Source organism: Drosophila obscura, unplaced genomic scaffold (assembly GCF_018151105.1).
Source record: "Drosophila obscura isolate BZ-5 IFL unplaced genomic scaffold, ASM1815110v1 contig_31, whole genome shotgun sequence".
NCBI classification, from domain to species: domain Eukaryota; kingdom Metazoa; phylum Arthropoda; class Insecta; order Diptera; family Drosophilidae; genus Drosophila; species Drosophila obscura.
This window is the reverse complement of record NW_024542819.1, coordinates 14,142-86,230: the sequence shown is the minus strand read 5'-3', so window position 1 is coordinate 86,230 and position 72,089 is coordinate 14,142. Positions and strand designations below refer to the sequence as shown.

Genomic DNA, 72,089 nt, shown 5'->3' with positions numbered 1-72,089 from the left:
TTGTTGTTGCTGTTGCATTAACTTTTCTGTGAATTGTTGCTGTTGAGCCAACAATGCACTTATGTCTGTGGAATTTCTATCCATTGTTGTTGTTTTATCCTCGTCGCCAAAATGTTGTGTTTCGGTATGGAGAAAACGTTGTGTTCAGGGTGAGAACTAAAATCGAACTGACTTTATTACTCTCTCAAGCGCTCTCTGAGCATACATACATTCGGGTGAGGTAGTGTTAGTGTGTATGTGAATACATTTCAATGGATGGTGAAATAATACTTATGTTGCTAACATCTAACACTACGGTGCAGTAGATATTTAAGCTTGTATATTGGGTGAACTTCATTTTTACTTATATGCATACTTTCAGCTGTCAGTTCTACTGTGAACATTGGCTGGGGAATTTTATTTATATTTATTATGTTCATAGCCAATTTGACTTCGAAGACCTTATCGTTACGCCCATCTATTATCTCATTGATTGGGACTGTTGCACAGTGGGCGAAATGGCCATTCTAGCGGCATTTAATTAATAACAAGCGTATCTTAAAAGATATCGCAATGAAATTTGGAACTTAAGACGATTGCTATTAGCCGAATGTCTCTACCAAATTTCATTCGAATCGGTCAACTATATCATAAGGCAGCTATAGGCCCGATCGGTCAAAAATGTTCACATATGTGATAAAATCGTAAAGATGATTTTATGCATCATAACTCCATAGCATATGATTGTATAACTTATACATATTCAAGATTTATGTTGTTTTTATTTATTTAGATACGAATAATAAAGTTTAAAATATACAAAATATACATAATTATTCGGAATCCGAACTATCGGAACTATTAACTTCTTCTAAGTTGACGTCGAATAACATATCTTTAACCTCTTTATCCAACTCTATATTTTTTCGGGAAAGCCTGGACGATGATTTGGATAGGTTCGAAATTAATGGGTCAGATGTAAAAAGGAGAGCATGCACTAAATCTTCCATTGTATTTTTTCGTGAAGACTTTCGGGTGTGATTCTGCCTTATGTTCCGAAGATCTTTATTACGTGCCTCCAATGCTTCTTCAGACATCATGCCAATAGGAAGTCCAACGCAATTAATTATATCCGCTCCATGCAATAAAATTTTGTGAACAGAGGATGGCATATAGAACCATGGGTATTTTTCAACAAATATTTCAGCTGTCTGAAAGCAAAAAACCCGATAAACCTCGGTATTGACTTTATAACCACATGCCATAGTTCTGAGTATCACACTAAATCTGTGAATTAGATTTTCGTCGACACCAGTTATTTCGCTTGCTAATGTTGGCTGTTGGAAAAATCTTCTTGCTGTGTTTCCATTATTAGTATTTCCGGCTCCAGGCATTGGTATATCTACCAATAAAGACATTTCTTTCTTTACACGATTTTGTATATGTTTTTTGTGCTGCTCAGCTGCATCCTTATCGGATTTTCGAATCTGCCATTTTTCAAAAGGAAGCCTATAAGCTATGTGAAGGATACATTCAAGGCATCTTATCCACGCATGCAATGTAGAGAGTCCATACTGATACAAATTTGTATCAGGTGTTCGACTTTTCAGGTTGTTCATTACTGAGGGAGTTGCACCGCAAATACCACATGTTTGGTTGGAAGACTCAGCAATGACACTAAATATTTTTCCATCAATCATTGTCATGTGAAACTTATGTTGGATTTGAAAATTTTGGAATGTTGTCGGAAGGATTTCTAATATTTGTTTATTTATTTTATCAACTTCCAATTTCACCAAGGAAGATGTTTCTTTTTCGCACACTATTTTTATTGGTCTACAAAATCTGGTAGAGGAAGGACGTGAATTCTGCCATATTACAATTGGTCCCATGTTTATTTGTAGGGGCACAATACAAATCGTGAACATATATTCATCGGTTTTATTTTCTTCAAACTCGCTGTAGCCTTGACGATACATGGAATGGCCACTACTTCCGTCACAGCCCCATTTGTGCACGGCAGTAATTATATTATCCGTTTCGTTCATTTTTTCGAAAATAATTTTGCTTGATTGCACGATTCTTGAAACGGTGTGGTCAACTAGGCACTGTAAAGGCACTTCTGCTGAAGAGTCAGTAACTTTTACGTCTTTCGGATAGCACATTAGTTTTGCTGTTCTCAACAAATCGTAGCTTGGAAAAACATTTGCATTGTTAGATCTAGTTTTTGCTTGTACTAGCTTATATGAATGTTTTGTGAAGCGCCCATCAATATAAATCGCCAAAGCTTCCTCAGGGCTGAACTTAATAGGAAGTTTGGGATCACTGCTTTCACATTTTATTGTTTTTGCCACGACCTCTTCATCTGAACTAAGCAATGATACAGCTCTAGAAGCATTTCTCTTCCCAGCTTTGTACAAGCTCACACGTGCCGCCAACATGAGTTCTTCATTGGTTGCTTCGTTTGCAAGAGATTTAGCTTTGTTCAATTTAGTTTTCAATGAACAATCTTCAAACTCTTTTGACGGTCTTCCAACTGAACGTACAGCTTTTTCCGGTTCTACATAAATATATGGAGTCAGCATCTAACCACTCCTTGTTATATTTCTCGAAAATTTCCAATGTCCTATGAGCTCTTTTCCATTTTTGCTGCAACTGTGCTACAAATGAGTAAATCCTCTGATTTACTGCTTTATATTCTAGTTGAGAATAATTATTATTATTAAATACATTGGAAAAAACGTATTTCTCAACAGCAGCACACTTTTTGGTAGCGACCTTTTCGCTGTACCAAACAGAAAAAATGTGTCTTCTAGGGATAGACATTTCCTAAAAATGAAATTTTGTTGTTATAGGCAGCTATAGGCAGATCAAATTGAATATTTCGCATTTACAATACCTTAAAGAATGTATATTAAAAGGAATTGAAACTTAAGCGCTTTCAAGTACCAAGGTGCACTCCACCAAAAACTGCAATGCGTGTTCTGAAGCAGAATTTCCCAAAGGTCGATTTGTAGAGCTATTTTAAACTAACACATGTTATCAAACGTCATAAACTAATTTTTAATAAATAGCTTCAAGCTTATAAATAAATAATCCACAAAAAATTTATGTTAAACTTTGTTTGTTTACTTTTTGTAAAAATTTTGGCCAGCTTCACTAAAGCGCGCCAAAAGTCGATTTCATCAGCTGATGCACCATGTGCTCTGCTTGACACCTCACAGCTGCGTGATTAATAAGAGCAAAACAAAACAGCAATTTTTTTTCATATTCACTAAAGCATTGAGAATCGATAACGCACAAAAAATTTAATTGATTCTGCTATGAAATTTTGAATTAAATGGAGCTAGAATGGCCATTTCGCCCACTGTGGAATTGGTCTGCTTTTGTAGAATTTCGGCACGAAATTTTGCTTTAAGTAGATGCTTGCCTTAAAGTTTTTTATTGTACCGATAGCCGGTTCAAATACTTCTTTGTACTTGTTACAAAGATCAGTCATTTGAGAACCCTACTTGACTCACATTTGAAATTTGTTGAATTTCGAAATTGAATGTCTGAAACAAATCCATTCCGAACAGATTATTTGAGTTTTCTACATTTGTCACGATTATGACAACATTTGCCAATTTATTGCCACACTTTGCCACAGTGTGCAATTCACCCAGCACGGGGATTTGTTGTTGGCCAAACGCATGCAAAATGCGATCACACTTCCGCAGCTTTGGACTTTTGAGTTGTTTGTAAGTTTTCAAATTCATAACAGACACAGTTGCGCCAGAATCCATTTGGAAAGAAATGATTTCGTTGAAGATTTGCAGGTCGATTAAATTTTTATTTCCATCCAACTGCACCAGGTTTGACACGATGTGAATTGTTTGAACTGATTCTGCATGTTTTGCTTTGTTTTGGTATTTTTGGTGATCATTCTCTTTCCAGGTTTTTTCTTTCATATCTTTGCACTGCTTTGACATGCAAACGATAGCTATGTGTCCCTTTCTTCCACATTTATGGCAAGTAGCCTCGCGAAATTTACAATTTTCACGAGTGTGCGTGTTTCCACAACCGGAGCAAGATTTGAGAGTGTTCTTGCCTTCTTTTGTTTCCATACCACTTCGTTTCTGTTGATGTTGCTTATGTGTGTGTACAGCGTTCATGTCCAGTGCTTTGTTCTCTCTCTCCTTTATGACCGCGACTGTTTTCGTTGTTGCCTCGTACGTTTCGGCAATTGCGAGTACGTCAGCGAGGGAAGGCTGAAGCTTTTGCAAAGCGGCTGTGCGTACGGCTTCGAATGGCGTGTGTACAATTATTTGATCGCGTATCATTTCGTCAACATAATTGTATGTACACCCATTGGCGTTGCAAGCAAACTGACACTCACGAGCTATACCACGTAGATCAGCTACCCATTCCTTATGTGATTGTGAGTCCCGCATCTGACGTTTAAAAAATTCATATCGAGCAGCAACAATGTGACGCTTCTGTTTGAAGTGCTCCGATAATTTGTCTGTGATTTGTGTATATGACTGCTGGTCCAAATGTTCGCTACCAAACAGATTTTTTACAAGTTCAAAAACTTTTGAGCCTACCCACGATAGAAGATATGCTTTTTGTTTCTCGACGGAGGTAACGGAATACGCGGCGAAATGCTGCGAAATTTGTTGTAAATATGTCTCCCAATTTTGTTGATCCTTATTAAAACTTGGGAACGGCGGACAAGCTGTTAATTCTGCTGATCTATTAACACCATTGTTTTGTGCGAGCATGGCTTCCATCCATTGTTGTTGCTGTTGCATTAACTTTTCTGTGAATTGTTGCTGTTGAGCCAACAATGCACTTATGTCTGTGGAATTTCTATCCATTGTTGTTGTTTTATCCTCGTCGCCAAAATGTTGTGTTTCGGTATGGAGAAAACGTTGTGTTCAGGGTGAGAACTAAAATCGAACTGACTTTATTACTCTCTCAAGCGCTCTCTGAGCATACATACATTCGGGTGAGGTAGTGTTAGTGTGTATGTGAATACATTTCAATGGATGGTGAAATAATACTTATGTTGCTAACATCTAACACTACGGTGCAGTAGATATTTAAGCTTGTATATTGGGTGAACTTCATTTTTACTTATATGCATACTTTCAGCTGTCAGTTCTACTGTGAACATTGGCTGGGGAATTTTATTTATATTTATTATGTTCATAGCCAATTTGACTTCGAAGACCTTATCGTTACGCCCATCTATTATCTCATTGATTGGGACTGTTGGTTCGATTCCTTTGATAACCACTTGTAAAACTTTGCTACTTTTAAGTTGGTAGGTGTAGAAATTCATTTTTTCATTTTCGAGGTATTTCGCAACTGATCCCCTTTTGTTACCCCTTTTTATGGACGTGACATAGAATGTGTTTGCGTCAATTGTATCAGTTATTTTTTTGACCAGTTCAGCACAATTTGCCTGTCGAACATATATAGGTGGCGGTCTTAATTTTTTGGCCTTGGGTGTTTGGGCGATCTCATCTTCATTTGGGACACTTAGTATCGCAAATCTATTGTTTGCTAGTGCCTAATGTGGCACAGTGTTCTCGGCTATTTTAGTTATTTTAGTGCATTGTTGTTCTTCACATTTTGTGGGCTCAATTTTCTTTTTATTTGCACATAGCGATCGAGCCCAGTCTGAATTAACGCTCCGTTAGCATTTTCGAACTTATTGGTTGGGAGACAAGCCCCACCTGTCGCAGTGGGTCGACAGTATCGGGCGCTGAGCAATTGCATTGGTTGTTGTTGTGGTTGTTGTCGTTGTTGTGGTCGAAGACACAGTTTTGAGCGAGGGCATTGTACTAGTTGTTGTCGATATTAGCAAATCGCTGGTTAGGCAGTACGAGTCGGGGGATGGGCACTGAGCACTCCATGACCCACTTTGCAATGCAGGGAGAGAGAGCGTGCTCTCTCCCTCGTTCACTTGCAGTGATGCAGTTTTTGTTGGTACTGCTGCCTTTGGCGAGCGTATAGAGAAGTACGCGTTGTTTTTTGCTTGCGAGAGTCGACGCTCGTCTTGTTGCTGTTGCCGGGCTTGGCTCATTTTGGCTTTGGTTACAGTACTTGTGCTCTTTACCGAGCTGGTGCTCTTATAAGTTGTCATTTTTATACCCGTACTCAAAAAAGAGTTAAGGGGTATATTAGATTTGTGGTAAAAGTGAATGTGTGTAACGCAGAGAAGGAAAATTTTCCGACCCCATAAAGTATATATATTCTTGATCAGCATCAATAGCCGAGTCGATATAGCCATGTCTGTCTGTCCGTCCGTCCGTCCGTCTGTCCGTCTGTCCGTCTCGATGAGCGCCTGGATCTCAGAGACTATAAGAGCTAGCGAAACCAAATTTGGTTTCCAGACTTATGTGATATCACACTGCTACAAGTGTATTTCAGAATTTCGCCCCGCCCCCTTCCGCCCTCACAAAGGACGAAAATCTGTGGCAGGCACAATTTTAAAGATACGATAAAACTAAAAACGCAGTATCGTAGAGAATGCCCATATCTACCAGATTGCCAAATCTGAACTAGATCGGATCATAATTATAGCCAGAATGAAGAAATTAATTTTCTGTTGCTTCCCCCTCCCCCTCCCGTTCCAGACAACACAACTCATTTTCCTTCTCGCTCGCACACTCTGCCGCGTTCAGTGCGCGAGCAACCCCTAGCGGAGGAGATGTAGAATCTAAATGGTACATGTAGAATATACATGTTAGATGTAGAATATACATAGTATATGTAGATGTAGATAACAGATGTAGCAAAAAAATGTAAAATGTAAAACTTTTTTTTTTTCTAAAATTCTAAAAAATCATAAGCTCAATAATGTATATACTGACTGAGTACGGGTATAAGTAGAGTCGTGTCCCCAGAAACGACTCACACGTTCCTTCTCGTTTCTATTATTTCTATTAATCTTTATTGCACGATTGGATGGTATTCATGGGCAGCATGATCACTAGTACCACTAACCATACAGTATATAGATGTGCCAGTTCATACATCGAAAGGGGCGCAAGCTGAGTGTTCTGTCCCGGCTCCCAGCGCTTCGGCTCTGTGAGGCTGAGACACTCGGGTCGGGAGCCAGGCCATTCGGGTCGGGAGCTGGGCCGTTCGGCATGTATGACTCATGTCGGGAAGCGAAAGCAAGCTGAGAATTGCAAATGTATGTGTGTAAACAGACACGACAAAATTTTGTATCAATTCTTATTTTCCGAAACCGTTTTGAGTTTCGTTTCCAGGTTACGTAAATGTGTGTGTGCCATGTATTCACACATACTGTGCTTGTGTGTGGGCTCTACAATTGTTGGCCGCTTGAATTGGTTTTTCGTTTTGTTTTGAGGGCTGATGTGATGTAGCGACCTATTCAGGGCCGGATCAACCCTCAACCGGGCCTTGGGCAACCATCAATCTGGGGCCCCCCTTTATTTTGTATGTTAATCAGTGGCTGTTCTATTTTTTATCCATTATTTGGAGTTTTGTTTTTTCAACAAATTTTTCTGTTAGCCCTAGGGGGGCCCTAGGCAACTGCTAATCCGGCCCTGGACCTATTCCCGTCGTAAGACTTCATATTTTCTTGGTGTGTTCTGTAGCTCGACTCGACGCGGGTTGAGGCATTGACGAAGCGGTTCATAAAATATTTTTTCGTTTTGTTTTGAAAAGCTGATGTTGCGACGGGCGCGCGGTTCTCTTTTAGGCTAGCCTTTGCCTCTGCTTTCGGCTTCGTCAACAGAAAGCGACAATACACCAAGAAAATATGAAGTCTTACGACTGGAATAGGTCCAGGACCGGATTAGCAGTTGCCTAGGGCCCTCCTAGAAATAACAGAAAAATTTTGTTGAAAAAACAAAACTCCAAATAATGAATAAAAAATATAATAGCCACTGAGAAAAATACAAAATAAAGGAGGGCCCCAATTGATGGTTGCCCAGGCCGGTTAAGGGTGATCCGGCCTATAGGTCGCTACATCACATCAGCCCTCAAACATGAAAAACCAATTCAAGCGGCCAAAATTTAGAGCCCACACACAAGCACAGTATGTGTGAATACATGGCACACACACGTTTACGTAAACTGAAATCTCGAACAAAGTCGGTTTCGGCAGCTAAAAATTATTCTATGCATACAATCATATATTTTGGAGTGTACACGTACACAACACATGCATGCTTGCTGCCAGTCGGCTCGTGTGACGTCATGAGCCCAACGCGGCCATTCCCAAAGCCAAAGATCTGGGAACGTACGCTGCAAACTCAGCTGCGCCCCTTTCGTTGTATGAACTGGCACATCTATATACTGTATGGTTAGTGCTGCGGGTCATCATCGATGGTTTTTTTCCACCACCGATGTATCGCGTAGTAAGTTGCATCTACTTGCAGAAGCGTGGGTTTTAAAATATCAAGAATACAAATTAAGAAACGCAGTAAAAATGGACAAGTTTATGACTACAAAAGAAGGTAAGTTAATATAATGAATGGGTGTACGTATCCTTTCATGTTCTTTCTTGAATAGATAACAACAACAACGACATCAAGGCAAGTCCATCGACAAAAGAAAAAAAGTGTTGTTTTCCGAGGTGTGGAAATACTTCAAACGTGCTCCAGATGGTTCTTCTGCTAGGTGCAATTTATGTACCAAATCTTATCGTACCAGCGGTAGCACGTCCAATTTACAAATCTTCTGAGGACGTATGAGGCCACATCAAAGCGTAAGCATGACATCGATCGGGCAGTGGCAAAAATGATCGCCACGGACGTTCAGCCCCTTTCAATCGTAAAAGACGAGGGCTTTGTCAGCCTCTTGAAATTGTTGGATCCGAAGTACAAGGTACCCAGTACCCAGTCGGTATCAGATTCGGGACATACATATCAAGGACATGCATTCATGCATGGTCCAAAAACTTCAAGAAATTTTGAGTATTATTGATTACTGTTCAATAACGACAGACGGATGGACATCGACGAAAGCAAACACAAATTATTTGACAATAACGAGCCATTTCATAGTTGATTTCGAACTGAAGTCAGTTGTTTTGTCCACTATGCGAGCGCAATCACACTGGACTAAATATTGCAGAAACTTTAGAATGGATGGAAGATTTTCGAAATAGTGGTTGCAATAGCGACGGACAACGCGGCTTCAATGGTAAATGCATGCAATACGCTCAAGACACGCCATTTGGGATGCTTCGCGCATACCCTTAATCTTGTAGTACAAGATGTAGTTGTTTTTGTAACTGAAACATGAAATTTCTTCAGTTCTGCTCAATACTCAGAGGTCAGAGCAGATGCTTAAGGCGGAAGAAATAAACCTGCTTAGTGACATATGCGAGTTGCGCAACATTTTTGCCGATGCTCCACATTATGTGTCTGGCGACACAAAGGTGACCATTTCCTTAATAATACCGGTGACTTGCGGATTGTTTTTGAGTCTGGAAAAAGAGGCAACGAAATTGCAAACCATTGAGGGAGACCAAGTCCGTATATTATTGAAGGAAAGGGTTGAAGCGCGATTGTTCAAATTTGAAACAGGACCGTCACAAGGATTGCCACCATGTTGGATTCTCGGTTTAAAAAGGAGGCCTTCAGAGTACCTTTAAATGCTGCGGAAGCCATGAAAGCATTGGAGGACGAGCTAACACTCTGTCCCATCATCTCAGTAGAGCCAGACGAACTACCATCGAGCTAAGTGCAGGCATTGTCCTTAATTGGGTACGTCCAGGAAAAATGTCAATCCAAAATCAAGAGCAAGAGGGTGGACTCAATCCTGGCGCTTAGACAGTACACAGAAAGTACACAGTTCCCAAAGAACGGTAGATCTCAACTTTTTATTTAATTTTTAACCATTATTAATCATTAATATTCCCCAAAAGACGGGCACAACATTTTTATTTAATGTTTAATCTTTTTTCATCAATATTATCAATAAATAGTTTAAAATTAAATGGGTGTTGAATATTTGTTCCAGTTAGTTAAAAGTATTATCTTTAAGAAAATATATAACAAAATATGTAAGCTGTCAAACTATTTTATATTATGCCTTTTTAAAAATTGCAACATGGGCTTTTATTTTTCTGCAGCTGTATATATGCCAGGAAATCTGAATTGTTTAATCAAAATAGGTTTAAAAAGACAAACAAACATTTTTTTTTAATAATTTGTTTAGTTCGATACTATCGAAAATATTGATGGTTTGGACTATTACTATCGAAAACATCGAATGGGGCCACTATCGAGGTTTTTACAGCTCTAATTTGAAGGACTAGAAATATCTCAAAAAGAGTTTTAAAAGTAGTGAGGTGCGGCACTACTATTTCATTGAACACAACTGTATATACTTTATGGGGTCGGAAACGTTTCCTTCTCTGCGTTACACACATCCACTTTTACCACAAATCTAATATACCCCATAACTCTTTTTGAGTACGGGTATAAAAATCATTTTAGTAAATCACTATCCAATCCGCTGACTGAATTTTCATTCAACGATTCCGATTTTATTATATTATATTATATTATATTATATATTATTATTTTATATGACATAATTGTGACCAAATTACAATATTTCCTCCTTTAAGATTCTTCTTCCTGATTCTTTACTATCCAGATCACTTGATCCGTTATTTGGCCTGAGCATACAATTAAGCATGAGTTCTATCCATAGTCCCAATATTACTGTCCCTGGTAGTTCAAAAAACTAATTAACCTTTTTATCACTCATTACCAGAACGTACGCAGTCTGTTAGGCAAATTGTGTCAAATACATACGAATAGTGCCTCTTTTGACTTTGACGATGTCGCTTTAACTAAAACCTGGCCTAACTCTTCCGTCTAAATATACGTTTTTGGAATGCAAATGGCATTTCGCAGCACAAATGCGAGCTCTTACAGTTCCTCGCTCAACACGACATTGACGCCATGCTCATATCAGAGACTCACCTAACAATTAAAAACTATTTTCACCTCGATGGCTATAACTTCTATGCGACAAATCATACCGATGGTAAGGCACATGGAGGTACTGGCGTTCTGATCAAGAATCGCATTAGGCATTATCCATTGCCTTCATTTGCTACACCTTATCTACAGGCAACAGCAATTCATATACAAATTCAGAGCGGCTACCTAAACCTAGCCGCGGTATACTGCCCACCACGCTTCTGCATTTCCAAAACAGAATTTGTAACATTCTTCGACCTACTAGGTGACCGATTTATAGCAGCTGGTGACTACAATGCCAAGCACACCCATTGGGGATCTAGACTTACCAACCCGAAAGGAATACAACTATATAACGCTATAATAACGCCACGAAACAAGCTAGAGTTTATCTCTCCGGGCAAGCCCACATATTGAACCACAGATCCAAACAAGCAACCCGACTTGATTCATTTTGCAGTTACACGAAGGGTGCTGCAAGCTCAGATTAATGTAGATCACTTAACAGATCTATCATCGGATCACTCGCCCATTCTACTTCACCTTTACGACCATCCACAGCTTTCGGAACGCCCACACTTTCTAACTTCTAGCAATACAGATTGGCTCAAATACAGGAAGTACATAAGCTCTCATATTGATAGCTGCCCAAACATTAATTGTAAAGATTGATACATTCCTCAATGTCACTGGCGGCAAAACACTCAACACCAATATTAGCATCTAATAAACATTCCAACAGCAGTCGTATTTCTAGGCACATTGAAGTGCTGCCACGCGATAAAAGAAGGCTTCGCCGAGAGTGGCAAGCACACAGATCACCTGCCTCGAAAGAGCGGCTAAAAATAGCCAACCACCTACAACGCAGCGCCCTAGAAGATGAAAAAAACCGAGCTTAAATATGCTATATGGAGAAACTCTCCCCAACTAGCAAACGATTCCCACTGTGGAAAGCAAAATCAGGCGTATGCCCACCAATCGAGAGTGAATCACCTTTGCGTACACAAACAGGAGAGTGGGCTCGCAGCAACAAAGAGAAGGCAAATACATTTGCCGTCCATCTAGAAAACGTTTTCAAACCACACCCATCAACAAATAGCTTTTTGCTCCACCAACCAACAATCCCGAAGCTACTCCGCCTATCATATTCCAATCAGGAGAAGTCACACAGAAGTCACATTAAAGACCAAATCTCAAAGCAAAATAAAGCTCCGGGCCACGATTTGATCTCCCCTAAAATGATCATAGAATTGCCGAGCTGTGCAGTGTATTTCCTTACTGTGATATTCAACAGCATGATGAAATGGGGCTATTATCCTCAAGAATGGAGGAAATCAGTCATCACAATGATCCATAAAGCCGGAAGAGACAAGTCCAAGCCATCATCATATAGACCTATCAGCCTACTGCCTTGCCTATCAAATATATTTGAAAAGCTGCTCCTGAATCGTATCCAACAACACCTACACATCAACGGTGCCATCCCGACTCACCAATTTGGATTTCGCGAAAAACACGGAACCATTGAACAAGTAAACCGTATAACCTCTGAGATACGAAATGCATTTGAAAGACGGGAGTATTGCTCCGCTGTTTTTCTGGATGTCGCCCAGGCTTTCGACCGCGTTTGGTTAGATGGCTTAATCCACAAAATCAAAATATTATTTCCACAGAACATCCATGGAATATTGGAGTCATACCTACAGCAAAGAAGTTTCGCAGTACGATGCAAAGATTTCCTCTCTGAATATCATCCAATTGAAGCTGGTGTACCGTAAAGCAGCGTGCTTGGACCGACACTGTATATCATATTCACAGAAGATCTACCGACAAACAACCTAACAACAACTTCGACATTTGCTGATGATACTGCCATATTAAGTCGCTCCAAGTGCCCAAGAAGGGCCACGGATCACTTATCATCTCATCTGGTGGCCTTAGAAAAATGGCTAGCAGACTGGAGGATACATGTAAATGAGCAAAAGTGCAAGCATGTCACCTTCACGTTAAACAGCCAAGCTTGCCCTCCATTATGTCTGAACAATATCAACATTCCACAAACCACCGAAGTAACATACCTTGCTGTTCATCTGGATAGAAGGCTTACTTGGCGTAAACACATCGAAGCGAAGAGAAATCTACTTAAATTTAAAGCTAGTAATCTACATTGGCTAATAAACACCCGCTCACCACTACAACACTACACTACTACCAGTACAAAGTACTTTTGTACAATGCAGTTCTCAAACCCATCTGGACATACGGCTCTGAGCTATGGGGAACTGCTTGCGTTAGTAATTTAGAAATAATCCAGAGAGCTCAATCGAAGATAAGAACTATCACTGGGGCACCATGGTACATACCGAATGAAAATATCCATAAAGTATAAAATGTAGGATCACTACTATTTCATTGAACACAGCTGTATATCTTACTGGCTATATACTGGCTATTTTAAGGGATAATTCAGGGAAATTTTCGAATTTTATGCTCTAATTATAATAATCTTTATCTAGGATATGAAAAAGGGTCGTATTGAGCGTAATTAGACCTACAGAAGGGTAAACGAAAAGTACGAAAGGTACGGGTTGGTCTAAGGGGAACAGAGAAGTCAAGCTAGCCAAGAAGTCAGCAAGCCCAACTAGGAGCTTGTGTAGAAACATAACGCCGTTACAAATACTGCGATGGCGCAATGAAGGGAGGTCTAAAAGTTGTAGCATCGATTTATAAGGTGGCAAGATTCTATCCGAGTCCCAGTTAAAATTACGCAATGCAAAAATTAAAAATTGTTTTTGGACCGATTCGAGAATGGACTGTTGCTCCTTGTACTGTGGACTCCACACACAAGAACAATATTCCAGAATCGGACGAGCCAAGAAAACGTACAGTGTTTTGGTGACAAATTCCTTAGACTAACGCTTTATAAACGCTAGAACACCCTTAGCTTTATTTACAGTTACAGCTATATGGCTATTAAAACACAGTCTATGATCGAAAATAACTCCAAGGTCATTTGAGCTCGAAATTCGTTCGAGAGCATGATTTTCTAGAGCGTACGAGACAAAGTGTGGAGCGCGACGGTAAAATGTCAAAAGTTTGCATTTAGAAAAGTTCAGAAAAAGGAGATTTTTTTAACCGCAAATTAGCAACTCATTTAAGTCGAGGTGAAAGCGTTTGTGCAGGTACCAATCAGAGTAGGAGGGATAGATAGTTTAGAAGAGTATGTTATAACTTGAGGAAGGTCATTCACAAATAAGATAAAAAGAAGTGGACCTAAATGACTACCGTGTGGCACTCCTGATGTAACATTGACAACATTTGACAACACATTACTAAACAAAACACGTTATGTGCGGGAAACCAATTAAAGAAAGCTTGTGAATGAGCAGAGAATGGTTCACGGAGTCAAAAGCCTTGCTGAAATCCGTGAAAATTACGTCTGTTTGTAGTGAGCTTTGAAATCCTCGGTTAATTGCAGAAGAGAACTCGGTAGTCCCTTGAGGGATGAGTTTGACGAGTGCGTGGTCATGCTGGAGATTCGCATGAAGCGAGAGTTAAACAAGCGGCAGCCCACAATGCTACCATGTTCAACAATGCGGGCGGACCATGTAGGAGAGGCCCCAACTACGGTCGTCGTGCAAAGTCGGCCACGCCTGCCGGAGTTGAAGCTTCCTGAGTTCAGTGGGGGCTACGCTAAGTATTCCTCGTTTTGGGGCATGTTCTCCTCCATTATAGATAAGAACCCTGACCTTACAAATGTCGAGAAGCTTCAGCATTTACGATCATGCCTAAAGGGACCAGCGCTGGACACGATCTCGTCGCTGGAATTTAGCCACGCCAGCTATCCTATTGCTCTAGATTTACTCAGCAAACGATTTAATAACAAGCGTCTCATCTTTCAGGCACATGTCACAGACATTCTGAGCTTGCAGCGTGTCGAGGCCTCATCTGTTTCCCAACTACGGTCTCTTTCGGATACAGTTAATGCCAATCTGCGGGCGTTACAAAGTATGGGGACAAAGGAGCAGATTGCTGACTGCATCTTAATACACAGCCTACTACAGAAGGTGGACAGCGCCACACAAACCAAGTGGGAGGAATGCTCGTCGTTGGATAGCATACTCTCCAGCCAGCAATTCGCCACGTTTCTGGAGCAGAGATGCCAGAGGTTGGAAACCCAAGAGCACGCAAATGATATGTACACCCAGAGCAGTCGGAAACACTGTCTAATCGCAACCAGCTCCAAGGTCTGTACATTCTGCGGTGATCCAGGACACTCCATTTATGCGTGTTCACAATTTGGGAATCTTTCCGCTCAACTTCGGCTTCAGGAAACTAAGAAGCTGTCACTGTGCACCAACTGTCTCCGAGCAGGCCACACGCAGGGTGCATGTCATTCTCGATCCTGCCGAATATGTGGTGCCATACATCACACTCTACTTCACTTCGAGTCCCCGTCTTACGGTTCTCAATCCATTCTGCCATCACTGTCACATTCTACATCAGCTCCGCAATTGCCCGCGGGACCCTCTGGCGTTGTACATACTGCAACAGCGTCAGCCACATCGCTTTTGGCCCAGAGTCACAGGCAGGACATCGTACTTCTTGCCACTGCCATAATCAGCGTAAGGAATCGCTCTGGTACACTCATTCCATGCCGTGCCTTGCTTGATTCTGGATCGCAGGTGCATCGCATCACTTCTCGCCTGGCTCAGCAGTTGCAGCTTCAAAGGAAAGAGTCGGATGTTTTGGTGATTGGTCTCGGCGAGTCGCGTGCCACATCGGAAGGATGCTGCGTAGATATCAACCTGGAATCACGCACATCAAGTTATGCCACGACCATTTCGGCAGTAGTTGCTCCCACCATTACGTCCAGTCAACCTAACTGCAATATCGACCTAAACAGCTGGAACATTCCCTGCAACACACAGTTATTGGAGCGGGACTGTTCTTTGAGCTTCTCTGCATTGGCCAAATCCAATTGGGAGCTGGTCTGCCACGTCTTCAGGAAACCAGGATAGGATGGATAATTGCAGGAGAGATGTCTCAGTCTCGCGCATCAGATCCACTTTCTCCTGTGTTATTTTCAGTTAACCAGTCTAAAGTGCCCCCTCGCACGAGCATTGGACCTCTTCGTCGAGTCAGGCATGGTTTCCGGAGTGGCTATACTAAAGACGTCACCTGGATCAACAAAGGAAATGTGGCTGCCAAAGAAGGATGTGAAAGACCCGTGCTCTTCAACGGGGGGAGTATGTTCGGCTAAGCGCCGGCCCATGGCAGCACAAAGAGTAGTTGATCATCTCTTAATCTAATGTCTCTCTTTATAACCGTTTGTTTGCTTGTACTTATGCTCTTGCTGGTGCGTTGCTCTTTCTCGGCGTTAGCCAGCCGCTGTGGGGGAGGCTCATCAGAAAAAGCAGACCACACTTCAAATTCGATCATCACCGTAGTAAAACGTGTGGCTGTCTTCGACAGTGACCTGCCTGCCACAGAGTTCTAAACTAAACCTAACATAAACATATCAACTTCAACAGTCTTGAACCGGCCCCCGCGTCTTCAATCGACCCATCATTAACTCTCGTTATTAAATTCGCACACCTTTCGCTAGTTTTGGATAATACATATATATTAACTTAAGTAAAATAAATTGTTAATATATTAACTGAACAATCATCGTCTCTTAAATAATCTTGCAAAACAACGCTACTGAAGAAAGACATTAGATTAGGGCCGGCGCTTAGCCGATTAACCCAATTAACTAAAAGAAGTAGACTGGAAATCGATTTTGTATGCGAAAAACTTATTTTTTAGAGGATGGTCGAAGGCAAGACCAGGCCTTTAATATCCTCAAAAATTATGAAAAACATTTTAAATCGCACTGTCAGTGATGTGACAGTTCTTAGACGGTATATTATACATTATTTGAATGCAAGAAGTCCCAGAAAGCTCCGCGTTTGGATTTGAGAGTACATAGGTGCACGACTTCAGTTTGGAAAAACGCATGTGGTCTGGCCTGTGTTCACAGTGACAAAGATGCTTTTGACTGATGATAGTAAAGCTGTATTATACGGTAAGATAAACTCAAAAGATTATGTTTGGCATTCACAGAAATCCGATTACCACCTAAAATCATGAAAAATATAGCTTTGGGCATGCTAGGAGTACTTTCTAGCTAGTACTTTCTAGCCTGGCGTTTGAGTATATTATGGTTTTGAGCGAAACTGTGTATGTAGGTATACTTTAGAATACATTACATTCATATTACAGTTGAAAAATTCATGTTAAAAGGATCTTTTAACAGGATGAGTTAAAATACCCAGAAAAGCTCGCTAGGAATTGATTTTTATCGGAAAATATCGACGTTTTTCCATGGCCAACTGTCCAACTGGATATAAATCTCATCGAAATCTTATGCTGGAATACCAAATACATTGTTGACACCGCAAATCCGTGAACCAGAGCCAAGTTTTAGCAAGTGGTTCATGGATTATTGGCTCAAATCCTATTGAAGCGTTGGCAAGAGATTAATGACCTATATCCGGCCGGTGCAAGTTCGCAATGAAAACCAAATTGATTAAAAACTAAATATTAAAGCTCAAGAAACATAAAGAACATGAAATATATGTTTTTATTTGAGTTTCGTTGTTTTTTTTAATGTTTTAAAAAAACACTACTATTTCATTGAACAGCATATTTTATGGGTATTCGGCTTATGTCACGTAAAACAAAAAGATGGAATTCAAATGTATGGACATTTCTTCGGTTTTCTAATGCTAACAGTCCAGTCTATTTAAAAAGGTATCACTTGTTCAATTTGAAAGACTAGAAATATCTCAAAAAGAGTTTTGAAAGTGATGAGGTGCGGCACTACTATTTCATTGAACACAACTGTACCTGTACCTACAATCCTCTAGTTATTAATTATTTCTTATATCCCCTTTTTTTCCTTAAATTTTAATCATAGTTTATATTAGCAGATAGTTGCTAATCCTCTTTCAATAAATTAATATTTTATTATTAATATTAATTAGTCAATTGGTAGAGTTGGCTTCGCTTCAAAACGCCAAAACAGAATTAACAACCCATTTCTACACATTATTGCCATGGGCAGTAAATCACAAAAACCGCATACAGCTCTGGCATAAATAACACTACCCGACACGATATCGCCGCTTCGAACCAGACCAACTTTTTTTTTATAGATTTCGGGCTTTAAACATGCTTAGGGGCTGTCCATATTTTACGTAATCACCTAGGGGGGGGGGTCAAGGAAATGATTATGTTTGATTACATGGGGATGGGGGGGGTCTTGGACAATGATTACGTTATCATTTTAAAGAGTTTTTTTTTATTGAAAGTATTTATTCAAAAATTTATTTCGCGCTGATTATTCCGCCAGTAAGTACCAAATGCAACCAAATTTGTTTATATATATATTTTTTCTTGTGATTACGTAATCATGGGGGGGGGGGGTTCCTTGAATGATTACTTTTGATTATCAGGGGGGAGGGGGTCAAAAATCATCGAAAACGTGATTACGTAATATATGGACAGCCTCTTAGTGATCATTTTTTTCTATGGCATACCCGTACCCGTACTCAAAAAGAGTTAAGGGGTATATTAGATGTGTGGGTTGATGCGTGTAACGCAGAGAAGGAAACGTTTCCGACCCCATAAGGTATATATATTCTTGATCAGCATCAATAGCCGAGTCGATAGAGCCATGCCTGTCTGTCCGTCTTGTTTGTCGCCTGGATCTCTGAGACTATAAGAGCTAGGGCAACCAAATATGGTTTCCAGACTCATGTGATATCACACTGCTACAAGTTTATTTCAAAATTTTGCCCCTCCCCTTCAGACCACACAATGGACGAAAATCTGTGGCAGCCACAACTTTGAACGTACGACAAAACAAAAACGCAGTATCGTAGAGAATACCCATATCTACCAGCAAACTGCCGAATCTGAATCAGATCGGATAATTAATATAGCAAGAGCAAAGAAACTAATTTTGAGTTTCTTCCCCCACCTTCTCCAGCACGAGACCACGCTAGTCATTCTCTTCCTCGCTCGCACACACTCTGCCCTGTGCAATGCGCGGCCCTTGCGGAGATAATGTAGAATCTACATTGTCTATGTATAATCAACATTTCAGATGTGAAATCAACATTGTAGATGTAGATAACAGATGTAGCAAAAACGAGAATGAATGTGTGAGTCGCTTCTGGGGCCGCGACTGTACTTTTACACCCGTACTCAGTCAGTATATACATTTTTGAGCTTATGATTTAAGGCCTGTCTCCAGCACCGCGGAAAATTCTGGCGAGGAATTTACTAGTTATTCCGTGAGGGTGTGGAACATAGCTAAAACAGGGTTGATGAATCAGCTGTGTTTTGTAAACAGAGCCGATTGTGAAATTCAACTGAAATTAAAAAAGGAAAAAATTCACTCTTACGATCAAGTGATTGTGTTGGTGGCGGCATACATTGTTGCTTAACAAAAAATAATAATTTGCATCTCTATTTTTTGTTTTGCGAACAGTTTTTGCCTACATCTTGCACCATTCACTTCAGGAATAATTGTTGAACATATATTCCTGAGCTGGGTGTCAGCTGTTCCCTCAGTCCACATACGGTCCCGATATGCAACTATCGATATAAATCTGTGGATTCCGCTCGTGTTGCTGGATACACACTCCAGGAAAACGTAAACGAAAAATTCCTGCCGCAGTCTTTTTTTATCTGTTATCTACATCTAAAATTTATATAATACATCTAACATGTATATTCTACATGTACCATTTAGATTCTACATCTTCTCAGAAAGCGGGCGCTCGCGTACATAACGAGGCAGAGTGTGCGAGCGAGAAAAAGAATGAGTAACGGGCCTTTTGCTGGAAGAGGCGGGGGAATCAACTGAAAATTTTGAAATTTTGAAATACTTTTGTAGCAGTGTGATATCAGATGAGCCTGAAAACCAAATTTGGTTGCCCTAGCTCTTATAGTCTCTGAAATCTAGGCGCTCAAAAAGACAGACAGACAGACAGACAGACACACAGACGGACAGACAGACATGGCTATATCGACTCGGCTTTTGATGCTGATCAAGAATATATATACTTTATCGGGTCGGGTTATATTAGATTTGTGCAAACGCAGTATCGTAGAGAATGATCATATCTACCAGATTGCCGAATCTGAATCAGATCGGATCATAATTATAGCCAGAATGAAGAAATTAATTTTCAGTTGCTTCCCCCGTCTACTTCAGCCAGAAAGCTACTCGTTCTCTTTGTCGTTCGCATACTCTACCGCGTTCAGTGCGCGAGCAACACCTAGCGGAGGAGATGTAGAATCTAAATGGTACATGTATAATCTACATGTTAGATGTATAATATACATTGTAGATGTAGATAACAGATGTAGCAAAAATATGTAATATGTAAAATTTTTTTTTTTTTAATTATAAAATTCTAGAAAATCATAAGCTCAAAAATGTATATTGCCCCGGGTTTTCCGCAGTTATTAGAATGATCCAGGACGACAGTGTTTATTATATATAATGTTTTATTTGTATTATTATTAGATATTTGCTCTGGTTACAATGGGTGTATATTTTAAACGAGGTTATAATATTGGATATAATAGAATGCTGCGCTTTTGCTTCTTGCATGTTTTCGAGAGAAACTTTGGCACCGAACTGTCTGGCGTCGATCGTTGAACTCTTGTTCTCTTTATTCTTTCGACTGCCGCTTCTGGTCTCTCTATCTGTTACGGGCGCTAATAGCTTAACAGACTCTGCTGCTCTCTGGGACTTCTCACCAAATCCCACATACATGTAGGTTATGGTGGACCGAGAGAGACACGAAGCGGCCGTAGTTTCGTCGCGTCGTCTGTATAGGCAGCCTTCGGCTCTGAGAGAGCCGAGAGCAAAGAAGCGAGATCAGTCGAAGTCGAGAGTCAGAGACAGTCAGTCGTAATTCAGCCACGCATCGTACGAAAATCACACACATAAGTTAAGAACATAACTGTACCACAAATTGTACTTGGAGCTAAGAAATATATATAATAAGTTCAACATCCATACTTATAAATAAATTGCCATTAAGCAAACAAACTATCTACATACATAGTTGATATCGTTGGCAAAAGTTTCAAATTGTGCTTTTGGCTGCTGCTGCTCCATCCACTGCCACTGCTGTAATGCATAAATGCAATTTGCAAGTTGAATCGAGTGTGGTCGTGTCCTTTACGGTGTTTCGGTGAACCCGGTCACACTTTTGGGTCTCACGCGAGAGCCACATATGGCGCCAGCTGGACGCCAGTCAGCCAGCCAGCCCAATGCTGCTACCCTTACTCTTATAGTGATTTATGTTCACCGTGTCATCTATTGCAAGCTACCATTTATGACACTTTGGGGGATTGCCTCTGCTTGGGGCGACCCTGCTGGACGGATGGCCATTAAGTATCCAAAATACCATCGATGGCACTTGCTTCCGGGCTTCGTTTGGTCGGAATTGTTTTAAATGTCTGGCGGCTGGAGAACTCCCACATTTCATTCGATCCAAGGAACCCCTGACGCCTAGAGCCTAGCACTAGACTTATTTAGATTCTTTCCTACTATCCCGAGCACATGAACAAGATGGAACCGAACGTCGAGGAGCAGCCCTTCCAGACTGTGCTCCCAGCGGCACTCTCTGACAAGCGAGGCTCGCAGGTGACTGAAGTGCGGGTCGAGAAGGTGTTGAAGTCGAAGGAAAAGGATGTTGAGGCACTGCTGGCTTCCATCGACGAGAGGGACAATCAATTGATGATCACGGCGACCAACAAGATCAAGACGACCACAAAGGACCACAAGACCACAAAATCCACGAAGAGTAATTCCTTCGAACGGTCTCAGGGCAGGGTGAAGCTGAACCACAGCCAGAAGCAGCTTCTCATGGCACAGGTGACGTGTCAGATGCGTCTATCGCGTCACAAGCTAGCGATTATCGATATGGGACTGGAGCTGCTGACCAGCGCTCTGGTCTCCTGCGCCTGCCTGTGGGAGAAGGCTGCGGGGCTGCTGTCCAGCTGCCTGCTGCTGGTTGGATTCGTCCTCTCGCTGGCTGCTGCCGTCGCCACAGCAGAATTTTGTCCCTATTTGCCAATGGACTTCACCCACTACACCATGGTCAGCTCCTACAAAGCCATCTTCATGATATCTTGCACAATGATATCTGCCCTCTCAGGCATCGCTGTGGCCAGTGCCATGCGAAGCGCTTCGGGTGGGGCCGTGGGGCGCGCAATTCTTTGGGGCTTCCTGCCGATAGTTTTGTTCGCCAACCTGTTATGGATCCCGGCCACCGGAAATTGGCGCTGGAACGAGTACTGCACCGATCGGACAGCCAGCATAATAATTCTGGCTGCGCTGGACGTGATCTTCGTGCTGCTGACCATCGTGGGCATCCGGAGCGAAGTGAGTGCGTGAGTGAATTCGAATGCTATGTCAACAGAGTTTGAGTGAGTGAGTGCGCTGACGTAAAACTCATACACACAACATTGAAACGAAAAGGCACGAATTGAATGAGTTGAGTGAGGGCAGTTTCCGAATTCATTCAAATACATTCTATTTTTTTTTATACCCGTACTCAAAATATTAGATTTGTGGTAAAAGTGGATGTGTGTAACGCAGAGAAGGAAACGTTTCCGACCCCATAAAGTATATATATTCTTGATCAGCATCAATGGCCGAGTCGATATAGCCATGTCTGTCTGTCCGTCTGTCCGTCTGTCTGTCTGTCTGTCTGTCTGTCTGTCTGTCAGAGACTATAAGAGCTAGGGCAACCAAATTTGGTTTCCAGACTCATGTGATATCACACTGCTACAAGTGTATTTCAAAATTTCGCCCCGCCTCCTTCCGCCCCCACAAAGGACGAAAACCTGTGGCAGTCACAATTTTAAAGAAACGATAAAACTAAAAACGCAGTATCGCAGAGAATGACCATATCTACCAGACTGCCGAATCTGAATCAGATCGGATCATAATTATAGCCAGAATGAAGAAATTAATTTTCAGTTGCTTCCCCTCCCCCTCCTGAGCACAACAACGCAACTCATTTTCCTTCTCGCTCGCACACTCTGCCGCGTTCAGTGCGCGAGCAACCCCTAGCGGAGGAGATGTAGAATATGAATGGAACATGTACAATCTACATGTTAGATGTATAATAAACATTTTATATGTAGATGTAGATAGCATATGTAGCAAAAAAATGTAAAATGTAAAATTTTTTTTTTTTTCTAAAATTCTAAAAAATCATAAGCTCAAAAGTGTATGTATATACTGACTGAGTACGGATATAAGTAGAGTCGTGTCCCCAGAAACGACTCACACGTTCCTTCTCGTTTTTGCTGCTTTTGGGTCAACACATTTTTGTGTACGTAAGGGAAGCAAAAGAATCAAGGATAATAAAGAAAATAAGGAAGAGCAATATAGTTTTTGTATAGTTTTTATTTAAACTAAGTTGGCATCAAGAAACATAATTTTGTTTATATTTTCTGGATTGGTAGATAATAGGCAACGCTTTTCGGTGATCTGGCATCTGAAAAAGCTCTTTCAGAAGCCGCACTACTCGCTTGTTTTTCAAGCTTGTTTTATGCAACAGGGGTTTGATGTTTTCATCTTTGTGAAAATTCCACCACGCTAAACAGTCAAAGTCGGGTGTGTATATTACGTTAATGTTGCAATATAAGAGCAATATAGTTTTTGTATAGTTTTTATTTAAACTAAGTTGGCATCAAGAAACATAATTTTGTTTATATTTTCTGGATTGGTAGATAATAGGCAACGCTTTTCGGTGATCTGGCATCTGAAAAAGCTCTTTCAGAAGCCGCACTACTCGCTTGTTTTTCAAGCTTGTTTTATGCAACAGGGGTTTGATGTTTTCATCTTTGTGAAAATTCCACCACGCTAAACAGTCAAAGTCGGGTGTGTATATTACGTTAATGTTGCTGTATCCAGTGGCGTAGCTGATAGAAAAGAGCACCGGTGCAAAAAAAAAAATTAGGGCCCAACCTAAAGTCAGATACTTAATCATTACGAGGGTTTTGTGTGGGCTTTGTTGATTAACAATTTTGGCATTAGGTCATGAGGTTAATCGAATTATTTATTTGAAAATGTATGTGTTCAAAAAACTTTATTGTACATTTAACAAAATTACAATCTTTCTCTTGCCTTACTTTTCGCAATGTACACTTTATGTACATTATATACTAAGCTTTCAGCCTTTAAGGAGGGAAAAGATGAAATGAAAACTTCAGTAATTCTCTGCACGAAAAGGAGAGCAGTAGTCTTTATTATTAAAATCAGAAGCCCATCATATTGCTGAAACCCATCCTATTGGACCCATGCTGTTGGGGAACATCATCATCATAAGCTCAAAAATTAATATACCGACTGAATGCTGGTATAAAAGTAATGTCGCGTCCAAAGAAGCGACTCACACGTTCCTTCTCGTTTTTTTAAATTTATTTTTTGTTGTTTATAGGTGCATATTAATTAATGAAGAAAAGGCTCATCTGAAATTGGTTGATAAACCCTCCGAAAATCATACTTACCGTTTGGAACGTTACTCCAGCCGTTTCTCCATAGAATTTTATGAAGAATACTTTAAACGACGCTTAATTATACAAGTCGAATTCATGCTTGCATTTCAAACAGAAGTGAGGAGTGAGAGATTTTTTGGTCAGAGTCTGGGCCCATGAGCTTGGGGGCCCCGGTGCGCCGCACCATCTTGCACGTACGTAGCTACGCCACTAGCTTTATCCTATTATTTCCTATTCTGCTTGGTATTTGTAGCTGTCTACTTGGCGTACTTCAATGTATTCAGAAAATTCATCTTCTGTCGCAGGCTTTTCAGACGCTTCTAACACAGTGTCTATCAAAAAAGAGGTCATAATTTGTTTACAGTCATTAATGACTTTTGTTTTTTCGGTTGGTGAAAATAGTATTAGTTTGTTCGTAGGTGGGAAAAGAAAAAGAGATATGTATGTTGTGGTATTTTGTTAAATTTGGATGTACTGTTGATAAAATGTGTGTCTTAAGTACGGATTTAAATGATTTAATTATGTTATAATCGTTGCTATCGGACAGATAAGTTTTCTTTAATTTGTTTATGTTCGGAACTATAAAGTGTATGGTTGGACGTTTGCTTGCTTCAAGTTTTTTTTTAAACGTTTTCGAAGACTTCTAACAGTCGGACAACATGACTTAACTGATTTAAATTTATACCTTCCATCCTAATTATCTGATTTTTCTCCATTAAAATATTTTGAATGTCAATCCAATTAATTTCGATGGATTTAAACAAATAAAAAACTGTATTCCAGCGAGTTGGGCAAAAACAGCCCTAAGCAAGAGTTTGATCCAGACTTCTTAAAATATTTTACAAGCTTGTAAACAGTAACGAGCTCCCCCATCTCAGAAACAGCATTGATGGCCTTTTTAACTGAGTTGTTAAGCAGGTGGTTGATGCAATGAATTTTTTCCATCTTGTCCAAAGGCTTTGATCATGTTCGAACCCCGATCTGTTACAATTATGGGATTGTCCAGTTCAAGATCGCATCCAAAGTCTTTCAATATCTCTCGAATTTGTTCACGGATATGAAAACCTAGTAGATATTATAAATACAATTAAAATAAACTTCTTCAATTTGTAGATTGGATGATAACAAACCTGTGCAGGAGCTTTCTCGTATTGAAATATATCGTGATATTATTGTTGGATGGGGTAATAGCTTGTCAACGTCTACATTAGCACCATAGGTGGCTCCAACTTTAATCAGAAAGGATGCAAACTTTTTGAGTCCGGAATTGTCAATAATTTTGAATGAACGACAGTTCTTAACAACCCATTCGGTTATTACAGCAACACCCTCCTGTTTCGTTTCGGGATTGACATCAATTTGGGTAGCGTTGCGTAATTTACTGGAGTTCATAATGTAACATTTATGTTTTACAAGGTTAGATGTGCTTCCCGCAAATTTAAAGGTAGCAAAGCCCAGCTTACAGGCTAGAAGCTCATCGACTTTCTCTCTATTTTCGTTTTTAATTTTTGAGAAAAATTCCCAAACTTTGCTTCTGCCCCTCTTCTGAATTAAACTATACATCCCGCTTTGAAGCTTGTCCTTAACATCCACTGATATGGCTTGAACCTACATATGTATATGTTGGAGAATAATGAGTTTAAGTGAAAATCTATGTGACCAGTGTGTGTCTGTTTGATTCTGGTATCATCCCTGTGTGAACTGGATCGAGTGTGGTTCTGTGTGCGTTGCTTAAAATGAATTAGTCCGTGAAAGGAGCAACAAGAAATGGCTTCAGAAACTCGCCACGATGCAGCGCGCTGGTCCATGGCTGAGAGACAGATCATATATCGACTCGGCTCAATAGCCGATAGCAACAGCATAAATATGCAAATCAAGAATATATATACTTTATGGGGTCGAAAACAATTCCTTCTCTGCGTGATTGTGATTTTTTCGCCGCCCTTTGGGCGCGCCTTGTCAGCATTGTTTGGCTCATACTGCCGCCCGCTCCTGATGCTGCTCCTGCTGCTGGTTGGTGCCGTGTCTAATTTCTGTTTTAAATACATAGTTGATATCGTTGGCAAAAGTTTCAAATTGTGCTTTTGGCTGCTGCTGCTCCATCCACTGCCACTGCTAACTATTTTGAATAATGCATAAATGCAATTAGCAAGTTGAATCGAGTGTGGTCGTGGCATTTGCTTCCGGGCATCGTTTGGTCGGAATTGTTTTAAATGTCTGGCGGCTGGAAAACTCCCACATTTCATTCGATCCAAGGAACCCCTGACGCCTAGAGCCTAGCACTAGACTTATTTAGATACTTTCCTACTATCCCGAGCACATGAACAAGATGGAACCGAACGTCGAGGAGCAGCCCTTCCAGACTGTGCTCCCAGCGGCACTCTCTGACAAGCGAGGCTCGCAGGTGACTGAAGTGCGGGTCGAGAAGGTGTTGAAGTCGAAGGAAAAGGATGTTGAGGCACTGCTGGATTCCATCGACGAGAGGGACAATCAACTGATGATCACGGCGACCAACAAGATCAAGACGACCACAAAGGCAAGGAAGAACACAGAATCCACGAAGAGTAATTCCTCCAAACAGTCTCAAGGCAGAGTGAAGCTGAACCACAGCCAGAAGCAGTTCCTCATGGCACAGGTGACGCGTCAGATGCGTCTATCGCGTCACAAGCTAGCGATTATCGATATGGGACTGGTGCTGCTGACCAGCGCTCTGGTCTCCTGTGCCTGCCTGTGGGAGAAGGCTGCGCTGCTGCTGTCCAGCTGCCTGCTGCTGTGGCCACTCTTTTGGTCCATTGTCCTCGCCACCAGCGGCCGCGTGATGGGCATGAAGCTGGTTGGATTCGTCCTCTCGCTGGCTGCTGCCGTCGCCACAGCAGAATTTTGTCCCTATTTGCCAATGGACTTGAACCACTACACCATGGTCAGCTCCTACGAAGCCATCTTCAAGATATCTTGCACAATCATATATGCCCTCTCAGGCATCGCTGTGGCCAGTGCCGCCATGCGAAGCGCTTCGGGTGAGGCCGTGGGGCGCGCAATTCTTTGGGTCTTCCTGCTCCCGATAGTTCCATTCGCCAACCTGTTATGGATCCCGGCCACCGGAAACTGGCGCTGGAACGAGTACTGCACCGATCGGACAGCCAGCATAGTGCTGGCTGCGCTGGACGTGATCTTCGTGCTGCTGACCATCGTGGTCATCCGGAGCGAGATCAGCTCCAATGACGGTACGGATTCTTTTCTAACCAAGGATGAGCTAAAAATAGTTCGATTTGAAACATTCAAGTACTACCGAGAGCACTACGCTGCCAAACAAGGAGAAGAGACAAACAAAAACCCAAGCAGCGTTTTACAGCCACTTGTAAGCAGGAGGCAGGAGGAGCACAAGGCCCATAAGGCTTAGCTTCCTCAATCGTTCCCCCAGATATTTTGTTTTACATTTGTTAGTTATAATGTAAAATAAAGGAACCCTTTAGCTGTCAAAGCCATTTCGAATAACGAGCTGCTGAAGGAGTACAATTAACGATCAGCTTCTAGGCTTAAACATACTCGTACTATTAGCCAAATTTATGCAACATTACTAGTACAGTTGCCCTAGCAAAAGCTGGTAGGCGCTTCGGCTATCGAGGCTCTGCCGGTCGGGATTCAACGGTTCCGTGCTCTTTCGGTAACTTGGGGGGAGGGTGTGTTCGACCGTGTCTCGACCCCTACTACATTAACTTAAATATAGAATCCCTTGACTCTAAAAGGAGCGTAACTCCGAAAACAGCAAAATGCATAACTACAAACATTCTACAAAACATTCTCGTATATTCCACCTTCCTCGGATATCTTAATATACGAGCATCCCCTGACCGCTTTAAAAACTGTTTCTTCCTCGCTATCAGATAAAGACCATATGATAGTTCTTGGTGATTTTAATTTGCCAGGTGCTGTTTGGTCTTCGGTAAACGAATCTAATAACCTTGTGCCCATGTCACGACATGACTTTATCGACGGCTTGCTAGACCTATCCCTGTCTCAAGTCAACCATGTGAAAAATTCCTTGGGTCGATTGCTTGATCTGTGCTTTGTCTCGGATCCGACCATAGCGTTGTTAACCCGAGCCGTTCCGCTCAGTATACCTAAAGACTCCTACCATCCTACATTCGAAGTGTCGATATTGGCCCTACTGTATTGGATCGGCTATCTGAACGTGTCCGCTGCTTTCATAGAGCCGAGTTTACGAAGCTGAATAACCTTATTAGGGATTTTGATTGGTCCGCTCTGTACTTGTGCACTGACGTTATGAAAGGCACAAGCATTTTTTACAATGTACTTGATACATTTTTTGATTCTTGTGTCCCACTTTCTTGTCCGGTTAGATCTCCTTGGTTTACCAAAGAGTTATCCAGTCTAAAAAATTTAAAATCAAGAATTTATAAAAAATTTCGAGAAGTTGGTTCTCCCTCTTCTCTTTCTCACTATGTAATAGCTCGGTCAAATTTCTCCGTTCTTAACAGTCAATGCTATAAAGACTACCTTTCTCGATGCAGATACGATTTTCACAGGACCCTAAACAGTTTTACAGCTTTGTAAATAGTAAGCGTTGAACGTCCGCACATCCATCCTCGTTATCTTTTCCCAATATGTCAGCAAACAATGATCAGGCAATTGCCGATCTTTTTGCCAAATTATTCCAAACAACCTATTCTTATGAAAGCTACTCTGGTCAGCCGTATCCATACAGCTCCAAGGTCGAATGGCATCTTCAGCCCCTTGTTAAATGAAAGCTCACTGCTTCATGATCTTCGACTAGCTAAGCCGGTGTTTTCACCAGATCCCAACGGAGTTCCCCGGCTGTGTACTTAGGTACTGTCCCGACGCTCTGTGTGGACCCTTGCTTAAACTATTCAGCCTATCCATTAACTCTTCATGCTACAACTTATATCTAAGTTATCCGCTATTCCTAAAATGTTTGAAAAAATTTTAACTCCGCATTTACAACATCTCTGCAAATCACTTATATCTCCGTCCCAGCACGGATTTATAAGGCGACGATCAACAACCAAAAATTGATTAGAGTTTACCTCTTTTATCATTAAAGGCTTTCAAGGTAACTTGCAGACGGATGTCATTTACACTGATTTTAGTAAAGCATTCGATTCTGTAAACCATTCCCTTTTAGCACAAAAACTTGACCTTTTAGGGTTTCCGCCTCATCTTTTGAGATGGATTTCTAGCTACCTTCGTTCTCGGTCTCAAAGAGTCCTCTTCAAAAACTCCTTCTCTTCACCTGTTAAGTACCACAGGGCAGCCATCTAGGCCCCCTACTATTCACACTCTTTATTAATGATCTGCCTTCAGTATTAACAAACTCTCGAGTAATCTAGTATGCGGATGATGTTAAACCTTTGTCCAGTATAAGGACATTTCATTTTACTCTCGCTTGCAATCCGATCTTAATATCTTTCAGTCATGGTGTTGTGCAAATATGTTACACCTGAATGCCTCGAAATGCAAAGTAATGACATTTCATCGCTTCAGCCACCTTTTGGCTCCCTATAGCCTCTGCGGTGGTTCTCTTGAGAGAATTACCTTGGTTGATGATCTTGGTGTTAAACTAGACCCCAAATTAAAGTTTTCTGAACACATTTCCACCATGGTAAATAAGGACATGGGCGTGCTTGGGTTTATAAAGTGGTGGTCAAAGGAATTTGACGAGCCCGATATAACGAAGACTCTCTATATATCGCTTGTTCGTCCGATTTTAGAGTACGGCTCTTGTGTATGGTGCCCCCAGTACAAAGTACACTAGGACCGTATAGAATAGCACAACATAATCAAGGGTGACGTAGATATCCCTGACTTGTAGAGCCGCATAAGCTTTACGATTTCTCTTAGATCTATTAGAAACTTTATTCCTTTGTTCCTTCCAAAAACTATCAAATTATTCCTTGCCCGAAACATTCAAGGGTCCTATGCTCGGACTTCAATTCCCTCTTACATATAATATCCACCACTAGTTCCCTTCCTCTTCTTAAATCACTAATACTAACATTTCTTTCCCGTAATTAGTACTGTTTCTTAGCTATCTTTGCATATTTGTCTCTTTGAGTTGTGTTTAGCTTGGCTTGGGCCAATTGATGGTGCAGTCATTGCATATAGACGTCCGGACATTATCGTTTGAACCAAAAGCAGAAGAAAGTCTATGATAAATTAATTGATACCATTAATGATGGAAATGGCGGCTTATTTCTCCTGGATGCCCGTGGTGAAACTGGAAAGACATTCCCCATGTCATTAATTTTGGCCACTGTTCGTGCGAGATCAGAAATTGCGGTAGCAGATGCTTCTTCTGAAATAGCGGCTACGTTGTTAGGAGGATGCCGTACGGCTCATTCAGCGTTCTAATTCCCATTCACCCTCTAACACGTAAGAGTGTCTTGAGACACTTATCATATTATTGGCATTATCTAAAAAACTAAGAGCCTTTACGTCATTTGAATATTGTTTTTCTGTTAACAACAAACACGAAATTACGTGAAAGCTCTCAAATAATTTAAGCTATGATTTTTTTTGTTCATGTGCACAGAACATGTGTTATTTCACGCGTAAATTTTGAGCTGATGCATTTTATGTTTTCTTTTGGTGATTAAAGTATATATATAAAACGAATCGAGCTCATTATTTTTTTTCGTGAAAGGTATGTTTATTAGCTTTTAAAATCAAGTTACAGGCACTCAAATATAATAAATATGTGTGTTGTAGCTGAGAAAATAGTGATAAGTGTCTGGAGGCTCTTTTGGGGCTCAAAGCTATCTTTTTTTGTCAGCAGCTGTTTCACAGCTACGTTCAATTTTTGGGTTGGTTTTTGTTTATTGTATGATTTTTATACCCGTACTCAAAAAAGAGTTTAGGGGTATATTAGATTTGTGGCAAAAGTGGATGTGTGTAACGCAGAGAAGGAAACGTTTCCGACCCCATAAAGTATATATATTCTTGATCAGCATCAATAGTCAAGTCGATATAGCCATGTCTGTCTGTCCGTCTGTCTGTCTGTCAGTCCGTCTGTCCGTCTCGATGAGCACCTAGATCTCAGAGACTATAATAGCTGAGAAACTAAATTTAGTTTCCAGACTTATGTAATATCACACTGCTAAAAGTGTATTTCAGAATTTCGCCCAGCCCCCTTCCGCCCCCGCAAAAGACGAAAATCTGTGGCAGGCACAATTTTAAAGATACGATAAAACTGAAAATGCAGTATCGTAGAGAATGCCCATATCTACCAGATTGTCGAATCTGAATCATATCGGATCATAATTGTAGCCAGAATGAAGAAATTCATTTTCAGTTGTTTCCCCCTGAATGAAACACGCTACTGATTCTCTTTCTCGCTCGCACACTCTGCCTCGTTCAGTGCGCGAGCAGCCCCTAGCGGAGGAGATGTAGAATCTAAATGGAACATGTACAATCTACATGTTAGATGTAGAATATACATTGTAGATGTAGATAGCAGATGAAGCAAAAAATGTAAAATGTACAAGCTCAAAAATGTATATACTGACTGAGTACGGGTATAAGTAGAGTCGCGTTCCCAGAAGCGACTCACACGTTCCTTCTCGTTCTTAATAGAAAGGTTAAGTATTAGAAAATATGGCAAAACGGATTCGTTACAAGTTGTCCGTCTTGACTGATGAACAGTTGCTGGACTTGTTTGAGTCAGTCCCGTCGGATGAGGAAGTGTCAGACATATCAAGTGAAAATCGTGCAAAATGTGGTACAGGAACCTGGGCCATCACGGAAAACCGCCATAAGGCCTCGATCGCCATTACCAATTATGGACGATTCAGCAAACATATCTTCGCAATCTGCGCCATCACTGCGCGATGAGAGCGAGCGGATCAAAAAGGGTGAGCCAGGATACGATCCACTGTTCCGCACGCGAAAACTTGTCGACTGTCTTAACCAAAGGTTTGACTCCGTTCCAAAGCAAGTCCGCCTTTGTGTTGACGAGCAAATGTGCAGCACCAAAATGAAGCACCACTTGAGGCAATATATGCCCGATAAGCCACACAAGTGGGGTATAAAGCTATTTGTTTTGTGCGATTCTTTTGGCTATGCATACCGCTTTGAGATATACAGCGGCGCAGGTGATAACGTGATCTTGCCTGGTCACCCAGATCTTGGTGCTTCGGCCAACATTGTTGTACGTTTAACAAAAACCGTACAAACTTTCAAGCACCACATTATTTACTTTGATAACTTTTATACGTCGCTGCCTTTGATGGTCTATCTGCGTGCGAAAGGTATTTATAGCCTTGGTACAGTGCGTGTAAATCGTATCCCTTATTGCAAGCTTCCAAACGATAGTACTATCAAAAACAAACCATGGGGTTTTTCGACCGAGTACGTAGGCTCCTCATATGGAGTCGAAATAAGTAATGTGCTGTGGAAAGACAACAAGGCAGTTCGCTTGTTGTCGACTAATGTGGGTGTTCAGCAATTTGAAAGGGCTAATTTGCATGATGGAATAGCAAAGACTGCTCGTTACGACAGGAAATCTGAGCGAAATATCGAAGTTGATTGCCCACAAATTATTCGCGAATATAACGCTCACATGGGTGGCGTAGACCTAATGGATGGACTTATGGGCCGCTATCATATCAGAGCTAAAATGCGGGATGCTGCCATTCGAATTTTTTACCACTTGATTGATATGGCAGCAACAAACGCTTATGTTTTATATAGGCGTATAGAAAAGGAAAGAGAGAACATGGGCAAATTGCTTGAACTCCCGGAATTTCGCGAATCGATTGCTGAAGGTCTGGTGACATTACAAACCAAAAACTTTTCAGGTAGTCCAATCAATCGATCTTCACAAGGACGGACAACCCAGTCTCCATCCTATCTATCAGGGCGGACAACACAGTCACCATCCTCTCAGACAGAGTGGACAATGCAATCTCCACTCTCTCAGAGACCTTCGCAGCTAAACCTCAAACTTGGTGCAAAAGCGAACCATTCAATATGGGACTTGCGGTTTGACCAGCTAAACCATTTTCCGGATTGGTTGGATCGAGATAATGGAAGAAAATGGTGCAAATACTTAAAATTTCTCAAACGACAATGCATTTGCACAAAATGTAAACTGAACTTGTGTTGCACCTCAAAAAAAAAATTGTTTTTCAGAGTATCATAAAAATAAATAAAACTCAACTTCGTAATTTGGAAATGAAATTTTTTTACACTCGGAGCCCCCAAGAGAGTCTTCCATTCACTTTTTCTCACCTTACAGGTAAACGAAAGCTTTTGCACTTTTTCTGAGTACATATTGAAGTTCAAGAGCAGCAATTCACTTTAGAAAAAATTATTTGAATTCGTTTCTTTCATTACTCTGGAAAGTAGGGGGGTTAAATCTTCAACCCCTGAACAACCGACATGTAACACTGCAAAACACTCTGCAATGGCAATAGCTTTAGTAGCGTCAAAAATCTTCATCTGAAACGAATGCACAATGGTGCACAAACGCACATTGATCGAACCTTAAAAGATCTGCGCAATGCATTGAGAATTTTTGGTGGATCAATGATTTTACTATCTGGCTCTTGATCGAACCCAAGCCAGTGATCCCAAGTAACTAAATAATTGATAGTTAAAAAATGAAATATTCCATAAAGTTTTTTATTTCATTGAAAACTTAAACTTATATTAACTAAACTGGTTAGAAAATATGTAATCATATCAAATATAAAACTACAATTAATTATTTAGTTACTTGAATTAATATGCCCGTCATGCCACGATTTTAAACGGTTCGAAATGTCTGTAAATGTTGGACGTTTTACTGATTGCTCATTCCAGCATTCTATCATAAGAGAATAAACTGCGGCTGGACAGTTTTCTGGAGATGAAAGTAACTGTCTCGACCGAATTAGACTGATTACTTCTTGGTTACTATAACCATAATATGGCTGCAAAAAGATTAAATATATTTATGGAAAATCCAAATCGTATTACAGAATATTTACCTGCATTCCATAGCTGTATATTTCCCAAAGTAGAACTCCAAATGACCATACATCACTCTCCGTTGTAAATTTTCCATATAATATAGACTCTGATGGCATCCAGCGTACAGGTAGTAACGACTTTGACTGAACCCTTAGAAATCAAATATACATGTAATTGAGTTTGCAAATTTAGCCAAAAGATAAATATTTATTTACCGATAATAATCCGAGCTGTAAATATCTCTTGACAATCCGAAATCTGAAATTTTTACGATCAATCCCTCATTGACCAAACAGTTACGAGCAGCCAGGTCTCGATGAACGTAATGATGCGCTGATAAATATTGCATGCCTTCGCTGATTTGCAATGCAATTTGTAAGAATTCTAGCTGTGATAGCGATTTACCTTCACTAGGGGAGTTCGAAATTAAAAACTCGTGCACATCACCATTAGCCATATACTCGAAGAGCATACAGTAAGGCTCTTTATTCAAGACTACCCCCAATATACAGACAATATTTTGGTGCTTTAAGTCCGATATTAGTTCAATTTCACGCTTAAAGTCTTGTTGCGTTTTCAATGAAGCGTTCTCCTTTAGGGCCTTGATAGCAACAGTGACGGATTTATTATATTGTGTCAGCTGCCCTTTATATACTTTACCTGAAATTATTTATACATTCGTTTTTACACAAACAACAACAAATATTTAATGAAATAACTTGCCAAAAGCTCCTTCACCCAGCTCTTCTAAAAACTCAACGTCTTGCAATGAGAAATGAGATATTCTCAACAGTGTGTTTCGTTCCGCGTTCTTAGGTCCTATGGAAATATTATCCGAAATATTGCCTGTATGAACTCTACCTACATCTTGGTTAGAGTTAGAGTTAAACTGTGCATTTCCATAAATATTTTTATCAGCACTAGGTGTATTGATCTGGAAAACCAAACAGATAAAAAAACAAGTTTTATGCATATACATAAGATCGAAACAAAGCAGCAATTAATAGTATGGATGTTTAAATTTTAGTCAAATTAGTAACCTAAAGTCCCTGTATGCGTGACTCCACGCATAGATTCAAATGCAGAGCGTAAAAGCGGATTGACCCGAACAGGGAAGCTCTCAAAGTAGAAGTTCTGTATTTCGTTTTCGTTGTATGAACTGCCTCATCCACAAATATCTTCTATTCTATAAATTTGTAAAAAAAAAACCTGTATCTGTGTGTAAGCCGGATATCTACGCAACGCGTTCACCAAATTGCATGCTGTTTTTCTTTTTAAATGAAAGCCAAAAAATGTGGCATGGTTTGTACAAACAATTTGTATTATTTTACAAATATGTAGGTTCCTCAAGAATTAAAAATTAATCAAACAAATCTTTAATTTGGTCCAAAAGTGTGTGTTTGAGCGCCTATTTCATTGTCATTCTGTAGAACAAAAAATTTTATGATCGATTTTGTTTTTATACCTTTTTGTACGAAAAATTGTTTTCTGAACAAAATTTCAATTTGTGCAAGTATATTTGCTGCTTTTGATTACACTACTCAACAAAATTGAACTTTTTATTTAGGCTGTGAACCAAAATGACTTTTTCTGATAGATTTCGGGACTTAAACATTTTTGTAGTACTCTTGTTGGCCAAGAATTATTTTTTTTCGACTTTTCCCGAATTTTTAAAGTCAAAATTTCGGGAAAAAATAACGCAAAAAAATTATGAAATTTGAATTTGAAAGCTTAATATCTTCCAGGCGTTAAGCTGCAGATACAAAGTGTCTGGGTCCGATTTATAGCTGCATTTGTCAGCTTTTCAAGTTATGTTATGTGAAAAATAGAAGCACTAACTCTGAAAAAAACCATGAAAAAAATACCAGATTTTAAAAAGTTCTTAAAAAAAAACTAAACCATAAAAAAACCATAGTTCGTTAAAAAATTGTAAACCCCCGTAATGTATAAATATAAACCACTGGCTCACGCAAGCACAACTCGTACGACATGAGAGCACTGCCATCTTTAGTCTAGGATCGCTATTTGGTTCTAAGAGCCGGTCTTTGTCTCAGTCTACGGTTCATTGAAAGTCTCTATTGAAAGTACGCTGTCTGCGAGCAGCTATCAGTTCTTCACTATTAAAAATAATAAAGAGATCCGTCAAAATAAATTGGAAAATTGTTATTATTATGAGTGTTTAATGCAAGCCAAACCTTTATATAAAACAGGGCTGACCCTAATTTTATAAAGAACGCGACTAGAACGGAGGAAATAACTTTATCCTACAAATTAATAAATTTTCTTTGTGTGCTACATATACATATATATGGCCATGTTTGACTATTTACATTTGGTAACTGATATCGCTACCATCATAATGTCTGTATGTAAGAGTAAGGGATAATGGTATGCTATGGCACTTATGACACTTTTTCAGAATTCTGACAGGAAGAGGATTATGTAAATGTGCGAAGGTACATTTGCAATAGACCAAGTCTAATTAAGAATAGTCATGAAGGCTCTGAAGATTAAGTGCCTAGATGTTGAGCGAAATATTTTCTTTCCCAAGCGACTAATATAAGAAGACCAAAACGCTGTAAGCAGACAAACAGTCGAATACAAAAGTTCATAGTACTTCCATATTAAAAACGAGAAGGAACTTGCGAGTCGCTTCTGGGGACGCGACTTATACCCGTACTCAGTCAGTATATACATTTTTGAGCATATGATTTTTTAGAATTTTAGAATTACAAAAAAAAAATTTTTAATTTTATATTTTTTTGCTTCATCTGTTATCTACATCTACATGTCAAAAGAGGAGGTACAACATTCCAATTGGAACTTGTCGCAAGTTAATATCCTCCATGCCAAGACGAATGGAGAAATCCCTGCAAAATAATGGCGGATATACCGGGTATTAGCTGCCAGACACTCAATTTAATATAAAACAAGACCTAAAATAGTGAAATATCGATTTCATTTAAACATTTATCTTCGTACACCTATTATTGTGTCCAGCCAAAATTGACCGATTTCGGGAAATATTTAAATTTATTGTAAATTAAAGGATTTGTGAAACTGTTTTTACTTTTTACTTAGAGAAGATATGAACTAGAAATTAAAAGTTGAAAAAGAAAAAAAAAGCACACCTATTATTTTGTCCATGAGTGTACATATATTATGTATATTCTACATCTAACATGTAGATTAAACATGTACCATTTAGATTCTACATCTCCTCCGCTAGGGGTTGCTTGCGCACTGAGCGCGGCAGAGTGTGCGAGCGAGAAGGAAAATGAGTTGTGTTGTCGTTGGCTGGAGGGGGCAGGGGAAGCAACTGAAAACTAATTTCGTCAATCTGGCTATAATTATGTTCCGATCTGATTCAGATTCGGCAGTCTGGTAGATATGGGCATTCTCTACGATACTGCGTTTTTAGTATTATCGTATCTTTAAAAATGTGCCTGCCACAGATTTTCGTCCTTTGTGTGGGCGGAAGGGGGCGGGGCGAAATTTTGAAATACACTTGTAGCAGTGTGATATCACATAAGTCTGAAAACCAAATTTGGTTGCCCTAGCTCTTATAGTCTCTGAGATCTAGGCGCTCAACAAGACGGACAGACACACAGAGAGACAGACAGACAGACGGACAGACAGACATGTATACTTTATGGGGTCGAAAACGTTTCCTTCTCTGCGTTACACACATCCACTTTTACCACAAATCTAATATACCTCTTAACTCATTTTTGAGTACGGGTATAAAAAAAGATCTAGAGCTGCCGATCTTAATCTGTGAAGACAAAATCAGCCAAAAAATGTGCAAGCCAAGACTTTCTAGTCTAGGCCTGTTATGTTTACTCGATAAATAATATTTTTGCTCCAAATGTGAGACATAACATACATTTTGAATATTTCTCATTCCATAGTGCATGAATGTTCTCCTTTGAAAAAGTAATATGGACAATAATATTATGAAAATAATGATTGTTGCTCCAGTCGTCCAAGCAATGGTTAGCCAAATTTTTTGCGCACATTTAGGAATATCACAAAGTTCAATAATACGTTCACTGGAAGCATCCACAAAGCACCAAGGGCTACTTTCAACACTTCCGGGATTCCTAGAAAAAACAAAAAAGGTTTGAATATTTGTTCCGTTGGTATCGTGAAAGTGTCATTTAATATCTAAAAATGTTTACTTAAATATTAAATTTCCATTGTATGTAGTAAATAATATTGAACGAGAACACTACTTTTATATCCGTACTGTCATATATAATAATTTGAGCTTATGATTTATGTAGAATTTAAAAAAAAATTTACATTTGACATTTTTCTACTACATATGTTATCTAAATCTACAATGTATATTCTACATCTAAAATGTAGATTATAAATGTACCATTTATATTCTACATCTGCTCCGCTAGCGGGCACTCGCGCACTGAACAGGGCAGAGTGTGTGAGCGAGAAAGAGAACGCACGCTACTCAATATAATTATGATCCGATCTGATTAAGATTCGACAATCTGGTCATTCTCTATGACACCGCGTTTTTATTTTCATCGTATCTTTAAAATTGTGCCTGCCAGATACTCGTCCTTTGTGGGGTCGGGGCGAAATTTTGAAATACACTTGCAGCAGTTTGATATATCTCATGAGTCTGGAAACAAAATTTGATTCCTCTAGCTCTTATAGTCTCCGAGATCCAGCCGACACACAAGACGGACAGACGGTCAGACATGGCTCTATCGACTCGGCTATTGATGCTGATCAAAAATATATATACTTTATGGGGTCGGCGTTGCACACATCCACGTTTACCACAAATACAATATACCCCTTAACTCTTTTATAGCCAGAATGAAGAAATTAATTTTCAGTTGCTTCCCCCACCTCCTCCAGGAAATGACCCGCTACTCACTCTCTTTCTCGCTCGCACACTCTGCCTCGTTCAATGCGTTAGTGCCCGCCAGCGGAGAAGATGTAGAATATAAATGGTACATGTATAATCTACATGTTAGATGTAGAATATACATTCTAGATGTAGATAACAGATGTAGAAAAAAAATGGAAAAATGGAAAAAAAAAATGTGCGGGGAAAGCAATTGGAAAAACTGGTAGATATAGTCATTCTCTACGATACTGCGTTTTTAGTTATATCGTATCTTAAAAATTGTGCCTGCCACAGATTTTCGTCATTTGTGTGGGCGGAAGGGGGCAGGGAGAAATTTTGAAATACACTTGTAGCAGTGTGATATCATATGAGTCTGGAAACCAAATTTGGTTGCCCTAGCTCTTATAGTCTCTGAGATCTAGGCGCTCATCGAGAGAGACAGACAGACAGACATCGACTGGACTATTGATGCTGATCAAGAATATGTATACTTTATGGGGTCGGAAACGTTTCCTTCTCTGCGTTACACACATCCACTTTTACCAAAAATCTAATGTACACCGTAACTCTTTTTGAGTACGGGTATAAAAAAAACATTTAGTTTAAGTTTAAAACTGCCTGTTTGTTGAAAAAGTCGGAAAATTGTGTGGAAAGTGTTACATAAAATTTTGATTTGTATGTTTTGTGTGAGTATTATCATAATTAACATATGTATACAGATTAATATAGATTCCGCGACAAAAAACATCAAATCTTTCCCAACGAAGACGTAATGCAATTAGGCTATGGCACAGTGCGAATAAATTGATTGATGAAGAACGACAATTGCGCCGCGTTGGTTCGGTACGATATATGTCCCTTCTTCCTATTTCTCGAACACAAAGCAAAGAGAGGCAGTCCGTGAAACGGCTATATTAGAGCTAATCGTAGAGCTATACGCACAGATCAACAACGCAATAGTAAACGAACTGCAAGAAGAAATTCTTGATTTGAATAGAGCAGCATTTCTATACGATTGAACAATTGACTACAGCTCGCAATAGTAAACGAACTGCAAGAAGAAATTCTTGATTTGAATAGAGCAACGTTTCTATACGATTGAACAATTGACTACAGCTCGCATCCTTTCGATTGCATTGGTCCAATGAAAGTAGTTTGCGTGCATTGAGGAGCATTGAAGTTTGCTGGAGAAACGCCTGTATTGAGCTTCCTTAATGGCAAAGTGAAATTGCGATTATTGGTTCCGCCACCAGAGCCATTGCATTCCTTGCTTTGGGGCGAAACACCAGAATCACGAAATTTTTTAGCGAACACTCAAAAGTACAATAGCTGTTTTCAAATGACTTCATTTGGAGCGGAATTCCCGATAGAACACGGACTTAACCCAACATTCAAGGTAATTTATGTTGAAGAGTAAATGTTCAATTTCTACTATGGTATTAACTTTGCTCTCGACTCACAGATTAAAGGCCAGATTCACCATCGAAGTAGATCATTACCACCTCTTAAAGATGCACAACATAAATTCTTACAAATATACTTCATGGGAAAGAAGCAACTTTACCGGTGTCAAGAGCTTCACACAGCAATGAAAAGAGGAATTCTAAAATATCTACAGAAACTGCTTCATTAAAATCATGCACTAGAGCAGAGACCGGAAGCGTCGTATGCACTGTGCATAGGAACAAATTTCGGGCAGCGCAGTCGGCACACGTACAGCGTAAAGACTTCGAGTGGTTTCGTTATTCTGCCTGATGACGTAGCGGCAATTCTGCTCTGCTGACGTCGCGACAGAGAAACATGCTTCGGGCTATGCACAAACGGCTTCATATTCTGCTCGCTTGCCTCAGCGGCAGAGAAGCATTCGTGTGTGTTTCGTGTCTGTTGTTTTCGCACACAAACGCACCAAAAAAATGTGTGAGTCTGTTTTCCGACCCCTGCATTAGAAGTTCTAATTTAGAACGTTAAAGCGCATGCCAAACGATTACTACAAAGTCATGATCAGAGCGGAAAACGATAAGATGGAACACATGAACGCACATTTAACGCTCCAAGAATAGATGAAGTTACACCAGATTGCTGGTGAAAACTTGGAAACACGCGAGATTGTGCTTACCCGACGCAATACTGGGCTAGTTGCCAAAAAATATATGAGACACACGGTTCATATGACACGTTGACACAAATGGCACCCACTGATGTTTTGGTAAGGAGGCGATGGATATCACTTTAAAATCAAGATTTATAATCCATTAAATATTAAAGTATCAATAAAATAGAATGCCAATAGTGACTCCGGGGATTTGATGGTCAAATTCTGCCTACCTCTTCAAGAAATATGAACGTGAGTTTTTCTTCAAAACACACACATTTTGTTGTATTAATTTTTAGATGAGGAAAAAAAACAAGGTAATTTCGATGAATTATAACGCATATCTTTTATCATTAAAGGCTTCTGTCGGGTTGCACAGCCCGTTATTTAGTCGTAAATTCTTTAGATAATAATTAGTGGAGCAGCCTAACGTACATCATCCTCATTGTTTATTATTTGCACTGTCCACTGTACAAATCACTGTTAATTAGCCTATGTCTATGCACGGCAGCGGCCGCTCTTTCATTTCTATCTCGCCTTCTTCGCTTTTTTGTTGCAGTTGCAGCATCTAAGCTGGTCTCTCGCGTTCCATATGACGTTCGTGCTCGGCTTAGCATCTGCCCCGAGCTGTTCTCCTTTTATCGCTCGCTTTCGCTCTCTTTCAAGACGTTCTGCTTAGGGCGCTGGCACTTCGGCCCATCTCGTAGTAGTTAGACGAGTGATAATCTTCATATCCATAGCAGCGCTTAATTATATCGGTCATCATACTGCCGCCTTACCAATAAGAATAAATTGTAATAACTGAGTTTCAACGGCTATTAAAAACTCTCAAAACCCAAACATTTGGTGACGCCGACGTGATCGTGCGATCACAAACTACAATTTAACATTAAAATATTTCCATATATTGCCGGTTGTTCGTTATTGTCGTTTGGCTGCGGCTTCAAGTGTCATCGACCACATATATTTATATATACACCAGCCGCTCTTGCATATAAGCATAGACGTTTTGTTTGCGGTGCTCGTTCCCGTCTTTTGAGCGTGGTACTCTTTGTTTTTCATCTTCCCGCTAGAAACGTTTTTCTAACGCCGTCGCTGTTATGGAGTTGGATGGTTCAAACGGCAGTGCAACTACCGCTGCGGAAAACAGGGTGATTTTTCTGAAGCGGAAGTCATCAGAATTGTGCGAAGGCCACTTGGGAAAATGAATTGTCGGCTTGCGATTATTATATGCTCGTGTACTAACCATACAGTATAAAGATGTGACTGCAGCTGAGTTTTCAGCGTACGTTCCCAGGTCTTCGGCTCTGGGGCCGATCGCGTTCGGCTCTGGGAATGACCGCGTTCGGCTCATTACGTGACACGAGCCGACAGACAGCAAGCATGTATGTAACACTCAAAAATATATGATTGTATGCATAGAATAATTTTTAGCTGCCGAAACCGACATTGCTTGAGATTTTAGTTTACGTAAATGTGTGTGTGCCATGTATTCTCAAATACTGTGTTTGTGTGGGTTCTACAATTTTTTTCCGCTTGAATTGGTTTTTCATTTTGTTTCGAGGGCTGATGTAGCGACCTGAGCTGATCTGCCGCAACATAAATGAGGAATGGGCAGAGTGGGCATAATTCATATAAAAAGATCTTTAAATGCAATTATATGGATCGTAAAACGCCCAACGGACTGCAGCCAGTGGTAGAGAGTACGCCCAGCAGGGGCACAGGTAACTACCTTTCTAGGTAACTACCTAAGGGCTGATCCGGCCCTGGACCTTTTCCCATCGTCACAGACTCCATATTTTGTTGCTGTATTCTGTCGCGGAAAGTAGTGGCAAAGGCTAGCCAAAAGGAAAGTGGACGAAATGCCCCGCGCGCCAGAACCAAGAAGCGTCACACGAAAATTGAACGATCATTTGCTCCTCGTGCAACATCTTAGTATTGTATAGTCTTTGGTAACAATCAATGTATGTATATGATAAATTGATTTAAGTTGAAAAATCTACATATGTACAGGTCGCTACATCAGCCCTCGAAACTAAACGAAACAAAATTCAAGCGGCAAAAAATTGTATAACCTACACAAACACAGTATGTGAGAATGTCGGTTTCGGCAGCTAAAAATTATTCTATGCATACAATTATATATTTTTGAGTGTTATACGTACACACATACATGATTGCTGTCCGTCGGCTCGTGTCACGTCATGAGCCGAACGCAGTCATTCCCAGAGCCGAACGCGATCGGCCCCAGAGCCGAAGACCTGGGAACGTACGCTGAAAACTCAGCTGCACCACTTTCGTTGTATGAACTGGCACATCTATATACTGTATGGCTAATGGCTAGTGGTAAGCTTGGAGGAGATCGAGGAGCTGCAGGGCACGTTCAAAACCGTGCAGAACGAGCTCGAAGACTTGGATTGTCGAGAATTTATCAGTGGATTGCGCGACTAGTTTCAAGCACTTTTCCGTACGTTGAAGCCGTGAATTTGTCGGGAAATTGCCAGGTCTAGCGATCACATGACTTCTCATTCCACTTTGGCTGGAAAAAATACAACTACCTGATTTGCCTGTTCGCAGAATCCATCTCGCCGTAGACAGTCCCTGTCGACTTTGCAATTTCCAACGTTTGGCGGAGGGTATGCGAACTGGGCAGAACTATGTTCGTTACCATTATTGATCCGGACCTATCAAACATTGAAAAGTTTCAGCATCTGCGAAGCGATTTAATAGCAGACGGTTGGTCTTTAAGGTACACATTACTGAGATCCTGGGGCTCCAGGCTGTGGAAAATGGGTCAATGGCTATGCTTCGGGAGATTTCGGACAAGTTCAACTCTCATATGTGGGCGCTGCAGTCTTTGTGCACTCCTGAGCAGATCTCAGGATGCATCATCGTGGACTTTCGCTGGACTTCGCTGATAGAAGTCCTACAATCATCTTTCCCACGAACCATCTGGTCAACCTGTAAGCCAGAATTAAAATTTGTTGGAGCTAATTCCAATCAATTACATCTTTTATCTCCCTATGAACCACTTAGGACTCCACAGGCAAGAGACCCGCTACTCATTCTCTTTCTCGCTCGCACACTCTTCCTCGTTATGTACGCGAGCGCCCTCTAGCGGAGGAGATGTACAATCTAAATGGTACATGATACATGCATAATCTACATGTTAGATGTAGAATATACATAGTAGATTTAGATGGAGATAACAGATTAGCAAAAAAAAATGTAAAATGTAAATTTTTTTTTTAATTCTAAAATTCTAAAAAATTATAAGCTTCAAAATGTATATAGTGACTGTGTACGGGTATAATTAGATTTGCGTCCCTAGAAGCGACTCACACGTTCCTTCTTGTTTCTTAATAATAACTGAATTTCAACGGCTATTAAAAATTCTTAATAGCCAAACAGCTTCCAAGGTAACTTGCAGACGGATGTCATTTACACTGATTTCAATAAAGCATTCGATTCTGTAAACCATTCTATTCTAGCACAAAAACTTGACCTGTTAGGGTTTCCGCTTAATCTTTTGAGATGGATTTTTAGCTACCTTCGTTCTAGGTCTCAAAGATTCTTCTTCAAAAAATCTTTCTCTTCAACTTTTAAGGTTACTTCTGGAGTACCACAGTGCAGCCATCTGGGCCCCCTACTTTTCACACTCTATATTAATGATCTGGTTCAGTATTAACAAACTCTCGAGTACTCATGTATGCGGATGATGTTAAGCTCTGTGTCCAGTATAAAGACATTTCATTTCACCTTAATGGCTCGAAATGCAAAGTAATGACATTTCAACGCTCCAGCCCCTTGTTGGCTCCTTACACCCTCTGTGGGGGTTTCCTTGAGAGAATTATATTGATTGATGATCTTGGTGTTAAACTAGACCCCAAATTAAAGTTTTCTGAACACATTTCCACCATGGTAAATAAGGACATGGGCGTGCTTGGGTTTATAAAGTGGTGGTCAAAGGAATTTGACGAGCCCGATATAACGAAGACTCTCTATATATCGCTTGTTCGTCCGATTTTAGAGTACGGCTCTTGTGTATGGTGCCCCCAGTACAAAGTACACTAGGACCGTATAGAATAGCACAACATAATCAAGGGTGACGTAGATATCCCTGACTTGTAGAGCCGCATAAGCTTTACGATTTCTCTTAGATCTATTAGAAACTTTATTCCTTTGTTCCTTCCAAAAACTATCAAATTATTCCTTGCCCGAAACATTCAAGGGTCCTATACTCGGACTTCAATTCCCTCTTACATATAATATCCACCACTAGTTCCCTTCCTCTTCTGAAATCACTAATACTAACATTTCTTTCCCGTAATTAGTACTGTTTCTTAGCTATCTTAGCTATCTTTGCATATTTGTCTCTTTGAGTTGTGTTTAGCCCTAATTTTCTTCGAATTTTAGTCTAACACCTATCTTTCCTGCATGCTCGCGATCGGTTCGGTAACAAGCGTCGCACGTTATGCGGCAGCGCCCCTCGGTTGGTTGGGCGGGAGGTGGGGCTGCGTTTCTGCCTGGGTTCCGCGCGTAACAGGTTTCGGCTTGGTGTCGCATGGGCCAATTGATGGTGCAGTCATTGCATATAGACGTCCGGACATTATCGTTTGAACCAAAAACAGAAGAAAGTCTATGATAAATTAATTGATGCAATTAATGATGGAAATGGCGGCTTATTTCACCTGGATGCCCGTGGTGAAACTGGAAAGACATTCCCCATGTCATTAATTTTGGCCACTGTTCGTGCGAGATCAGAAATTGCGGTAGCAGATACTTCTTCTGGAATAGCGGCTACGTTGTTAGGAGGATGCCGTACGGCTCATTCAGCGTTCTAATTCCCATTCACCCTCTAACACGTAAGGGTGTCTTGAGACACTTATCATATTATTGGCATTATCTAAAAAACTAAGAGCCTTTACGTCATTTGAATATTGTTTTTCTGTTAACAACAAACACGAAATTACGTGAAAGCTCTCAAATAATTTAAGCTATGATTTTTTTTGTTCATGTGCACAGAACATGTGTTATTTCACGCGTAAATTTTGAGCTGATGCATTTTATGTTTTCTTTTGGTGATTAAAGTATATATATAAAACGAATCGAGCTCATTATTTTTTTTCGTGAAAGGTATGTTTATTAGCTTTTAAAATCAAGTTACAGGCACTCAAATATAATAAATATGTGTGTTGTAGCTGAGAAATAGTGATAAGTGTCTGGAGGCTCTTTTGGGGCTCAAAGCTATCTTTTTTTGTCAGCAGCTGTTTAACAGCTACGTTCAATTTTTGTGTTGGTTTTTGTTTATTGTATGATTTTTATACCCGTACTCAAAAAAGAGTTTAGGGGTATATTAGATTTGTGGCAAAAGTGGATGTGTGTAACGCAGAGAAGGAAACGTTTCCGACCCCATAAAGTATATATATTCTTGATCAGCATCAATAGTCAAGTCGATATAGCCATGTCTGTCTGTCCGTCTGTCTGTCTGTCAGTCCGTCTGTCCGTCTCGATGAGCGCCTAGATCTCAGAGACTATAAGAGCTAGAGAAACTAAATTTAGTTTCCAGACTTATGTAATATCACACTGCTAAAAGTGTATTTCAGAATTTCGCCCAGCCCCCTTCCGCCCCCGCAAAAGACGAAAATCTGTGGCAGGCACAATTTTAAAGATACGATAAAACTGAAAATGCAGTATCGTAGAGAATGCCCATATCTACCAGATTGTCGAATCTGAATCATATCGGATCATAATTGTAGCCAGAATGAAGAAATTCATTTTCAGTTGTTTCCCCCTGAATGAAACACGCTACTGATTCTCTTTCTCGCTCGCACACTCTGCCTCGTTCAGTGCGCGAGCAGCCCCTAGCGGAGGAGATGTAGAATCTAAATGGAACATGTACAATCTACATGTTAGATGTAGAATATACATTGTAGATGTAGATAGCAGATGTAGCAAAAAATGTAAAATGTACAAGCTCAAAAATGTATATACTGACTGAGTACGGGTATAAGTAGAGTCGCGTTCCCAGAAGCGACTCACACGTTCCTTCTCGTTCTTAATAGAAAGGTTAAGTATTAGAAAATATGGCAAAACGGATTCGTTACAAGTTGTCCGTCTTGACTGATGAACAGTTGCTGGACTTGTTTGAGTCAGTCCCGTCGGATGAAGAAGTGTCAGACATATCAAGTGAAAATCGTGCAAAATGTGGTACAGGAACCTGGGCCATCACGGAAAACCGCCATAAGGCCTCGATCGCCATTACCAATTATGGACGATTCAGCAAACATATCTTCGCAATCTGCGCCATCACTGCGCGATGAGAGCGAGCGGATCAAAAAGGGTGAGCCAGGATACGATCCACTGTTCCGCACGCGAAAACTTGTCGACTGTCTTAACCAAAGGTTTGACTCCGTTCCAAAGCAAGTCCGCCTTTGTGTTGACGAGCAAATGTGCAGCACCAAAATGAAGCACCACTTGAGGCAATATATGCCCAATAAGCCACACAAGTGGGGTATAAAGCTATTTGTTTTGTGCGATTCTTTTGGCTATGCATACCGCTTTGAGATATACAGCGGCGCAGGTGATAACGTGATCTTGCCTGGTCACCCAGATCTTGGTGCTTCGGCCAACATTGTTGTACGTTTAACAAAAACCGTACAAACTTTCAAGCACCACATTATTTACTTTGATAACTTTTATACGTCGCTGCCTTTGATGGTCTATCTGCGTGCGAAAGGTATTTATAGCCTTGGTACAGTGCGTGTAAATCGTATCCCTTTTTGCAAGCTTCCAAACGATAGTACTATCAAAAACAAACCATGGGGTTTTTCGACCGAGTACGTAGGCTCCTCATATGGAGTCGAAATAAGTAATGTGCTGTGGAAAGACAACAAGGCAGTTCGCTTGTTGTCGACTAATGTGGGTGTTCAGCAATTTGAAAGGGCTAATTTGCATGATGGAATAGCAAAGACTGCTCGTTACGACAGGAAATCTGAGCGAAATATCGAAGTTGATTGCCCACAAATTATTCGCGAATATAACGCTCACATGGGTGGCGTAGACCTAATGGATGGACTTATGGGCCGCTATCATATCAGAGCTAAAATGCGGGATGCTGCCATTCGAATTTTTTACCACTTGATTGATATGGCAGCAACAAACGCTTATGTTTTATATAGGCGTATAGAAAAGGAAAGAGAGAACATGGGCAAATTGCTTGAACTCCCGGAATTTCGCGAATCGATTGCTGAAGGTCTGGTGACATTACAAACCAAAAACTTTTCAGGTAGTCCAATCAATCGATCTTCACAAGGACGGACAACCCAGTCTCCATCCTATCTATCAGGGCGGACAACACAGTCACCATCCTCTCAGACAGAGTGGACAATGCAATCTCCACTCTCTCAGAGACCTTCGCAGCTAAACCTCAAACTTGGTGCAAAAGCGAACCATTCAATATGGGACTTGCGGTTTGACCAGCTAAACCATTTTCCGGATTGGTTGGATCGAGATAATGGAAGAAAATGGTGCAAATACTGTAAAATTTCTCAAACGCAATGCATTTGCACAAAATGTAAACTGAACTTGTGTTGCACATCAAAAAAAAAATTGTTTTTCAGAGTATCATAAAAATAAATAAAACTCAACTTCGTAATTTGGAAATGAAATTTTTTTACACTCGGAGCCCCAAGAGTGTCTTGAGACACTTATTCACTTTTTCTCACCTTACAGGTAAACGAAAGCTTTTGCACTTTTTCTGAGTACATATTGAAGTTCAAGAGCAGCAATTCACTTTAGAAAAAATTATTTGAATTCGTTTCTTTCATTATTCTGGAAAGTAGGCTTAGAGGGTTAAATCTTCAAACTACTGAACAACCGACATGTAACAAAATACGCTGCAATGGCAATAGCTTTAGTAGCGTCAAAAATCTTCATCTGGAACGAATGCACAATGGTGCATAAACGCACATTGATGGAACCTTAAAAGATCTGTGCAATGAATTAAGAATTTTTGGTGGAGCAATGATTTTACTATATGGCTCTTGATCGAACGTTAAAAGATCTGCGCAATGAATTGAGAATTTTTGGTGGCGCAATGATTTTACTATCTAGCGATTTCCGCCAAACACTGCCCGTCATGCCAAGATCGACTGCTGCCCATGAAATAAACGCTTGCCTCAAATCATGAAATCTGTGGTTCTATTTTCATTTTCATTTTTTCATTTTTTTGGTTGGGTTAACGAATTTTAGCTCCAAAGTTTTTCCATAGATTTTAATGATCAATACCTTAAACGACGCCTAATTAATGCAACTATACACAAAAAATAGAGAGCACAGGATATAATTTTAAATATAAATCAAAATTTCGTAACAAATACCGCACAAAAATCATATTTTCCAGACGGTAAGCTGAAATGACATAGTGTTTTGGTTTAGCTTCTAGCTGTTTTAATTATCTTTCTAAAATAGCAAAGTTCTTTGCAACCAGACGTAAGATACTAGAGTTATGTGCAAAAAAAAGCGCTACCTCTGAAAAAAGCTTAAAAAAATACCAGTTTTCAAAAATTCTTCAAAAAAAAAAATATATATCATCAAACCATTTCTAAGCCCCAAATCTTTAAGAAAAAGTTGGTTTTGTTCCTTGAGGAAAACTCGTGTTGACTAGTGTAATCCGCATTACTTGCTCTTGCGCCTAATAAAAAAACCAAAAATGTTGTATATCACAAGGTGATTCGATGCATATTTGATTTCGATTCCATTTAAATATGTAATCATATTGAAATTTAAACTATCTGTCTTTTATATTCACTCTGAAGTTTATCTGACGGTGTTAAATTGTGGCGAGAAGAAGTTTGCCAGGTGCGCTATTGATATTAAAAAGTTGCGAAAACCGGCGCACATAAATTTATATTTAAACAAAATTTTAATTCCATAAATTTGCGAAAACCGGAACATGGCTGATAGAGAGAGTGACGTTGTGCTCTAGTTATGTTCTGCCTCATCTTTTACTCATTCCACCGGAGGACCAATATTCTAGCTGTGTTCGTTCTCATGATTACACTAGTTGACAGGAAATTTTCGCTGTGGCCCAAAATGACTTTTTCTGATAGATTTTTTAACAAATTTTGTTTTTTTTAAATAATTTTTTAAAATCTGGTATTTTCTCATGTTTTTATACCTGTACTCAAAAAAGAGTTAAGGGGTATATTAGATTTGTGGTAAAAGTGGATGTGTGCAACGCAGAGAAGGAAACGTTTCCGACCCCATAAAGTATATATATTCTTGATCAGCATCATTAGCCGAGTCGATAGGGCCATGTCCGTCTGTCCGTCCATCCGTCCGTCCGTCTTGATGAGCGCCTGGATCTCAGAGACTATAAGAGCTAGGGCAACCATATTTGGGTTCCAGACTCATTTGATATCACACTGCTACAAGTGTATTTCAAAATTTCGCCCCGCCCACTACCGCCTTCACAAAGGACGAAAATCTGTATCAGGCACATTAAAGATACGATAAAACTGAAAACGCAGTATCGTAGAGAATGACCATATCTACCAGATTGCCGAATCTTAATCAGATCGGATCATTATTATAGCCAGAATGAAGAAATTAATTTTCAGTTGTTTCCCCCGCCCCCTCCTGCCGACAACCCTGCTACTCATTCGCTTTCTCGCTCGCACACTCTGCCGCGTTCAGTGCGCGAGCAACCCCTCACGGAGGAGATGTAGAATCTAAATGGTACATGCATAATCTACATGTTAGATGTAGAATATACATAGTAGATTTAGATGGAGATAACAGATTAGCAAAAAAAAATGTTAAATGTAAAATTTTTTTTTAATTCAAAAATTCTATAAATGCTCAAAAATGTATATACTGATTGAGTACGGGTATAAGTAGAGTCGCGTCCCCAGAAGCGACTCACACGTTCCTTCTCGTTTTTTCAGAGGTAGTGCTTTTATTTTTCACATAATTAAAAAAAAAATAATTCTTGGCCATAATTTTTAGTTTTAGATTAGACGCATTAATTAAGCGTCGTTTAAGGTATTGTTCATTAAAATCTACATTTCAAATCTATCATCTTTTAGTAGTTTTCGAATTTGTGGGCCATCAAATACGCCTTCTTTAACTTTTGCCAGCGACAGACGTGGAAACAGTTTTAAGGTAACTCATCGATTCCAGTGCATTAACAAAATTTTTCAATAACGTCTTCCCATAGGCACAGGAAGCAGCAGTATTTTGTGTAACCACCTTGCAATCCCGGTAACATGGCTACGACTTTTAAGTCACACGCGACCTTCCACTGGTGTTGTTTATATTTTATGGTTTTAAAAAAATTAGCCATTGTTTGATATGTTTCCTTCATATTAAGAGCATGGGCGATAGGAATAGACGGCTTTTGGTTTCCATTGTGTAACAAAACAGCCTTTAAACTTTCAAAACTTCTGTCAACAAATAATCTCAATCTGTTGGGTCGTAAGCTTCACCCAGTTGCTTGAAGAGTCCGAAAATATCTTGGCAAACGCACATGTCATCCTTCGTCATATAAAATTGTGCGTAAACCAAATGATGCGTCCGGAATATTTTGACATCTTCCTTCAATAAAAGAGCATCCTTTAAAAAATATCCAAAAAGCTCGGCTTTACTTTTAGGTTAGTTAGTTAGGAAGAACCAGGATCCTCACAAAATCATTCAATTGTTCCTTTAAAACTGTATTGCAATATTTATAATCTTCTGATTGGTCATTACTTGAATCTGTTGTTCCATGTGACATCTTCCCTTTTTTTTCCTTTTAGTACGGGGTATTTCCTCTAGTGGCGGAGGAGCAGGAGGCGTAAAGCCTTGACCAGGTTGTTTCGGGTAACCCCCTTACATGGATCTCCCAGTTCCAGTTATTTTGAATGAACAAAAGAAACATTCAGAGGCGTGAATCTCTGGTTTTCTCCACATCATTGGAGTAAAAGTAAATGTCCATATCATTTACAGCCGAAATGGATATGAATAGGTAGGATATATATCCGAGATATATCCATACCTAGGACTCGTTAAAAAAAAATTACAGGTTCCCATGCCGTTCTCACTGGAGCCATAAGAGAGCTGAGCAGTCACGATATTGGACACGACTCTTCAAATCTACTGCTATCTAGTACTGTGGAACGTCTATTTGAGGGACAAACGCAACTTCTGGAGAAGAACTTCTGAGCTGCAGTTTGAGAAAATATGACTTCCTAACTTTTCTGGAAGATACGAAGATTGGTGTCAGTTTAGTGATATGTTCTAGGCTCAGTCGACAAGAAGAGTAGTCTTTCCAAATGTCAAAAGTTCCATTATTTAAAGTCCTATCTAGATGGTGAAGCGTTGTCTCTGATTAAACATATTCGCATTACTGACGATAACTACATACATACCAGGACGCATGGGAGAGGCTCAAAAATCGTTATAATAAAAAATCACTGATTGCTCGGTCGCTCATTCAAAATTTTCTTTCGCTGCCAACTGCAAAAGGTTCAAACATAATCGAGTTGCGTAAAATAGTCGACACCGCGGACGAGAGTATACGTGGTCTACACGCGCTGAAATGCGACATCCGCGAAGTATGGCTTATACATATCTTGCTCTCAAAACTAGACCCTGAATGCAAGGAAGCTTGGGCTACTTCGTGCAAGGAAAATGTGACCATAAATGACCTGTTCGCTTTTCTTTTCGCCCGGTTTGATGCGCTTGAGTCCTGTCAAGATCCAACAGTAGTTCATGATTCTCCCAAACGTCGTGCAGTTTCTCATCATGTGGATGTGCCAACTACGTTTGTTCTAGTTTGCGTATATTGTCACGGGCCACACAGTCTTTATGTGTGCACTCACTTTAAAGCTTTGAACGTTATGGATCGTCGCACGTTTGCAATAGAGGGTAACTTGTGCTTCAACTGCCTAAGTCGATCTCATCAAGTAAAGAAGTGCAATTCCACAAACAGGCGGTAACAGGTCTGATTATGCATACTTTAACATCCTCGATTCCAGCCCAGAAGATTGAGTCGAACACCCCGATGTGGGAAAAGATTTGTGATGTACCCTTAGCAGACCCTACATTTGGTACACCAGGCGAAATCGACATGATTTTCGGATATTCTATTGCACTTCATACTAATTTTGGTTCGGTCATTACAGGCAGCTACCATCTCGCTATTGATGCTCACACCCACGCACTAGCAAATCACATTCACGAGGATCTGGACACCTCAGTCCGATCGTTCATGGACCACGTTCAACCAAGTTAAAAAGTTTCCGGCACTAAAACAATATGTCGACTTTATGGAGGATTACCTACAGCGTGAACACATGGAGTTGATTCCTTCTAATATTCTAGCCGAGGATCCCCCAGTCACAATTATTTTGCCTACCACGCAGTATTTAAACCAGATATCACCACTACAAAATGCCGAGTTGTGTTCGACGGCTCTGGGGAGGTCTGCAAGGGATATTCACTCAATTCAGGACTACACATTGGACCAACTATTCAAAGAGATTTACTTGGAGTCTGTTTACGGTTCCGTCAGCATCGTTATGTGTTCTGTACGGACATTGAGAAAATGTTTAGAGGCATCCTGGTGTCAGAAGAACACACGCAGTACCAGCGTATCGTCTGGCGAAAATAGGAGACTGCTACACTCGATCATTACCGACTGCTGACCGTGACGTATGGTTTAGCTTCTTCTTTTGGCTGTCAGAGTTCTTAAGCAAATCGCTCAGGATTATGCCGATCTGTATCCGAATGCTGCTGCGGTGCTGGTAAGGGACGCGTACGTGGATGATATTCCTACGGGCTGCGATAATATCGACGAACTCATTGCACTCAAGAGCCGAGCTCAATTTAAACTTCGAAAATGGAGCTCAAACTGTTGGCCACTACGCTGACAATCTTTCCTTCAAGCTGACCATTCCTGACACCACAGCTGCTCTGACAAAACGAATTTTGCTGTCGGAGCTTGCTAAGATCTACGATCCCCTGGGTTTGCTTGCCCCCACCACTGTATTTCTAAAGGTTCTCTTTCGAGATAGTTGGCTGAGCTCGGTCGAATGGAACGAACCACTACCGCCGCAGTTATGCTCACGTTGGCAACAGTTTGTAGCAGAAGTTCATTTATTGGAAACATGTCGCATATCTCGCTACATATCCTCACCAATTCAAGCAACGGAGCTGCATGGATTTGCCGATGCGTCGTCTCATGCATACCGCTGTTATTCACAGTCGCGTGAAACTCAATAAAGACTATGTTGTCAGAATGATCGCCGCAAAAACCTGTGTTGCGCCCATAAAACCTGTATCCATTCCGCGGTTCGAATTGAGTGCGGCCCATCTTCTTTCAAAATTAATGTCTTTGGTTAAGCAAGCACTAACTCTTCCTATTTCCAGTACCTCATGTTGGTCTGACTAAGAAGTTGTACTGCATTGGCTCTCATCACCCCCTAGGACTTGGAACACTTATGTTTGCAATCGGACTGCTGAGCTTCTAGATGCTTGTCCATGTAGCTGCTGGCAACACATTCGTACTGGGGACAATCCCGCGGACTGTGCATCACGCGGACTTTTACCGAGGGATCCTGTAGACCATCAACAGTGGTGGAATGGACCACCGTGGCTTTCACAATCACGTCTCAGTTGGCCACCTGCTAAGGCAAAGTTCCCACTGTTGACTGAGGAGGCTGCGCACATGGAAGTTAATGTCAAGCCTCAAATTAATCTACAAATTTTCGATGAAGGAAATGATCTTCAATGTATGATCAAGGCTTCCTGGTCACATCTCTTGCGGAAAATAAGCTACTGCTTTCGCTTTGTACACCGTCCTCGCTATAAGGAACACCTGTCATTGTTTTTATCATCATGGGAATTTCAATATGCAGGCTCTAGGATAACCAAACACGTTCAGATGGAGTTCTTCCAAGTGGAGTACAAGCAGCTAAGCACTGGACGACCACTTTCTCAAAAATCCAAACTGATTCGCTATACTCCATTTATTGACGACCAAGGATTAATGCGCGTAGGAGGACGCATTGACAATTCAATGGCAACTTACGATGCAAAACATCCCATACTTCATCCAAAGGAATCACCAGTCGCTGTTTTACTAGCTAGACACCAGCACGTCACATCGCTATACGCTGGAGTTGTATTTATGTTCCACACTTTGAGACAGAAGTATTGGATTCTCGGTGCCCGCAACATAGTCCGGAAAATCGTATTCAACTGCAAGATTTTTTTCCTCCATCGCAAAAATACGAGCACACAACTCATGTCTGATCTTCCCGCTTTTCGGGTTCAACCCACCCGCTGTTTTCTACATTCTGGATTGGATTACGCTGGACCAGTTACTATCAAGACATCGGTAGGTCGGACTCCGAAGTTTGGCAAAGCTTGATTTGATTCTTCATTCCGCCGTCTGCCCCGCATTTTGGAGGTATTTGGGAGATTGGCGTACTATCAATTAAGCTTCACCTTCGCCGAGTAATTGGCAGCAGTGCATTAACCTTCGAAGAATATGCAACCGTTTTAAACTAGATTGAAGGTCTACTCAACTCTCGCCCACTGTGCGCTCCCAGCGATCACAGCTTGGATCCCCTTACCCACGCTCATTTTCTTACAGGTCAACCTCATATGTCGGTGCCAGTGCCGTCGTTCTTGGACGTGAACATCCACAGACTGCAGCGTTGGAGACAACTGCAAGCCAAGGTTCAATGGTTCTGGAAACGTTGGAATCTTGAATACCTTTCTTCCTTGCAGTCGCGCACCAAATGGCAACGGAGACCAAAAACATAACAGTGGACCCTGGCGGGTAGGCATAAAACGCTAGGGGGTGGTTCCCCCGATAAACATCAACTACGTATGGACCTTCGGGCCTAGTATGGAGTGGACAGACGGTCGAACACGGGTTGGGATGTCAACCCAAACGTCGGTGGAAAGCGTGACTGCTACCACCGGCGGGTACGGGGAGGAGCGATCCTCTCTGCGTGTCGCCAGCGGTCACACCTCTGATATGGCGGGAGCAGGTCATGTCAGTTGCAATGCTACTGCCACAAAACGGACTCACTCCAAGCTGAGCCGCACAGGTGCCTTAGTCGAGACAGACTCGGACCTGGAGAGCGTGCTCTCGGTCAGCAAGACGGAGGAAGATAGCCTTCTCCGCTCGCCTGAACCAGGTTCCAGCTCCCTGCGTAGGGAAGGGCCGAAGCGTTCTAGGGATGGGATGAAGGCTAAGGCCCAATATAAGTCGGCGCTTAAAATCCGAAGCCGGCTCCAAGGCAGGGAAGACATCTCCCAAGAGGAGAAGTCCAAGCTAGCCTGGGCCGAGTAGAAGGTAGAGGAGGGCCGCTTACAATTTGCACAGATGCCGCAAATGAAAGCGACGAAGGGGGAATTTGCCAACAAGGTGGAGGAGATTCTCGCCACCAAAAGGCAACGCTCGACCGAGAGCGCCAGTGGCAACGCGGGCCCAAGGGGGTGGGACCTCCACCCAAAACGGCAAAGAAGCCCAAACCCAAGGCGAAGGTCAATGAGGTGACCAAACGACACCTGATCGTGGCACTCATTGACCGGAGCGATGAGAATGGCAAGATGACGGAGGCGCGGTGGAAGATGGTGCACGCGCAGCTCGTAGAGTCGCTATTCGGAAGAATGGAGGAGGACCCAACAGCCCCCATGCCCACGTTCGATGGGCTGGGTGGCTTAACGGGGTCAAAATACTGAAATGTATGGACGACCCCACACTCAAGTGGCTGACGCAAACGGTCTGCCAAATGGAGGCGATGTGGGAGGGGGCCAGACTGGAGGTTGTGGAAAGGGAGCTAGTCCCGTCCATACCAAAGGCGAAGGTACTCTTACCCATCGCAATCCAAGGAGACCGTGCGATGAGGCTGCTACAGCTGCAGAACCCAGACGTGCCAACGGCGAACTGGAGGATCTTGCACATTGGGAGCCCACTACCCAACGGGGCCCAGAGTGCGATCCTCCAAATCAGCAAGGAGGCAGAGGACCTGCTGTACCCCAGATTCGGGAAGATGGCGTGGGGCATGGGTAGCGTATACCTCCGCCTCAAAAAGCGCCACCCCGAAGACAAGGACACGCACACCCTGCAGGCAGGCGAGGTGGAGAAGGACCTCGGTCTGGAGTCCATCGTGGAGGCCGCTCAGGGTATGGCGCTGGACGACTCCGAAGAGGAGGAGGACGGAGACCTGACAGTAATAGTCAACCCGTCGAGTGTAGTTGAGCCAGCCTCCCATGTCAGTGAGAGTGCTGCAGCTCAACCTCCATAAAAGCAAACTCGCGTCGACGGAGCTCCTCATCGCCATGGAGCAAGGGCCCGTCGACATAGCTCTGGTCCAGGAGCCATGGATTGCCTCTGGCAACGCTGTGGCCGGACTAAAGTCCTCTAACTACAACTACAACCAGAACCGCCGTACTCGTACGAAAGGGCATCCATGCTTACCTTTTGTCTCATTACAGCACTGATGACCCGACTGCTGTGATGCTAGAAAGCGAGGAAAAGCACCTTATGGTAGCTTCCTGCTATATGGCACACCGGAAGAGCTAAGGAGTCTGGTGGCGGATGCCAGCCCAAAAGACCAGCAACTTCTGGTTGGTACGGACGCCAATGCCCACCATAGCGTGTGGGGAAGCCCCGACATCAACGACAGAGGTGAGTCACTTCTAGACGTTATACTATCAACTAACCTAGATGTAGCAAACGTAGGGGAGGAACACACCTTCGTAGGTCCCACCTCGTCCAACGTGCTAGATCTAACACTCGTAACGGGAAAGAGTACTTACTTACGTACTGGTATCTGGCTGGAGAGTCCTTGAAAGACCATCCTTCTCAGACCACAAGTACATTCAATTCAAGTGCGAATTTAAGCACTCTCCTAAGATAACTGTTTATAGAAACCCCCGGAACACAAACTGGGAAAAGTTAAAAAAAAACAGTTACTTTGAATCTCGCGACTCGCCCGGGCACAGTGAAATCCCCGGAAGACATAGAAACGTCCCTAGAGACCCTGTCCAAGGAACTACTGGATGCGTACCACGCATCATGCCCACCCTCGAGAACGAAAAAGAGGACCAAACCACTCTGGTGGAACCGGAACTTATCGCTTCAAAGAAACAACCTCAAAGAATTCTTCAAAATCGCCAAACAGGCGAACGAGGAGATAATCAATGAGGAATACAAAATCCTACTCAGGGAGTACCAGAAGGAAATACGCAGGGCACAAAGAGCTCGTGGAGGAACTTCTGCTCCAATATCGAGAAAGTCCCAGAAACGGCTAGACTTCGGAAGCTGCTATCAAAGCAACCTACCATACAGAGTCAGCTGAAGCGAGAAGATGGACAGTGGACTGAGGGCAGTGAAGAAGGCCTAACAGCACTAATGGAAGCTCACTTCCCAGGATGCACCGAGGTTGCTGACGCTACAACGCATCAGGACCTAGTAACTGAGGAAGAGCATCCCCCAACAGGTGTCATATCGTCTAAGAAAATCGACTGGGCTATAGACTCCTTTGCGGGTACAAAAGCACCTGGACTAGACGGTATATTTCCAGCCATGCTACAGGTGACCAAAGACGTGATCACCCCATGGCTCTCGGCAATATACGCAGCTTGACTGAGCACGGGCTATATCCCTATTCAATGGAGGACCTCGAGGATTGTCTTCCTTCCAAAGGCAGGAAAGTGCATCCCCAAGGATTAAAGACCGATAAGCCTCACCTCCTTTCTACTCAAAACACTAGAAAAGCTGCGGGATCTACACATCAGTTATGATGTAGGGAGACTGATGTCAACCATCAGCATGCCTACACGAAAGGGAAATCGGTAGGGACGGCACTGCACTCGCTAGTAGCCACCATCGAGAGAGCCCTCCATAATTCATAATCAACCTCTGGATAAAGAACCTTCTAAGTTGCAGACGGGCGCATAGAGGCACACCACAAGGTGGGGTCCTGTCGCCCCTCCTGTGGAACCTTGTGGTCGACGACTTAATAAAGAGATTCGAGAGGAGAGCCCCAAAAATAACAGCCTATGCAGATGACATAAGCATAATTATTACGGGAGTATGTCCATCAACCCTCAGCTCCATAATGGAATCAACACTCAGGGAGATATGTGAGTGGGCAGGAAAAGTAGGACTCAGTATCAACGCGGACAAGACGGACCTCATCCTCTTTACCAAGAGATACAAGGTACCGGCATGGATCCCCCCGAAAATTGATAAAACCAGGCTGACCCCGAAAGCACAAGTCAAATACCTCAGCATAGTAAACCATAATCGGAATCGACCCACTGGACATCCACGCTCAACTGACTTCAGGAAAGGCGGCACAACGCTTAGTAGCATCAGGCAATATGTCTCTACAAGGATTCGGGCACAGTTCAATTGGCCGAGACATGACCAGTATATCTGACTACATGATCCCCCAAACTGGCCTGGATGTAAAAACAACCTCATACATGGGACCCGACGATTGGAAAAGGGGTCGGGACCAGACTAAACACCTCAACATCTATACTGACGGCTCCAAGATGGAAGGAGGAGTAGGAGCAGGCATATACTGTACAGACCCTGAGATAAGGCTGTCTTATAAGCTACCGGACCAATGCAGCATATTCCAGGCGGAAGTCTTCGCCATACGGAAAGCGGCAGAGGCTGCTCAGTCTACGGATCGTCCACACGACGTGATCAACCTGTTCGTGGAAAGCCAGGCGGCGATAAGATCCATGCAGTCGTCGGCGGTCAGTTCCAGAAATGTCTTGGCAAGCAGGGAGGCACTAGATATCCTAAGCACGACAAAGTCAGTGCGGATCTACTGGGTTCCCAGCCACCAAGGCATCGATGGCAACGAGATGGCGGACGGTCTGGCTAAGGACGGCGTCGGGCTGGCAAACGACAGAGCTGAGAACGTGCCTGTCTCCCTTAGAACGCTCCAAAGCGATTTAGAGAAACGGACCGACACACTGGCAAGATGCAGGTGGAGCAGAATCACCACCTGCAGAACCTCAAAAACCATGTGCAAGGAGCGCAATAGGAAACTCAGCCACTACATACTGCACCTCCCACGGAAGGACTGCAGAATGTTGGTGGGAATACTCACAGGTCACTGTCTGGTCGCGGCACATGCTATCAAACTAGGCATCACCAACAGTGGCAACTGCAGGAAATGCGAGGAATCCGGGGCAACTGAAACCCTGGAACATCTAATCTGCAACTGCGCGGCTTTCTCAAGGAGCAACTGCAGGAAATGCGAGGAATCCGGGGCAACTGAACCCTGGAACATCTCATCTGCAACTGCGCGGCTTTCTCAAGGGCTAGGAGAATATACCTGGGCGCCCCGGTACTGGCATCACTGGAAGATGCCTCCAAGAGGACGCCAGGGGAACTCCTTGCCTTTGCAAAACTCTCCTCGATCCTCACGGATTTCGAAACCGCGTGAAAACACTCAGAAGGTCCATACGCACCGATCCGGACAACTAAGGGCCATATTGGCCTATGCGTGGCCCCGTGAGGGCCGTCCGGGACAACCTAACCAACCTATACATGTACTTATGTACATATATTTTAAAACTATTGATTATAAATATGCATTACTAATAGATATCATTTTAGGTGGGGAACATGGATGTGCATTACACATTACACCCCCTTCCGGACAACTAAGGGCCGTATTGGCCTTTGCGTGGCCCCGTGAGGGCCGTCTGGGTTAACCTAACAGTGGACACGCTTGTGGTACTGAAGGAGTGGAATCAACCGCCTAGCAAGTGCCTGCTTGGCCGAATCACCGAAGTTCATTCTGGTCAAGACGAGAAAGTTCGAGTGGTCACCGTTAAAACTGCCTGAACAGTCGTTCAGGGGGGGCCGGTATATTGAGATATTAGTCGCTTAGTGTAGGTCAATATTCATTCATATAATAGTTGCCCTAATCATATGCTCGTTATTGCTTCGCCTGCTGTTCTTATTGCTTATGTCCAAAAACTGTATCGTTCTCAGCCAAAACGCGCAGCTGCACGCGAATACAGCGATGTGCACCGTCTTTGTATTGGAGCGTCGCATCGCGTGATCTTCCAATTCCCTTTTGGGCTTGACTACATTTGTAGAGTTATATATGTACAGTTGTGTTCAATGAAATAGTAGTGCCGCACCTCATCACTTTCAAAACTCTTTTTGAGACACTTCCAGTTATCCAAATTGAACAAATGATACCTTTTTAAATAGACTGGACTGTTAGCATTAGAAAACCGAAGAAATATCAATACTTTTGAATTCCATTGTCTTGTTTTACATGACATTTGAATTCCATTGTCTTGTTTTACATGACATAAGCCGAATACCCATGAAATTTGCTGTTCAATGAAATAGTAGTGTTTTTTTAGAACATTGAAAAAAACAACGAATCTCAAATAAAAACATATATTTCATGTTCTTTATGTTTCTTGAGCTTTAATATTTGGTTTTTTATCAATTTTGTTTTCATTGCCAACTTGCGCCGGCCGGATTTGGGTCATTAATCTCTTGCCAACGCTTCAATAGGATTTGACCAATAACACTAGTCAACACGATTTTCCGGCACGTTGGGGAGGGTTTTTTGGTTTTTTTAGTTTTGTGGGGGGCTGGGTTGGCTAAAGGGTTGTACTTTGGTACCTGACGGTGTTTTGGCAGTTGGGCCCGCCGCCTTCGGTTTTTTTGTCTTTTTCTATTTTAGGTTGGTTGTTTTGCTCAGTCTCTCCTAGTTTAATGGCGTCCTTACGCGCCATTACGCACTTCCAATGGGACGTTTTTTTTTGACTTTCGGGTTTTTAGTCAAATTCGTTCCGCCCATTTTTGCTTCGTTTTTCCCCGGCGTCCGGGGGTTACTTTTTTTCTTCATCGTCTTTACACCGACGTAGTCTGTAGTGGCGCTACCTCTAAAAATAGTTAAATAAATCCAGACTCAAAACCTCAAAAAAAGTCTGCCATGAAAACCATAATCTTTAAAAAATTTTAAACCCCATACATCAGAAAAGCGGTTTGGACCTTGAGGAAAAAAAAGTTCGATTTGCGGTAGTAATCCATGAACCACTTGCTAAAACTAGGCTCTGGTTCATGGATTTGCAGTTGCAATAATGTATTTGGTATTCCAGCATAAGATTTCGATGAGATTTATATTCAGTTGGACAGTTGACCATGGCAAAACGTCGATCTTTTCCGATAAAAATCAATTCCTAGCGAGCTTTTCTGGGTATTTTAAGTCATTATCCTGTTAAAAGATCCTTTTAACATGAATTTTTCAACTGTAATATGAATTTAATGTATTCTAAAGTATACTTACAAACATACTTTCGCTCGAAACCATACTATACTATAACGACAGGCTAGAAAGTACTAGCTTATATGAGCTGGGCCCCATAAGGCTCAGCCTAGCATGCCCAATGCTATTTTTTTCATGATTTTAAGTGGTAATCGGATTTCTGTGAATGCCAAACATAATCTTTTGAGTTTATCTTACCATATAATACAACTTTACTATCATCAGTAAAAAGTATTTTTGTCACTGTGACACAGTCCATTCCACATGCGTTTTTCCAAACTGAAGTCGTGCACCCTTGTACTCTCAGACCCAAACGTGGAGCTTTCTGGGACTGCTTGCATTCAAATAATGTGTAATCAACCGTCTACGAACTGTCACATCACTGACAGAGCGATTAAACATTTTTTTCATAATTTTTGAGGATTTTGCCTGGTCTTTCCTTCGACTATCGCCGACCATCCGCTGTACAACGAAAAATTATAATTGCTCGATGTCAGGCGGGAAGTTAATGATGACCCTGGCGCTGGAGCTTCGGTGCCTTCACTGGAACCCGCTGACGCTGCCGTCAGCATGGATGTGGAGGCTCCGTCTGCCTCGGCATCCATCGTCGACCCAGAATATGGCCCATCATCTGCCGATTCTGCCCTTCGGGTTGAATCTGGTCCGCCGGTTCTACACAATAGTTCTACCATCCCTCCTTCTATCCTAACTGCTGTCGCCCCACTAAAATCTATTTTCGTTTCTCGACTGATGGCATCGGCTACGGATGTCCTGGTCAGGGACTTTATCTTTTCTAAGCTTGACATTGATGATTCCTCAGGTCTTGTTGTCACTAAATTTAACTTTAAAGTTAAACGCAACATATCTTCCTTCAAAATACTCGTTCCTGACGAGCATGTCAGTAGTGTGCTCGACCCCTCTTTCTGGCCTGAACATACTATCTGTCATGTGTTTACCAATCGTCCCTCTAGCCCGGAACGACGAGTGGGTGTCCTTCCAACTCCATCTCCGACTGCTTTAACTTCTGTCCGTCCAACTCCATCTCCGGCAACTTTACCCCCGGCCTCAAAAAACTAATTTCACCTCTTTCCCTTAAGATAACAGATCAGAATGCTCGTGGCTTGGGCAGTAAGCTTTATAAGCTATATACTGACAGTGAATCTTTTGAGACTGATGTAATCGCTTTTTCCGAAACCTGGCTCAACTCCTCTATTTATGACTCCGAGATTCTCATTGACAAATTTAACATATATAGGTATGATCCTCCATCTCGTGGTGGCGGCGTCCTGATTGCTGTTCGTTCGGACATAGCTTCCCAAATCTTTCACTTCGAAGGGCATAATAACATTGAAATTATTGTTGTTAAGCTTTGTTGGCCCTCTTGTTATCTTTTTATATCCTGCTCTTACATTCCGCCGTCCGAATTCTCCACTTATATGCTTCACGTTTCCAATCTTCAGCCTGTTTCGTCCAAACTTAATGACTCTGATCGTCTTATAGTCCTTGGAGACTTTAACCTACCTAATATCTCATGGTCACCTTCTGTGGACTCTAACCTAGTGTTCCCATCTATTCAGCATGATTTTGCTGATTCATTGTCAGATACATCGTTGGGTCAGGTCAATGCTATATTCCATAACTTAGGTAGGCTTCTTGATCCCGTGTTTTATTCCGACATATCGAATACCCTGGTCTGCAGAGGGTCTCCTCTATCGTTCCTAGAAGCCCCTTATTATCCCACACTTGAAACTTCCGTGCAGTTGCCTCCCTGTCCAATCTCCCGTTAAGCCACCGTCTATCTTTTCCTTCAGGAAAGCAGATTTTACGTGATTGAATCTTGCACTTTCTCAGATCGATTGGTCATTTCTCGACGACTTTCATGAAATTGAGCCTACTACAAATGCATTTTATTGTTCCTTGTTCAATATCATTAATACCTATGTACCTTTAATTTCACCTTCGCGTCATTTTAGTGGCCCTATTTGGTGCCCCCGCGTTTGATAAAAGGTTCGGTCTATTTCGTCTAACCTCCTGGAATTCTCCACTTTCGTGCGTGAGGGTTTCGCTAAGCAGTCGCAAACTGACTTTAGTAAAGCCTTCGATTCAGTAAATCATAATCTGTTTATCCATAAATTATCTCTCCTAGGGTTTCCACCTAAACTTCTTTTCTGGATTAATGCATACCTTTGTAATCGATCTCAGCGTGTCTGTTTTAATAACTCTCTTTCTAAGCCTGTTTCTGTATCGTCGGGGGTACCTCAAGGTAGCCATCTTGGCTCTCTGTTGTTTAATTTGTTCATCAATGATCTTCCCCAAGTCTTAACTCATTCCCGAGTACTTATGTATGCGGATGATGTGAAGTTATGTTTCTCCTATAGCGACCCCATGTCCCCGTTATGTCTTCAATCTGATCTTGACGCCATCAACAACTGGTGCTTAATTAACATTTTTCCCCTTAATATTTCGAAAAGTAACATCATGACATTCCATCGCAGCAAGCCTTAGCTTCTTGACTACAATATCCATAACTGTTCCTTAAACCGCCTTTACAAAATTACTGACTTGGGAATTATCTTTGTACCTAATCGGTGCTATAACTCACACATATCCGCCATTTCGAATAAAGCCAGAGGCGTCCTGGGCTTTATCAAAAGATTGTCTAAGGAGTTCACCGACCCCTATACCACTAAACTTTAATATGTATCCCTTGTCCGACCTATCCTTGAATACGGTTCCTGCGTTTGGTCTCCGCATTATCAAAAATATAAGGATATGATTGAGTCTGTTCAAAAAACAGTTTATCCTTTTTGCACTTCGTGGCCTTAATTGGGACCCCTCTAGACATCTTCCTTCTTATGAGAGTAGGATCCGGCTCCTCGATATCCGCTCTCTTGAAAGCCGTAGGATTTGCCATGGAGTGCTTTTTATTCACAAACTTCTTGCTGGTGAGGTTGATTCCAGTGCCCTCAGTAGCCTTATTAGCATTTCTGTCCCTTCCCGCCCGACTAGGCATTACTTTCCGCTTCATCTTCAACTCTGTCTTTCTAATTATTCTGACCATGAATCTTTCCGTAGCCTTTGCCGTAACTATAATACTTTCTTTCATCTGTTTTCCTTCGACATTAGTTCTATTAAGGTAAAATCGTTGTTAACATATAACTTAAATTAATTATCTTAACTTAATAGGCTATAGGTTATTTCCTGACCACAACTTGCTGTGAGCCGGACCATAGCGGCTATTTTGCCAATAAATTAGTCCTATTGGGTCAGGATCATATCCATAGTCTGATAATCCATGTTCTTGTCCTTTTCATATTATGTTATAATTTTTTTAGTTTAACTGCTCATAGTTGAACCTCATGAAATAAATACAAATACAAATACAAAAGCTGACTTATATGAAACGAAAAATTATAATCATGAATACATGGCACACACACATTTACGTTACCTGAAATCTCAAGAAAAATCGGTTTCGGCAGCTAAAAATTATTCTATGCATAAAATCATATATTTTGGAGTACTCCAAACACGTGTTACTCGTGTACGGCTCGTGTCACATAGTGAGCCGAACACGGTCAATCCCAGAGTAGAACGCGATCGGCCCCTAGACCTGGGAACGTACGCTGAAAACTCAGCTGCGCCACTTTCGTTATATGAACTGGCACATCTTTATACTGTATGGCTAGTCATCTCGATCACTGCCCCAAGGGGAGTACTGGACTTGAGAGAGAGAGCGAGTACGTGGTAAAGAGCTTAGCGATTTATGAAATTGTTTCCTTCATTCTGGCTTTAATAGGGTCGGTATTTTTGGAGAGATTTTAACTACTCTTGTTCAAGTGTGATATGACACTTATGTATACTTTATCGGGTCGGAAACGCTTCCTTCTTGCTAGATCTACACAAGTCTAAAATACCCCTGTGCTCGTTGAGTACTGGATAAAAATATTACATAAATTCAAATATGCATGCAGTAAAATAAAATTTTGGAACCACATACCTGCAATAATTTTGACCTATAAGTTCGGGGAAGTCGGAAATTTCTTTCATTAGCCAGGACCATCTTAAACATGACTTTCCAGATACTGATGAATTTTGTATCCCTCTATAGCTTGAACCGTTCTCCCAATAGCATTTCTCACTTTCATCTACGTCTATAGTTATTCCCAAAGACAAACAATCTTTATGTGGTGGTAATTTTTGACAATCTTCAACTCCAACAATACCAATGACGGGATGCCTTTTGGCAATGGCATACTCCTTTTGGCAAAGCTCATTTTCTAAAAGTTCGCATTCTTCGCGACAAATACGTTTCACATTTTCAGATTCTCTTGTGGGTGGATATTTACTAGCAATGTCGGTTCTGAATACATCTTCATAAATAGTTGATTTTTTTTTTATAAATATATTTATGTTTTTTATATCTCTAGTTTTAGTCCTCTTATTTCGTGTACTTATATTGGAGTTTTTGTAACGCTTAGCATTCGTTGCGACTTTTGCAAAGTACAACAAATTCGTTCGTTCAGGAGTTCGACAAATAGGTAGCGAACTGAAACATAGACTGGGTAAGGCATACATTCGACAATTCGAATTCATATCCCTGAAAGGAGGTATCTAAATAATTTCCAAACGATTTAATAATATTTACAAAAAGCTTACTTTGATTCTTTGATTACACCATAAGCGGCTTTCAACCGTTCTTCTATGGCGTTCATAGTGAGGTTCGGCGATATAAAGACGTGTACATTTCTTAAAACTTCTTGACAAATTGTTCCATTATATAAATGACAAATTCCTGATGATTGCTGAAAACTATAAATAAAAACACCAATCATTAATATAATACATAATATAATTTTTATGTCCTAAGACTTTGGAAATCTTTATTTACTGCTGTCGGCAAGGCCCTATTTTGAACGCATAGAAAATGCGCTCCCGCGATGTTGCCGCTCACGTAAACGTGTTCGCATTACCCCACTGCTGTGGGGCCTTGGGCCATTTCAGCTTGGCCATATATTCATGAAATAAAGGATAATGGTACAATGTCTAAAAGTTATAAAATTTGTTTTTTTTTTTTTTTAATTTGAACATTGATTTTTTGCCTTTGTAAAATACTACAATTTTATTTTTATGGATCGATAAAGAACGGTTATTTATGGTAAATTTTGCCACATAACATACATTTCATATTTTAGTTTTAGTCAAATATATTAAAAAAAAGAAATATTAATAATAAACAAAGTATTATAATGCTCGTATCAATTTTTTATTTTGTAAACTAATAATTCACTTTGGAAGGAATTTCAAATGAACTAAACAATTCTAAGAAATAAATATTTGCCGAGATATGTTGACTTGACTTTAAAAATTTTTTTTCCTGAATATCTCTGAAATTTTGTATATACATATTCTTTGAATATTCTTTTAGTTAAACTTAGAAGCGCATTCTGCGGTTATGAGCGGTTTTGCTTCTAGATTAATTTAGGTGACAGAACCTCGTCCAAAAACGGGCAAAATATGATTTTATAAGTGATATTATACCACCGGCGCTTGGTTGTTTTTCGCGTGAGGTTGCTTCACTTGAATCAATATAGAACTTGACCTCTATTAGATGCGTTTACTCATATTCCACATGCGCTCATCCAGTTTTTCGACTTTTGGAACATCTTTTCGGTTCATGCCCCCACTGTGCAACGTATCAGCTTTCTCATTACATTTCCGCCCAAAACGGACTGATCGAAGCAAATAAAGTCATTATACGCAGAAATATGTACATCCTTACTGAGAACTCGGTATAAAAATCGAGACTTTTGTAGTTGTGTATGTTCGTAGATAGGTTTTCTTTTTTTACCGAAAAAAAAAATTAATTTCAGAAACAGAATGACAATGCTTTGCGCCAAACAAAAAAAATTGTTGAAAATTTTTGTAATATAACAAAACAAAACAAATAAATGTACATGGCCGAAGATACTTGCACTTCGTTGCATGTTTAAAGTATGTAATTTCAGAGACATGCGAACGAAACATGCTGATTTGAATCTGCAGTGCTCGCACACGGTTGCTAGTAATTCGGAATCGAAGGCATTAAAGATTCATGAGTAAAGCCAAAGACAATATAAGAATAAGATGCGTAACGCTCATAGATTTCAATTGCCATGTGCAAGACAATTTTTCGGCAAGCGACCAGATTTGCGACATCTCGCTCGCACAAATATGAGAGCGTACGAATCTAAAAATAGAATCCGCTTGCATGTGTGAGTACACACAGAACCAGAGAGTGCATATGTGTGCGTACTTGTGCGAAGCAGACGCTTTTTGAGACGAAAACCCTTTTAAGAGTTGAGAAACGAATTTATTTACAGTCGTTGAATACGTCGCACACTGAATACCCTAATGAAAATTATTCCAATGTGAAGTCATGTATTAAATATATATTGTATATTTATATATGTACATCCGATAACACCCCGGGGTTTAAGGGTAATGGTTTGTGTGGCTCATTAAATATGGGCGACCAACCAAAGGAGCAAAACGGGGGGGCCAGGGGGCCAGACCCTGCCCCCAAGATTTTAATGAGCTAAGGCACCCAAAAGGGCGGGCTAGTTTATTATCGAATATACCATCTTAAAAGAGAGAGTCTGGAGCCAGCTCTAAAGCCAGCCTGAAAAATTGGTGTGCAAAAATTTCGTATGGCGTTATGTATCTATGTATGTATTGTCTTTGGTAAAGCTGTGATTTTATGAATACTGAGACTTCATGCAGGGTTATAGTTTGTGCTTCATACTATGTATAACGAAATTGTAAACACAAAATAATATAGTTAGCTATTTTCAATATTTTTTAAACTGTTACAAAATGAACTGCTGCTGTTTACGCTTTTATCACACTGTCGACAGTTTCAAGTGTTTGCTGCTGCTTTGACGCTATCAAAAAAAAAAGAAAAGGAACGTGGTAGTCGCCTCTGTGGACGTTCCTCTTCTTTTATACCCGTACTAATTTTAAAATATTTTACATATTTTTTTCTACAACTGTTATATACATGTACAATGTCGATTACACATATAAAATGTAGATTATATCTAGACAATGTAGATTCTTCATCTTCTTAGCAAAGCTCGCGCATTGCACAGGGCAGAAAGTGTTTGAGCGAGAAATGAGTAGCGGAATGAGTATCGTGGTCTCGTGCTGGAGGTGGGGAAGCAACTTAAAATTAATATCTTTATTCTGGCTATAATAATTATCCGATCTATTCGTCCTTTGTGAGTGCAGAATTTAGTTGCTCTAGCTCTTATAGTCTCTGAGAACTAGGCGAAAAACACGACGGACGGACAGACAGACATGGCTATATCGACTCGGCGGATCAAGAATATATATATCTTATGGGGTCGGAAACGATTCCTTCTCTGCGTTGCACACATCCAATTTTATCACAAATCTAATGTATCCCTCAACTCTTCGAGTAAAGGTATTAAACAACTAACAACTTGCACTGTGCTGCGGCAATCGTCAGTTTTCGTTGTTTGCCTAACAACTTGTCATATTTTCAGAACAAAAAGCAAAAAAGCAAATAATCTTATTGCAAGTTTTTAAAGAATGGGTAAAGCAATCGAATGCAATAAAGCTGTTAAACATAAAATTTTAGGACAGTGGTAGAATAAGACGTCGAATACATGCTCAAATAACATAAACATACTTGAATAACATAATTTTCAAGTTTTCACTCATTTTTAATTCCGTTTTGCGCGAATTTAGTCGACGCTTGGTTTTAGTACAATAAATGCTCTTTTCTGAGTCCGAACATTTGGCGAGACTTTACCGGTGGCTAGCTATTTTCTCCTCTATGTTTTACTTTCTTGTCAATTTTTCACTAATTTTTAAGCCCGTTTGCAATAATTTTGCGATACTTGAACGTCCCAGGGTTTTTGTCCGCTAAATGCTCTTTTTTGAGTCCGCCTGCGAACATTTAGCGAGACTTTACCGGTGGCTAGCTATTTTCTCCGTTATGTTTTACTTTCTTGTTAATTTTTCACTCATTTTTAAGACCGTTTGCAATAATTTTGCGATACTTGAACGTCCCAGGGTTTTAGTCCGCTAAATGCTCTTTTTTGAGTCCACTTGTGGACATTGAGCGAGGCTTCAGTAATAGCTCACGGATTTTTATTTTTGCGATAGTTCCGCTTTACTATCGTCTTATGGTCCACTGGGGTGTACCAGCATACCGAAAGCCCAACACATGTAAACAACTTTGTGTGTATGCGATCCGTCCAGCAAAAACCGATTTGTCTCTTCTCTGATTGGTGTTACCCGACTTTTGTTATGATTTTGTTGTCTTTTCTTCGAGATTTCACTGTTCCCTTATTCGTATTTGTGTTTTTTTTTGGGAGTATTGGTGAGTGCCCTGCCGTAAGCTGACTGGTGTACATCGCTGGTGTAGTGTATATATATATATATATATATATATGTTTATATATTCAGAAGGATACACTGATAGTTTAAGGTAAAAAGATTTATCCTTCAAAACAATCAAAATTGAAATCCTTATGTTGTGAAGTCTATTTGCACCTACCCATTAATTCCAAACATAACATTACTTGCGAAAACATCCTTTTTTTTCGTTGTAAGCAGCACTAATAAAATGCTCAGAAAATAAATTAAATTTTTCACCATGTTGAGAAGTTGTACGTTTAAAAATATATTTTTTCTTTTTATTACAGTTCTTTAATTGACATATTTGACTTTGCAATGAAAATATTGTTTAAAATACATATGAAATATTCTTTCCTTAGCAGGATATTAGGGGTTGTTGATACCTTATCGATGTATCGATACAACAAAAGTTGCTCTTCAGGATTATAGCCATATGACAATAGACTTTGCTAATGGTCATATGACACTAGACCTTGCTAACTGACAAGCTGGAAATATAAAGATAGCCTTATGGGAAATGCCTGCAATCAGAGCGAGAGAACTATATGCGTCAAGCTGGTCTAGTGTCATATGGCTATTAGTATCCTAAAAAAACAAAACGGGTATGATCTTTATTTGAATTTGTAAAGTAAAAATATTTTGCTTCAAATAGGTTTAATCAATAAATAGTTATATAGAGGCAGGCCCCAATTTTCCATTTACTCTACAGGTTCACCTGAATCCCAGTTTCGCAAATTTTTTGTCATTAAACATGTCGAACATCCCTGCAGTTCTGGCGGTCATGGCATGAAAGTTTCATAGGAAAAATTGTTCGGGCGTTTGCATAGAATTCTGCTAGCGTCAACTGC

The 72,089-nt window shown here is 40.9% G+C and overlaps 3 protein-coding genes across 4 annotated transcripts; 2 read left to right on the top strand and 1 right to left on the bottom strand.

Annotated features, from left to right (window-relative positions):
• The first annotated feature begins 21,585 nt into the window (after nt 1–21,585).
• Nucleotides 21,586–27,927, top strand: LOC111080820. The gene is made up of 2 exons (XM_041594702.1): nt 21,586–22,029; nt 27,361–27,927. Exons 1-2 carry the CDS (start codon nt 21,586–21,588, stop codon nt 27,925–27,927), a joined length of 1,011 nt encoding a protein of 336 aa, XP_041450636.1.
• Nucleotides 27,928–34,191: 6,264 nt separating this feature from the next.
• Nucleotides 34,192–71,620, bottom strand: LOC111078543 (tyrosine-protein kinase transmembrane receptor Ror). 2 transcript variants are annotated; one of them, XM_041594693.1, is made up of 8 exons: nt 71,381–71,610; nt 67,474–67,626; nt 66,815–67,414; nt 38,404–38,620; nt 35,241–35,451; nt 34,733–35,177; nt 34,535–34,667; nt 34,192–34,477 (listed from the first exon to the last, which is right to left on the bottom strand). In XM_041594693.1, exons 1-8 carry the CDS (start codon nt 71,479–71,481, stop codon nt 34,274–34,276), a joined length of 2,064 nt encoding a protein of 687 aa, XP_041450627.1. In that variant the 5' UTR covers nt 71,482–71,610; the 3' UTR covers nt 34,192–34,273. The 2 variants fall into 2 exon arrangements, with proteins under 2 accessions (XP_041450627.1, XP_041450628.1); XM_041594694.1 differs by lacking the exons at nt 34,192–34,477; nt 34,535–34,667; nt 34,733–35,177; nt 35,241–35,451; nt 38,404–38,620 and adding an exon at nt 66,322–66,749 and having other exon boundaries at nt 71,381–71,620.
• On the top strand, nt 55,220–56,409 carry LOC121404690. Its single transcript, XM_041594695.1, has 2 exons — nt 55,220–55,871; nt 56,130–56,409. Exons 1-2 carry the CDS (start codon nt 55,266–55,268, stop codon nt 56,172–56,174), a joined length of 651 nt encoding a protein of 216 aa, XP_041450629.1. The 5' UTR covers nt 55,220–55,265; the 3' UTR covers nt 56,175–56,409.
• Nucleotides 71,621–72,089: the final 469 nt, after the last annotated feature.

What these genes read in the sequence shown, in the direction of transcription:
- LOC111080820 (XM_041594702.1), top strand. Translation starts at nt 21,586, where the DNA reads ATGGAACCGAACGTCGAGGAGCAGCCCTTCCAGACTGTGCTCCCAGCG. An exon ending in TGTCCAGCTGCCTGCTGCTG is followed by an intron (nt 22,030 to 27,360) that starts GTTGGATTCGTC and finishes GGCATGAAGCTG; the next exon opens with GTTGGATTCGTCCTCTCGCT.
- LOC121404690 (XM_041594695.1), top strand. Translation starts at nt 55,266, where the DNA reads ATGATCAAGGCTTCCTGGTCACATCTCTTGCGGAAAATAAGCTACTGC. An exon ending in CAGTTACTATCAAGACATCG is followed by an intron (nt 55,872 to 56,129) that starts GTAGGTCGGACT and finishes ATTTTCTTACAG; the next exon opens with GTCAACCTCATATGTCGGTG.
- LOC111078543 (XM_041594693.1), bottom strand. Translation starts at nt 71,481, where the DNA reads ATGGTGAAAAATTTAATTTATTTTCTGAGCATTTTATTAGTGCTGCTT. An exon ending in TACAGCTCGGATTATTATCG is followed by an intron (nt 34,668 to 34,732) that starts GTAAATAAATAT and finishes TTGATTTCTAAG; the next exon opens with GGTTCAGTCAAAGTCGTTAC. An exon ending in TATACAGCTATGGAATGCAG is followed by an intron (nt 34,478 to 34,534) that starts GTAAATATTCTG and finishes ATCTTTTTGCAG; the next exon opens with CCATATTATGGTTATAGTAA.